This window comes from Myotis nattereri, assembly GCF_964212035.1.
Source record: "Myotis nattereri genome assembly, chromosome: 3".
Taxonomy (NCBI): domain Eukaryota; kingdom Metazoa; phylum Chordata; class Mammalia; order Chiroptera; family Vespertilionidae; genus Myotis; species Myotis nattereri.
This window is the reverse complement of record NC_138077.1, coordinates 70348008-70412174: the sequence shown is the minus strand read 5'-3', so window position 1 is coordinate 70412174 and position 64167 is coordinate 70348008. Positions and strand designations below refer to the sequence as shown.

At 37.5% G+C, this 64167-nt stretch overlaps 1 protein-coding gene across 1 annotated transcript; it reads left to right on the top strand.

Moving 5' to 3' along the window:
• Window positions 1–17486: 17486 nt before the first annotated feature.
• On the top strand, window positions 17487–48291 carry TRAT1 (T cell receptor associated transmembrane adaptor 1). Its single transcript, XM_081087595.1, has 6 exons — window positions 17487–17691; window positions 26098–26208; window positions 37398–37434; window positions 41419–41480; window positions 43554–43642; window positions 47195–48291. Exons 1-6 carry the CDS (start codon window positions 17685–17687, stop codon window positions 47450–47452), a joined length of 564 nt encoding a protein of 187 aa, XP_080943721.1. The 5' UTR covers window positions 17487–17684; the 3' UTR covers window positions 47453–48291.
• Window positions 48292–64167: the final 15876 nt, after the last annotated feature.

The window sequence follows — 64167 nt, the reverse complement described above, 5'->3', positions numbered from 1 at the left end:
ATGAGACATGCCAATGCTGAATTATTGGGCTTCCTCAGTACTCCCTCCCCATTAGCCATTTCTTTAGAACCAATAAGTGCCAGGAGGTGACTCAACATGTAAAAAAAGCAAATGGATTCCTTTAGAAGTGTGAAAATTTAGAATGTTCATGAATTAATAATTTGTTCATTAGTAAAATTTCTATTTGGGGGAACCGAAAAAAAAAAAGAAAAAAAAAGAAAAGAAATCTTGGTAAGGAGTAGCACCATTAAACACACAATTAAACAATAGAATAAACTTGCCTGATTCTTTCCTTATGTTTAATTTCAGGGTTACTTTACAAGGTGGAATTCATATAACAGGAGAAAATCTGAGGAAGCATTGTGTTTAGATGAGGCTGGCTTTGAACAAGCAGCTGAGAGATAAAGGTGAATTTGATTCTTTACCATGTGTCTGAATGACAATATAGATATTAGTGATTTCATCACTTGTTTTTGTTTACTAACTTTATACTAGTAATATCATAACTGAAGGTAAGTTATAATGTAGTTGATGTCCTTGAATACAAAATATATACAGACTAGAGGCCTGATGCATGAAATTCATGAAAGGGGCTCTGCCCTCGCAGTGGCAGCGGCAGCGGCAGCGGCAGTGGCAGCGACTGCAGCTGCCTTGGCCCTGGCAGCCCCAGCTTCGTCCAGAAGGTCCTCTGGAAGGCTATCCATAAAGATGTCCTGTTTAGTTAGCATATTATGATGTTATTATTATTATTGATATGGGGAAAGTTGACACCACATCTACAGGAACAAAATTCCCAAGTCCAGGCTCTAATGGTTACTAAACTTCCTGAATGTGTAGTAACAAGACACTAGGCCTCAAAATTGGCCTTTGTATGTTCAACAAGGGGTAAAAATAATCAATTCAAAAGACTTACATACGACTTGTTTTAAAAAAGTATTTTGCTGCAAATATATACATTTTCTTAACAAGGGGAAGTTGCTGAGTTTTTTTAAACTAAGGGTTGACTTGCTAGTTTTTTTTTTAATTAATGAAAAAAAAAAGACACCATGGCAAAGGGTGAGACTAGGAAAGGTGTATGAATGTCTAATTTAGAATAGTGACTATTCTAAATAGTGACTATTCAATAGTCATTCATAAATTTAGCTATTTTAGCAGATAATTTTTCAAGGCTGAACCTTTAATACATAACTTCAGGAGTGCACTATGCATATATAATGGCATAAGACAAACCAAATGCAATCAGGAAACCATTTAAGTGTTGGCTAAGAGGTTTGATAATAGAAAAAATGAATTATCTGGGACTAATTTTATTTACATAAAAGTAGGTACTACCATTAGTCACCTTTTTTGGCTAAAAAAAAGCTTTTGAAAAATATTTCTTTGAAGAATTGAAAGAGAATGATCAATGGATCAAAAATGAGCAAGTCTTAGCCCATTATATGACCCAGGCAAATGGGCTTCTCAGTAAAACTATACACTTCCCAATTCCGTTAACAGTTGCCTGAAATCTTTGCCTTCAGAATCCTGTGCATCACACATACCATAGTGATTTTTCTGACCTTGTTTATAAACACTGAAATAAATACAGTCAGGTATTGTATTAGTTTGCCAGGGCTGCCATAACAAAGCATAAGAGACTGGGTGGTTTAAACAACAGAAGTTTATTTCCTCAGGGTCTGGAGCACAAGTCAAGATGTTGTTGGCACAGTTGATTTCTTCTGAGTCCTCTCTTTAGATTGTAGATGCCTGTCTTTTCCCAGTGTCTTTACATGGTCTTTCTTCTGTGTATACCTGGTTCCTAATCTCTTATTATAAAGACACCAGTCATATTGAATTAGGACCTACTCATTTAATCTTCATTACCTCTTTAAAGGATACAACTAATTGAATTCATCAGCACATTAGAAAATACATCATGGCCAAGTCTGACTTAACCCCAGAGTACAAGGATCATTCAATATTAGAAAATGTGTTAATTTAATTCAACATATTGATAGATCAAAGGGGAAAATCGTTTGAGTATCTCCATATATGTTGAAAAATCCTGGAAACACACACACACACACACAATATAAATTCCTGATAAAACACTCAATAAAATAGTAATAGAGATATTTCCTTAACATGATAAAAAATATATACTTTGGTACTTGAAGTAATCACTTTTTGAAAATCAACACCTTTTTTGGACTCACCAGAGAATTGAGTTTCTAGTACAAAACATTGCCCTGAAATCTGGAGAGACAGGTAGATCCATCACAGTGGTCTTACTTACCTAGAGCAGAGACCACTGAAGGAATAAACTGGTAGAAATACTTAGATGTTTATTTCGATAAATTGCTGTAGGCTGGCTATGGACCAGCATGAGAGTGAGTAACTAAGTTTTAGGGGACACCCACATTTTATGAACTTTACCTCCAAGAAACCCAACTTCTCATGGTGAACATCTGAGAAAGATATAGTCTTTTTGGTTCTGGCAAATGGAGAGGAGCAGTAATTATTGTGAAATGCATGTTTGGAGCCTCCCTCATAACAAAGGCCCACTTTTCATGGAAAAAGACTTTATCAAAGCATTGTTCCAGAACTGTGGCAAAAAGGCATTCCTCCCATTCCAGCCCCATCTACCCCTCCTGACTCATCTAAGAGGGTTGGAAGGAAGTGATACAAGAAAAATCATTTGTGAAGGTCACAGGCCAGAAACACAAGCCCACTAAAAGGCTGACATGTAACTGGAAGATTATAGAATGCTTCAAGCCCTCACCCACCTTAGCACCACAAAGTTCCAGTATAATAGTAGTGGCTTACAACTGAGAGACCTAACCTGTTGGAAGAGGAATACTTAGGAAAGTCTGGAGTAAATATGTGAGATGAAAAATAAAGTCACTAGAGAAACTTTAAGCCTCTGTTACTGATAGCTACAGCAAACGTTAAATGATACCCAACTCCTAGACAGATTAACATAAATCCTTACACTAGTGGCCTAGCTAGTTGAGTTCCTATTTCCCAAAACAACATATCTGGCTTTCAACGAGGCATGCCAAAAGGCAAAAAATAAACAGGATGAAAAGAAAGATTACTGGAACCAGACTCAAATATGACACAGATGTTTAACTATCAGACAGAAAATTATAAAATAACTATGATGGATATGTTAAGAACTCTAATAGGAAATGTAGACAACATGATAGAAAAGATGTATGATATAAACTGAGAGATGAAAATTCTTGACATAACTGAAGAAAGAATCAGTGTGCCTGAAGATAGGTAATAGAAAATACCCAAACTGGAAACTAGATATCAATCACAAGAAAAACAAAAAATACACTGAAAAACACAAAAATACCTGGAAGCTAAATAACATGTTACCAAACAATGAGTGAATTAACAATGAGATCAAGGAAGAAATCAAAGATTCCTTGAGGGGGAGAAACCAAGATGGCAGCGTAGGTAAATGCCTGTACTTGCCGCCTCCCACAACCACATCAAAATTACAACTAAAATACAGAACAACCATCATCCAGAACCTCTGGAAAGCTGGCTAAATGGATGGTTTTAGGTGCTTTAATCTGGCAGCTTTTTGGCATCAATTGAGAACCTGGATTTCTGAGCAACATGATATCCCTATGCTGTGATCTCTTCCATCCAAACAGTTTTATTTTTATTAATAACAGGGTAATATTGAGCCTTTTGTATAAATCATTCATTACCACTAATTAGTTTTGATATTTTGAATGCCAAGTCTTCTTCACTGATCTAAGAAGGGTGCAGGCAAAAAGACACAATATGTGTGAATATTTACTAGGATCAGTTAGCAAGGGGAAGCTTTCAAGTATAAAAATAAATACAAGCAAAAGAGCCTTTTTAAAAATGTAATTCTCACCATAGTAAGAACAGGCCAAAGTTGAAGGGCTTGTATCAATGTATACAAAGCACCTCAATAAGACTAAACAAATATCAACTGAATCCATAAAACTTGCACACTTTTCCCCTTTCCTCCCCTTTGTGTCTGGAAATGTAGATGCTTTAATAATAATCACTTTTATTATCATTATTTGCTAACATTGCAGAGTTTCCTTGGAAACGATGTTAGTTAAGCCTCAGTGGTGGAAGGAGGGGAAGTGGGGGCAGAGTGGTGGTTTCCTACAGGAAATCCAACTTGCAGTTTATAGTAAAACTGACTTCAAGGGCAGGTTAATGAGATTACAGCTTGCTAATCACCTTGAAACCCATCAGTTGCCATTTCCAAACAAGATGGCAATTGTCAAGCAGCTTGATCTTGCAAAACCAAAAGCCTTGTAGGTCTACCTTTCAGTGCTGCAATTGACAATGTAGTTATGCATACAGTGAACAAAAAGTTTCATAAACTGATTGTATTATCAAGCTGTGGATTTAGCAGCATGAAGCACCAACCTCAGTCTGGTAAAAAACCATGCAAGTATTTTTTGGTGCATTTATTGCATATGAAATCATAGGGAAAATCCCTTCTCTCAAGTGTACTTGCTATTCAGTGCAGTTAAATAAGGTAAGATAAATAAGGCAAGATCCTGTAAGCTATGATCCTGGCCAAAGAGGAATGATGAAATGATTTGCAGTGGTAGATGGAGAAATTGTCATAAATGCAAGATGGAAAAATTGTGCTCTTGCTCTTTTCTCTCCTATCCTTAGCTGTCAGATGGCATTTTGTCTAATTCCACAAATACCCTGTGACCACACTGTTGAAAAGAGAGCCACATCCAATCCCAATGTCACTGAGCTCCAAAATAAGTCCTCCATCCCAAACTGCTCCTCTCTCTCCATTGCTGACCAGACTCCCAAGCCTAGAGGAAAACCCTGCTTAGAGAGTGCTTCAGCCACATCTATCTAAACATGCTTAGTTCTACAGAGCAGTTCCCACTGGGGCTCACATGACCGATGCTGGCTGTTCTAGTCCTGGGGTTCACAGCAAAATTCTTGCTGAGTCTTTGAGATAGAGTTTCTGGATAACTAGGATGAGTATGGTAGTGAGTTGAGAAAATCTGTCAAAATCTTTGACTTTTGAAACCTCTTAGTTATATTTAGACAATGATAGTTACACTTCTGCCCAATAGACAAGCTTATTATGTCTTGCTCCATGTTTCCCACAGATGGCTGTTAATAAATATTTGTTGAATGTGTAAATGCACAAATAAATAAATATAAAGAGTAACTTGACTACATTTAGAAGCTGCAATAACAATGTTTATTGTTATCCTCTCATATATTCTAGGCTATTTTGAAGGGAGAGAAAGAGCACTGTTTTTTCTATGGGAAATTTATATTGGATATGAAGCTAAATGATTGGATGTCATTTTGGAAAATTGGTCATAACTACAATGGTTATTTCATTAAATCAATAAATATTTGCTGAGCACGTACTATCTATAGTCATTTTCTAGGTATTGGGGGAAGCAGCGATGAAGAAGAGAGACACTGGGACTGACTTCTTGGAGCTTAGAGTCTCGTGGAAGAAAGTAGACCATAATAAAAAACCAAAGCAAAATAATTCTACTTTCATGTGTTATACAGGAAACAAGATATGATAGACTGGAGTGTACCTGGGGAGATGAGTACCCTACTTTAGTTAGTTATAAAGGAAGTCTGTTCTGAATATTTAAGTTTTAGCAGAGTCATTAAGAAGATAGAAGAAGCTTCATGAAGAAATATTTTACCCTCTCCAAGCAGAGGGAAGGGCAAGTGCAAAGACTAAAGGTGACAGTGTTTCTTGATCAAGGGAGGAAAGGAGGCTAGTGAGACTTAAAAGAGTGATGAGCAAAGTATTCTCTACAGGGACTGGTAGTAAATGTTTTGGCTTTGGGGGCCACATGTTCTCTGTTGAAACACTCAACTGTGCTATTGCAGCACAAAAGCGGCCATAGATGTACATAAATGAATGACTGTGACTGTGTTCCAATGGAACTTTGCTTGCAAAAACTGGTGATGGGGTGGATTTGGTCCATGGGCTGTTGTTGGTCCTGTTCCAGACTATAGAGCTAAAGGAAAGAGTTACATGTTGAAATTGGAAAACTGTGCAGTGACCAGACCATGTAGGGCCTAACGGCATAGTAAGGAGTTGCAATTTTAATGCAATGTTAAACCATTGAGAGTACCCATTAAGCAAGGGAGTGACTTGGTATAATCAAGCTTTGAAAATACTATTCTGGTTGTTGTGTGAGGAAGAGATCATAAAAGTCATCAGTGTAAGAATGGAAAAAAGCTCTTTGCAGTGGTCTGGGCAAGAGAGCATGATGCTTGGCCTACATGTGGGTAGCAGAGAGATAGTGTGAATGAATGAATATGTCTTCTGAAGTCAAGGCATGAAAATGGATTGAATATGAGGGTGAGAGACACAGCAAGGCAGCAAGGATGATGAGTTCTAGGTTTCTGGATTGAATTAGGTTTCTGAGTAATGATAATGCTCTTACTAAAATGTGAAAGATGAAGAAGGAATCCAAAGTTCAGTTTCAGAAAGTTTTAGTTTGACATCTCTCTGAGACATTCTGAGTCATACTTCAAAAAATGAATGACTGAATAACAATTGAAAAAATGGATAATTTTTGAAGCAGGATATACACAGAAGCAAGACTAATATCCAGTGATTCACACTAGAATGACTTTGGAGGGAGTGTACCAAACCCCCTCTTTGTAGATCATGCTTGTGGAAGCCACACCAATGACAGGACAGAGGCCTTGTTATTTATACACTGGGATGTTCAAGGACATTCTGGCATGAGCCTAAATGGGATGTTCAAAACTCAGCCCGAGAATCGTAATCAGGCCAAGATACCAAGCAGGTGCAAGGACACATGGTACACGTGGCCTTCTGTAGCCAAAATATGATTGATGTCACCATTGACAACCAGCCTTCTTTGTCTCTGGAGTAATGTATAGGTTGCTGATCAGAAGGGTTATGTGAGAAGAAGTCAGAGAGAGAGAGAGCAGCTGAGCAGAGGCTGGAGAAGCAGAGGTGATAGGCACAGAGAATGTAGCTCCTATGTGTGCAGGAGAGAGGAGCGCTCAGACAGAGCTGAGAGCTGATACTGCTACCATGTAAGGCTAAGAGCTCATAGAGAGCTCAGATACAGCTATCATGTTAATCAGCCAGTGTGCTGGGCAGGGGAGACAGGAGAAGCTGCAGAGCCAGAGAGGTTACTGGGGCTGTAGCTCTAAGGGAGAGCTCAGGTGCCGCTATAATGTAAGGCAGTGAGTCTGGGGCAGCATGCGGCTGCTAAGATAATACCTGTGGGTACAGAGATTGCTACTGCTTTATGGGAAAGACATACATGTTAACCAGCCGGTGTCCAGCTACCTGTCTGATTGGGACTGCTGTCAAGGACTGTCTTGTCTGATGGCTATGTGGCCACTGGCTTCTGCAATAAAGACTCATTCTTATATACCCACAACTTCTCGTGGCTTCTCTGTCTGCCCCACTGCCAAGAATTGACATGTGTCTCTGTGAGCAGAGGATAAGGAGGACCGTGGACTAAGTTCCCAACAGTTAGTACAGTGGGTAGGGTTCGAGGAAGAGCCAACCCTGGTGTAGTCGGAAAGAACTTGGGAGAATATATGGACTCAGAGCAACTCAGAGCAGCAATGCTGTGTGGTGCACCTGCTGTGCTCTGACAATGCTATGTACAGATGCCAGGCTCTGAAACGACACGAGCAAATGACACTCAGGACTTTTGTTAAAGTGGCCACGACCATTACTTCCTATATCAAAATAGAGGACAACCTTCTTCAGCATGGGAAGCTGCATGCCTCCACCTCACATCTGTTTCTGCACTGTCAATAAGCAAGCCCACGCAGCAGTAAAAGGAGTCTGACTGCAGGCAGATAAAAATAACTAGTAGAGAGAGGCACAGGATGTTAATTGTGACCAGCAAAGTTTGGAGGTTAGTTGTGATCTGCAAATGTGCTGCACTTGTTCCTCTGTTGGATTTTGACCACATCCTAAGACACAGTTTAACATGACAATATTTCAGAGCTAACGAATTTGCTTGCTTGAGAAATCTGGGGCAACCAGGTTTCACTGTTTTTGCTTAACTCAACTTAAACGGGATGCTCCTAGGAATACCGCTGCAAAAAACAATCATAGAAATAGGGAACAAGTTATTAAATCATAGATCAGAACACAGGCTAAATAACATTTCCCAATCCACTCCATATTAGTGGGTGAAGTTTTATTAGGTATTTTGTGGTTCATTGAAGTAGGTTCATTTCTGGCAGAACATCTTAATGCAATTCATTGATATCATTCATGCTAATATGCAGTATGAAATTCCAGGAGGAAGATACTGTATTTGGTGTTTTCAAATTTATTGCAAACACACCACAATTTGGTAAACACACACACCTACATACATTACACCTACATACATTACTTTATTGAAAAACTATATATTTTCAATAAAGTCATCATCCTATCTTGTACCTCTTGGTTCAATTTGGATTATGATGTATATGGCCAGTGACAAAATATCCAATTTTAGCTACTTAAACAATAAGGAGCTGTTTTTTTAAAAAGCAAGAAACCCAGATGTGGGTTTGTGGCTTTAGTCAGTGGCTCACAACGTCGGAACAAACTCATAATTCTCCTGACCTTTTCCACTTGGTTGCAAAATAGCTTCTGTGGTTACAAGCACCACAGCTGTGTATAGTAGGAAGAGGGAATTAGGAGGAGGTCAGAGGATATCAGCCTCATCTGTTCCTCTTAACAAGGAAAACAAAACATTTTTCAACATTCCTATAGCAGACATTTTCTTAGGTCTCACTATCTTATTATCCGTAGGCTACTTGACCACATCTAACTGCTACAGAGGTTGGGAGAGCAGGTGGAGGCTCTAGGAAGCTGAGAACAGGATTCTTGTAATTGCTTTAGATCCTCAAGTTATTTCACCTGCCATGGGCATGTCACTGCTTCAAAAAAATTAGGTCTCCAGGAGAACCCATGCAACCAATAGCCAGGCAACCAATAGCATCAGCTTCACAGACCATGTTACAACACAAATGTAGTATAATTCCTTTGTCATTTTCAAATTGAGATGAACACTGTAATGTTCTGCCCACATCTCCCTTCAGGAATAAAGGCCTGATTACTCAGTCGCTGGGAGGGTTGCTCCAAGGAAGAAGTTCTGAGGCTAACAGTTCCCTTCAGCTAATCTCCTGGACTGAAGAGTAGCCTTAACAAGGACATGCCCCCGTCCCAGGGCTGGCTTCATCAATATGGGCCTGCAAAGGCCCTGCCCCATTCTCGTCTGCATCCCTTCATTCCTTTCCCTCTTCTCCATTCCTTCTTCCCCACCTCTTAGAACCGCTCTGAAAGGTCATCCCATTATTAGCAGGGTGGGTTGGCTGAAGCTTCTATTGAGACTGCATTGCAGCTTGACTTTTCCCAAATCCTGCTTTTGTCCCTTGTCTTCCATAGGTATTCGTGACCCCAACTGCACCCCTAATAAACCTCCTGCAAGCTAATGTTCATCTCAGAGTCTTCTCCCTGGAAAACGCAACCTGCTACAGAAATAGAATAGGAAGTTGATCAAAACCAAAATATGTTCCTTCCTCTTTTAGTTTCAAAGCTTATTTGGAATTTTGAAGTAATTATTTTTAAAACTAGAGGCCCAGTGCACAAAATTTGTGCATGGGGGTGGGGGTAGGGTCTCTCAACCCGACCTGCACCCTCTCTCAATCCAGGACCACTGGCTCCTAACTGATTGCCTGCCTGCCTGCCTGATCGCCCCTAACTGCCTCTGCTTGTTGGCCTGATCACCCCCTAACTGGTCCCCTGCCAGCCTAGTCACCCCCAACTGGTCTCTTGCCAGCCTGGTTGCCCCCTAACTGGTCCTCTGCTAGTCTGGTCACCCCTAACTGTCCGTAAGGAAGTTGGACGTCCAGAAGATGTCCAGTCGACCCAGTCTAATTAGCATATTACCCTTTTATTAGTGTAGATAGGATTATTAAAGTTAAAATGTAATTTTAAGATTGCCACATGCCAATGAAAATCTTTTCTTTTTCAACATTGGCAAGTATGAAAATAATTGTCATCTGCACCAACTGTTCATTTTCCCAGTTGAACAAATATTTGGTTTGTTTACAAAAACTTATTATTTTTGGAAATAGCTTTATTTTTCTGAATATAAAATTAATTAGTACTCATTGAAAAATTACCAAACAGGTGAAAGCTTAAATAAGAGAAAAATTCCTATAATTTTAATGCACAATTGTTAGTGAACTTTGAGTGACATCAGACATTTAAAAGGACTTAACAGCTGTTTCTATGAACTTTTTGTAGTCTCAGGAAAGTCTGAGGATTAGACTCATGTTCAATCCTCCTTGCAATATTAACTGAAAAAATATTTAGTAATTTAACTAGAGAAGGCCCTTATTAAAAGAGGATCTGGCCAGGGACTAGGTACAGGACCAAGCCATGTCTCCCTCATTATGGATACAGAGACCTGAATAATTGGGATTGAGGAGATGCAGCTGGCCAGAGAATTGAGGCTAGTGGCAGACACTTGAGAGAGCAGTGTGATTAGACTAAAAGCTAAAGGAATTTGTACAGCACAGACAATATAATCAATAATATCATCATAACTTTGCACAGTGACAGATGGTTACAGACTTGCCGTGCTGATTACGTTGTAAGGTATGTAAATGTCTATTCACTATGTTGTACACCTAAAACTAATGTATATTATATGTCAACTATAATTTTTAAAAATAAAATATAAAATTTAAAAATAAAATTTTTAAAAATTAAAAATAGGGAAACTGAGTCACTCATGATTTAAAAAGAAAAATAGAGAAACTTCAAGAGACCTAAAACTGATGGTTTCCTGAGCTACCATAGTCTACACATTTTCAGCTTTATTTCTTATGACCATGCATCCTGTATAATAAAAGGCTAATATGCAAATTGACTGAACAGTGGAACGACCGGTCACTATGATGCTCACTAACCACCAGGGGGCAGATGCTCAATGCAGAAGCTGCTCCCTGGTGGTCAGTGTGCTCCCACAGGGGAAGCGCTGCTCAGCCAGAAGCCCTGAGCCAGGCTCACGGCTGGTAAGCACAGCGGCGGTGGTGGGAGCCTCTCCCACCTCTGCAGCAGTTGGACATCCCCCAAGGGCTCCCAGACTGTGAGAGGGCACAGGCCCGGCTGAGAGATCCCGCCCCCCCCCCCCCCCCCGTGCGCGAGTGCACAAATTTCGTGCACTGGGCCTCTAGTGTTCTATAAGCATCATGACAGGAACATTGAAAACTGTGCTTAGGAGGTGCAACACAACAGCTACGTTGTATGTGCTGGGCTATTTCTTATATCTAAATAAACTTATGTTGGGTGAATCCTGATGTGTTCTAAGAGTTTAATATTTAAGCTGAACTCTAAACAACTACAATAGCAGAAATAGACATTTTTATCATCACACATATAATTCAGCATTATATTCTCATTGTATAAGATTCAAATAATACAGAATTTTATAAAGTTTCCTTCCTTCAATCTCCCTCTTCCCCTATTTTTAATCACTAATTTAATTTTCTTTTTTTGCTAGGTCTATTCAGGTTTTCTATTACTTTTCAAGTCAGTTTTGGTAATTTGCATCTTTCTAGAAATTTCTCCATTCCATCTGTGTTTAATTTTTAGGCATGTAAAATTGTTCATATTTTCTTTTAATTATTTTTATTCCTATAGGATCTCTACTTATGTTTGTCGATTTTACTGACCTTTACAAAAAACCCAGCTTTTAGTTCCATTGATATTTTTAATTGTTTTTATGTTTCTATTCTACTGATTTCTGCTCTGTTCTTTATTATTTTCTTCTTTCTACTTTAAGCTTGATTTCTTCCTTCTTACTTGTCAAGTAGAAGATTATTGATTTAGATTTTTCTGCTTTAATTATGAAGGCATTTTATGACCTATATTTTCTTCTAAACACTGCTTAAGCTGCATCCCGTAAATGTTGGTGTTGTGTTTTTACTTTTATTCAGTTTAAAGTATTTTGTAATTTATCTTGTGGGTTTTTCTTTGACCATGAGTTATTTAAATATATTTTGATTGATTTCAGAGATCAAGGGAGAGGAAGAGAGAGATATAAACATCAATGATGAGAGAGAATCATTGATCAGCTGCCTTCTGCATGCCCCCTACTGGGGATCAAGCCCGAAACCTGGGCATGTGCCCCTGACAGGAATCAAACCCAGGACTCTTTAGTTCAACGACTGACTATCCACTGAGCCAAACCAGCTAGGACTGACCATCAGTTATTTAGAAGTCTGTTGTTTATTTTCCAAATATTTGGGGATTTCCCAAATATATTTCTATTGTTGATTTCTAATTTTATTCCATTATGATAATAAAAATACTTGGTGTTAATGCAATCCCTTTAATTGTTGTGAGACTTGCTTTATGAAAAAGCATATACCATTCTGTCCTGAAGATTGTTCTAGGTGTGCTTAAAAATAATGTATATTTTGTTGTTGCTCTGTGGAGAATACTATTTACATGTCAATTAAGTCTGTTTAATGGTGTTGTTCAAGGCTCCTGTATTATTACTCATTTTCTCTCAAGTTCTATCAATTACTGAGTCAGAAGTAGCTAAATCTTCAACAATGGCTGTTGTATTTTCTATTTCTCCTTAAATTGTGCTGGTTTTTGTTTCATTTGTTTTGGGATTCTATTTTTATAAGCTTATATATTTATAATGTTTATATGTTTCTGATGTATTAACCCTTTTATCATTATGAAATATTATCTACAAAATCATCACTAGTAATATTTTTTTGCCTTGAGGTCTATTTCATCCCTGATTAATATAGCCACTCTCTGTTATGGTTACTATATGTATGCATTTTTGTCCCATCTATTTACCCTCACCCATTTGTATCTCTGAATTTTAAGTATTTCTTTTGTAGATAGATGATAAGATCTTGGTGGTTTTTTTAATTTATTCTACCTCTGATTTTTGAGTGCAGTTTTCAGCTTATTCACATTTGATGTAATGATTAATATAATTGGACTTATATCTGCCATTTTGCTATGTGTTTTCTACGTATCTCATTTATTTTTTGTTCCTCTATTCCCTATTACTGTCTTTATGCTAAATGAAAACTTTTTGGATACCATTTTAATTCCCCTGTTGATTATTTAACTGTATTCTTTGAGGGGTTTTTTTGTTTGTTACTCTAGGGATTAAAATATTCATCTTTAACTTTAAAAATTCACTTAAAGTTAGCACTGTCTTAATTTTAGTAAAATACATATAAAAATATTATAATATCACTAAAGCTCCAGTTCATCTCTCCCCATTCATTTGTGTTATCCTCATATATAAAAAGCTCCATCTCCATTATAAAACTAATAATAATATGTTAGAATTATGATGTTAAGGAATCTCCTGACTTTAAAGAAATTAAGAAAGAGAAAAATTATACATATACACACATAGTCTTTTTATTTACTCAAATATTTCTGATGACATCCATTTTTCCTGTGCATCTGAGTTAGTATCTTGTGCAATTTCCTTCAGCTTAAAGGGTTTACTTTGTGTGTGTTTTTTCCTGTAAGTCGGGTCTGCAGTGAATTCTATAATTTTTTGTTTATCTAGGAATGTCTTTGTTTTGATTTTTTTAAAAGGATAATTTCATGCCCTGGCTGGTTTGGCTCAGTGGATAGAATGTTGGCCTGTAGACTGAAGGGTCCTAAGTTCGATTCCAGTCAAGGGCACGTGCCTGGGTTGCGAGCTCCATGCCCAGGAAGGGGAGTGCAGGAGGGAGCCAATCAATGATTCTCATTATTGGTGTTTCTATCACTCTTTCCCTCTTTCTTCCTCTCTGAAATCAATAAAAATATAAAAAATAAATAAGTAAATAAATAAATAAAAATTAGAAAAAGTAAAATATAAAATCAAAGTCCCAGGTAATCTCTTGCTAAAAACTACTTATTCTTTATAATTTGGATCGTCTTGTATGAAGAAAAGAAGAAAAATATATATGAGTGTTTGTATTATATATGTATATTTGAATATATATACACACACACACGCACGCACACAGAGATATAAATAAATACCCTATCATGATAAAGATTAATTACCCAAATAATAGTAACCATAAAAAAGAGAATTAAAAACTGGGACTTTTTTTTATACTCTATGACCCATTTTTTTCTGAATGTGGAAGCTCTGACTGGCAGCTGCCATTCTGATATTTAAAATTTTTTTGGCAACAAAAACTCAATTTTGTTGGCCTTAAAATTCTCATTTCTTGACAGGTGCCCATCAAAACTACATACTTTCTCCCCAAATTTCCTACAATATTTCTAACTGTCAGGACAGTTCTGCTTAGTCTAGCTATCTTATAAACTTCATTTTGATAACCCATCTCATTAAAAAGTACTACAGAAGCCTCATGTTTATTTATCATTTGAATGCTCATGAAGCTATTATTCAAATCTCTGAATTCACTCACTCATGTATTTCATGGACTTTTTTTACATTCTGATAATGTCTCTATTTGTTCAGCCATCTATATTTAATGAAAAGCTATCACTTTTTCCCCCAGCAAATTTCAAACACCGGTGGAGCTTTCTAATACAAAAACATGAACTTTCGGTGTGACCTTGGATAATCTTGCTCTATCTCCTGATTATATAAATCTATGGAACAGGGGACATTATAATGTAGATCACTTTTCAAAAATATCATCATAATTGGAAACTGTGAAGTAGTTAAAATTTATCAGCCTAAGTTTTACTGTTTTGAAGATGACAATCATGGATCATGTTCATTAACTCATTTAAGCCATTAAAGTGTGTACCACAGATAGCCTGGGTGACCTGAAGAGGGAGATTATACCCTTTCACTGTCTTTGCCTGTCACTCCTGCCCTCGCCTTCCCCAGATTTCCACAGTTGAGGCCGAGAAGCTCTTAGGCAACTTCAGGCACTGTCCCAACTTGTGGGTTTAGTTTGACTCTCTCTCCTTTTGGGCTGTCTTGAGAGGTACATCTACCTCCTGGGCTAACCACAGAATTCCTGCACTTTTACCCGAATCATTCTTACTGAGTCTGACCGTCTGTGCAGCCAAAGCCAACTATTGAACACCCTTATTGTTCCTGATGTGTGCTTTATGGAACAGCTTGGATGGGGTATCCCTGTTCCTTCTTTTTTCATCCCCGCATTGTCCTTGTTCTAACAAGGGGATGCCTGCACCCACATTTCCAGTTCTGAGACCACTTCTTTCTCCCATGCATGTTCTTGGCGTGTCCCAGTTGATCCAAATGGGCATCGACCTTGCCCATGTTCCAAAGTCCTGTTTTGGTAATCTATGCAGCTCCCTTTCAAGCCTGAGGCTCCTATTCTCCTTGCCAGTCATCCTATTTCAGGACCAAAGCTCAACCCCTCAAGGCTGCCCCACAGCTGGGCTCTCTCCTCTTGAGAGATGTCTCAGGTGTTCAAAACTACCTGAAGTCTGGGCTTCAGCTTTCCACCAGTCTCTACTCCTGTGTTCTACCCAACTGTTGAATAGATCCTCTGATTCTTTGTTGTCCTTTGGTCCCTACAGGAACCTGAGACTTCTGTTCCCTTGAGCTTTTGGTCTGTGGGCAACCAGGCCTGCTTCACACACCCTGCTAGTGGATGGCAGCTGAACAATAAGTTCTCTGGTCAAGTAGGTTTAGAAAAAGCCTATTTAAATGGTTATTCTGTTTTCTTTTTTGGTAGGACTCATCAAACCTTTAATATGCTTGCATTCACAAAGGTGAAAGTAACAGGTTTTCTGAATATATTTGTTGAAGGAACATTAGTTTCGCAAGTTTCTTAAAGGCCTAGTGTTATATAGAACATATTTTGAACATGCTTTAAAAAACAATATTAGATGAGAAAGTCTCCATGGTCTGTTTCAGTTTTACAGATTCTGATTAAATGAATAACAAGAAATGTTTTTGGAGAAGGTGAGTGAAGTAGCAAAATCTGTTAGTGTTTGGGCAACTCTGTCCAAAGAGTAAGAAAGCCCTGCATTTTGGTTACCAGGGAGTTGTTTTCTGTAATGAAGCAAGGAGAAAGCAGAAGACTAACATTCCTTTATTTGTCCAGTCATTGTGAGAATATTTATTGGAACTACAATGTGCCAGGCATCAGTCTAGAGCAGTAATGGCGAACCTTTTGAGCTCTGCGTGTCAGCATTTTGAAAAACCCTAACTTAACTCTGGTGCTGTGTCACATATAGAAATTTTTGGATATTTGCAACCATAGTAAAACAAAGATTTATATTTTTGATATTTATTTTATATATTTAAATGCCATTTAACAAAGAAAAATCAACCAAAAAAATGAGTTCGTGTGTCACCTCTAACACGCGTGTCATAGGTTCGCTATCACTGGTCTAGAGGCTGGAATTTTAATGATGGATAAGATCAATACCCTCCCTGCCCTCAATAATCTTAGAAAAATCAGCCAGAGTAAAATATCCTGCCAGCCACCTAATATCTTTGCTCTGAGCCTATGCATCAAGTCTCAACTTAAAATTTCCCTTTTTAAAGTTTAAGTACATCTCTTTTTGTGATAAACTGGATTCAGGTTTGTCATTCTTCTATCATTAAAGAAATTGGTGGACTACATAAGCAAATATGCATAGGCACGGGCAGAAGATATACATACACAGAAGCACATAGAAACCATATACGTACATAGATACCACTGAGGCAACCTTTATCTGACTGACGCTAAAAATAAAATGTTGCTATTGATGTATATATGAGTTTCTTCAGAGCGTTGTTCAGAACACCTGCATTAGAACAACCAGGGGGTGCTTGTGAAAACGCAAGTGCCTGGGCTCCACTCCACATACTCTGATTTAGAGGGTCTCAGGAATATGCATATTAAATTAGGACCACATAACATACTTATGCTCACTTACATTTACAAACTTCTGATCATTGAGACTCTGGCGTGGGGACTGAGAGCTGGAGCTTGTTGCCAAGTGGGCCTAGGTTGTCAGAGGGAGGCACAGTGGCTGGGGTGACTGGCAGGACAGAAGGCAGGCACTCGTTCACCTACCTAGTGGAATAATGTAGAGAATAATGACATAAGTAGTGTCCAAACGTGTTAATTCCCTCTCTTCTGTCATGCCTCAAAACAAACAAACAATAACAACAACAAAAACACATACACACACACAACCGGCGGCTTAGCACACCTGGGGGCTGTTTCCTCCTCAGTTTAGTACATTTTATTTTATTTTCATGTAAACTCGTTAGTGAAGAGATCCCTGTATTCTTTCTAGAAAGACTGGAGATCCCTCTTAGTCTAATTTAAAACTTGATTTCATTGTTTAGTTTTAAACGAGGTTTCGGTATTGATAAAAATTTAAATACCACAGTAGGGAGCATCGTGGGATTTTCTCACGTTACACAAAAACTTAAGAGCCTACCAGCTTCAGATCAAAAGCCTTAAAGCCTCAGACACCACATTTCCTGTTTGTAACTGAACAGAGTACACACCAAAGATGTTAAGAAACAAATGAGAGAAAAAACTGAGGTAGAGAAAAAGACACGTTTCACTGCCACACTTCTTTGCCATAACAAAGCAACGTTACTTGGAAACAAAGGTTTGTGGGAGCATTTTTAATCCTTGCGTTTACCTTATGGCTGCATAAGGATTTCTCTGAAAAAAGAAGCATGTCAGGTAAGTGGCATTTTTAATTATTTTGTTCCATTCCTATGCCTAAAATTTCACTTAATAATTTCTGAGTCTCCAGCAAGTACACTTAGGATTTGGAAAATAAATTAGTTTACACATTCTTTCTTTTCTTTTTTTTAAAAAAAATATATTTTTATTGATTTCAGAGAGGAAGGGAGAGGGAGAGAGAGATAGAAACATCAATGCTGAGAGAGAATCATTGATCAGCTGCCTCCTACATGCCCCCCTAATAGGGATAGAGCTGGCAACCCAGGCATGTGCCCTTGACTGGAATAGAGCCCGGGACCCTTCAGTCCAAAGGCTGATGCTCTATCCACTGAGCCAAACCGGCTAGGGCAAGTTTACACATTATTTCTTAAATGCGAAATAACCTTTAGTATAATTAGAACATATTTTTAAATCTACTAATGAATATAAGTCACTATTACTCTTAAAAAACATTTGGAAGTGTTTTATAATATAAAGCTAGTTGTAGCTGGGTTTTAAAAAATAATTATGACACTTAAAGGACTCATTATTTTAAAAGAAACTTTCATTGACCACTACACTTTCTTCTTCAATTTAGTTCAGTTATAAAGTAGGTTAGAAGTAACCACATTCTAATTCTTTGTAGCTTAGAATCTATATTAACTCCCCAGAAATCAATCCAATTGTTAACATTAAGAGAGATGATAATTTTGTAAAGGCCAGTGTAAATTCCATCACTTGTGGAATGAAGTTGAATTCACATTGATTAGCTGTGTCTCTTCCATGTGGGTGGTTCATCCCTCTTTTATTATTTTATTTGCTTTCTATTTCTTTAGTAAAAAATTCTTCATGATAGGAGAAAATATGCATATTTATTAAGGGTGAGAACTGTGAATATATATATATATATATATATATATATATATATATATATATATTTTAAGGAAAGAAATTTACGTAGTTCCCATTTCCTTAAAAAAGAACTTGAAGATAGTGCATTGTATTTCCTTCCAATTTTTATTTCTTTACATTCTACATGGTTTGCTTTTCAAAACTGAAATAATAATGTACATAAAATCATAATCCAGCTCTTTTCACAAACATTATAACATAATTATTTCCCTTTTTATAATAATTTCTGCTTGATTATTTTACATGAATGCACAAAATAACATCTATTGGGTTAATTATAGTTTACTTAGTTACTTGCTTATTATTGGACATTTATGTTGTATCCATTTTTTATATTTTTTAAATGACAGAAAGATGAGCATCTTTATAGCTTTTTCTATATTTAGGATTATCTTTTTGGGCAACATTTCTAGAACTGGGATTACTGAGTAAGAGGTTGTGAACATTTTATGTCCCATTTTTACCAGATTGCTTTTCCAAGAGCGATGCCAAGTCACTCTTCTAGCAGTGCTTCCCCTTAATAGGCTAATCTAATTAAAAACTCTTTACTAATTAAAAGCACAACATGTAACCCATTGTTTAATATACATTACTTTGATTATAATGAGGTTGAACATTTTGCATGGGATTTTAAATTGTTTATAACTCCACCATTTGTAAATTGTCTGATCACATCTTTTGCTTAATTTTTGTGCATATAATACCTTTAATGTTAATTTGTATGAGCTATTTATGACAATATCATATCTGATGATTTCTGTGAATTTGTTTCCAGTGTTTTGTTTGCTGGATTTTAAAATCAATTGATTGGATTAGGTACACAAGGATGTGTAAACTGACATACAGTTTCCATGCCTTTCATCTTCTCCAGGGTTCACAGATGATCAAAGAACAAAAACAATTGTCCTGGTTTGCTAGTGTCCTGCAAGAAATGAATGCAGCAATTCTATAAACAGTTGCCATGAGCTAATGGTGATAGGGAGTTGGGGGAGGCCAAAGTCAGTGAATATGACATTCAGCTATTTCCAGTATTAACTAATGGTAATTTTATAAGGGATAGGGTACAATTTCCTCCATAGCACTTTGAAATTTAGATTTTTCCTTTGGTGTAAGGCAGGAGCTCTTCCATTAAGACCTACAATTTCACAGAAGAGACAAAAAAATAAATCTTCCTATGTAAAACTCAAATTACATTACAAAAAGGAAAAAAATCTTGGAAAATAAGAGGTCATTAGGAATATAGACTCCTAACATCAAAGGAAAACTGGAGACCATGCTAAACCATATTCTCAACGTATAAGAAAGATACTTTTTTCTGTTTTCATAGTTGGAGGGTGTTCATTTAACAAGTCAAAATAAACATAGTATATCCTTAAGGTAAAAGTTGAAAAGAAGAGAATGAAAGCATACTTCACTTTATGCTTCTTAAAACTATTAGGTAGTCTGTGAGATTATTTCTGCTCACCCTACCTCTTATGTTATTAACATCCTAATTTTATGCAAGCATATATAGGGTGGGGCAAAAGCAGGTTTACAGTTGTTCATATGGAAATAATATGATTAATAAACAGTAATGCAAGAATAAACTCTGTGTTTCAGTTACTTACAACTGTAAACCTACTTTTGCCCCACCCTGTATTTCCTAGGGTTGCAGTTGGGCTTATATAATTTACCTCTTCTAGTGGTTTTTTTCTAAATGTCTTTCCCAGAGATTATACTGACTCTACTGGTAATCAGAGTCCCCAATGATTTTTAGAGCAGAAAATAAAATATTTTATTTATAGTGGTGACTGCCCCCATCAATTGAATCGGATAGCTAGCTGTTAGCACCAACTTTCTTGTATCATGCTTCCTGGGAAAAACAAATTAATTCTTTGTAGGTTTTTTTGGTAAACACAAATTCAAGGCAGAGAGAATTAGGATTTGTTGATAACTTTCAGCAAAGCCACAGTGGCTTAATGAGTTACTCTTCTCTCACAAGTTCTATTTCCCAGCTTCTGGAAGGCCGGTCCTTTCTCAATAGCATGGGAGACAAAAGAATGTTCAAATTGTTTTTCTTGGGTTGTGGATATTTCTAGACCTTAATACTTGATCAGAACCTTTCTGTTGGTCCTGGTCATTACGTTACCCTTCTTTCACTCCACCTTTCATTTATTTGGTCAGTTGACACAGGTTTAGTGAGCACCTACTTTGTGCTGAGTAGGTTGCAGAAATGATTGCAGGAGTCTTGCTAGGCATAAGATAATAATAAAAAGAAGAACAACAGCTAATATTTGTTGAACATTAAATATTAGTGAAACACACTACTCTCCTAATCTCATTATATATCTTAATTCACTTAATCTCCATAATAATAGGTACAAGGGAGAAATGAGGCATGAAAATAAAGATAATATGATAGTCTTTCTGCCCTTTGGGAAGTTAAGAGACTACTGGGGAGCTTTATGTATATATATATATATATATATATATATATATATATATATATCAATTATATATATATATAATTGATTATGCTAATATGTAGTCAATTGAATTGCAGAGGGGTACAATAGGATGTCATTTGGTGAGGAACAAGAAGCTTCAAAGGAGTGAATGCTGCAAAGAGAAGGTAGTCTTGAGGAATAGGACTAGGAATTCAGATTGGTAAGGGAAAGGTATTTCAGGCAAAGGGACAAGTAAACAGAGACATAAAGACCCAAAATGGTAAGTATGATATCTATTAACAATTGCAAATGCTTTGGAATGATTGGATCATTGGGTGGTGTAGAAGATAAGTCCTAAAAGATGCAAGAAACCTAAAATAACATTCTGAAGAAATAATTTATGATAAGAAAGAAAAGAGTAATATCCTCTATTTTTAGGGCAGAAATAGGAACAGGCACCTTCTTTTGAAGGATCTGTGTCATTGACTCCGGAAAGAAGACGAAGAGCCAACTTTCTTCAGAAATCACAGAGGAGGGGAGTGTGTGAAGACAGTGTGTGGAAGGATAGAGCTAGGTCCTGAGTGGTAGTTGATGTAGTGTGGGTTAACCAAAGAGCCGTAAACAAAACTTCAGGGCCAACTGAACTAATAGGAAAGAGGGCAGACTGACCTGAGAATGGTCTGTTTAGTATTGTGTTGTAAAACCTTGGATATCAAGATATCAAAATTCTTTAAGCTGTGTACATCCTTTGATCCAGCAATTCATCTTCAAGAATTTTTACCAAAAAACAAACAAACAAAAAAACAAACTAAGGTGAGCCCTAGCCAGTGTTGCTCAGCGGATAGAGTGTCAGCCTGGGGATTGAGGGGTCCCGGGTTCGATTCCAGTCAAGGGCACCACATACCTCGGTTGCGGGCTCCTCCTCAACCCTAGTCTGGGCCCTGGTCGAGGCTCCTGTGGGAGGCAATCAATCAATGTGTTTCTCTCACATCTACATTTCTCTCTGCCTTTCTTTCTCTTCCACTGTCTCTAAAAAAAACAAAAAACAAAAAAACCACAAACAAACAAACAAAAAACAATGGAAAAATATCCTTGGGTGAGGATTAAAAAAGAAACAACTAAGGTAAGTATATAGTTTTAGCTGAAGATATTTATCACAACACTGCTTATATAACTAAAAATTAGAGGCAACTTAAATATCTTTTCACAAGGGATTAGTTAAATAAATTATGGAAAACCCATACAGTGGAATATAGGGCAGCGAAGTAAATGGAAGCATATATTGTTTATAGGAAAAGAAGCACACTATGAAACTATTGGGGGCAAAGTAGGTAATAGTAGAGTCAGCATAATTGAAACCCAAGTCTTCACCTGTAAAAATTTCTGCACAGAGAATAAGTTTGGCAGTATACTAACCAATGTGTTCACAGTGATTGTCTCGCGATAAGACTGTGGTTAATACTTATCCTTTTGTTTTTGCTTATCTGAGTTTACTAATTGTTTTTTAACATTGAATATGGATGATGTGTATAATGTGTCTGGCTTCTTTGTAACAATTAAAGCATATTTATTTAAATCTCACCAAATACCTGTGGAGAGTGAATGAATACAGTCTATTTTGGCTGCCTGAGTAACCTGAAATGGTCATTGTGTTATATTGCAATAGAAAATATAGAGTGTGCCCTCAGATTGCTTTAAAATGTGAAAGAATTTAGAATGGACCTAGACTGTGGGTCTTTAAATGATATGTGCAAGAAGAAAAGTATTTAATGATAAAAACAATTAATTTAATCATAGAAGTCAGAAATTAATATTTCTGCAAAATTTCTGTATTGTGACAGCAAAGAGGGAAACTGAGATTCATCTGGCAAGTGAGACAGCTTGCTGGTCCCATTTTCCACAATTATGTTAAATCATTATGATTATTATCAATGAGGGGTGGGGGTCAGTCTGTCCCTGAAAGCGTGCTTTAAAAGTTCCCTTTTACACAGCAATTCTATTCTCAGGGACCTCTTTTACAAATAACCCACATAAGCACAAACTATCTGTACAATGATGTTTCTTGCATTTTGTTTATAGGAAAAAAACATTTAAAACATCAGAGCATCCATCTTAGAGAAAGGGTAGATGAATTAAATACTGTGGAATTCTACGTAGCTAATAAAAATTAACATACTAGCTTGGTAAAAATCCCCATGTTTTTATAAAAAAGGTCAATTAGTATAATATTAGTGTACCATTTATAGAGGACCTTGGGTGTTATTTTATATATTAGTATTGCTGGAATTTTAAACATTTACACTCAGCAGGCACTTGCATTTTAAAAAAATATGTAATTAAATGTAAATATCAAATAAGTAATTCTAGGAATATATGCAGTATCATGAAGGAGAATTATTAGTATATTTCAAATAGTTAATAAATATTATATTGTAGAATTCTCATGAATATTTATAAGATTATGTTCTTGTTGAATAAATTAATCCCCTCCAAACTTTAATGTTTTTAACCAAATTAATTAGTAGGTCTACTGTAGAAGACTTCCAGTCTTCTCTATTTTCTTATACCAGTGGTTGGCAAACTCATTAGTCAACAGAGCCAAATATCAACAGCACGACTGAAATTTCTTTTGAGAGCCAAACTTTTTAAACTTAAACTATATAGGTAGGTACATTGTTATTAACTTAATTAGGGTACTCCTAAGCTGGCCTTTGCTAAAAACGTCCTCAGTCTGATTGAGGTACGTTCGCTGAGGCCGACCCCTTCCAACTCTCCCATCCACACTCTTCTTGTATACTTGTTTCAGATAGACGAGTGGGGATGAGAGAGTTGGAAGGGGTTGACCTCAGGGAATGTACCTCAAACAATGTGCCTCCCCAACCGACCAACCCGACACTCCCCACTTCTTCTAACGCCACCTCTTCAAAATAGACTCGCCCAGGCCGAAAACCAACTTCTGTGCATGGGCCACGTGGTATTTTGTGGAAGAGCCACACTCAAGGGGCCAAAGAGCCACATGTGGCTTGCGAGCTGCGGTTTGCCTACCACTGTCTTATACTCTCTGAAATATAAAAATTATCTTAAAGAAAACCACACATTTTCCTACCATTATCAGTTACCTTTTCCTATGAATTAATTAATTCTTAAAAGAGTTTTATAAATCATATACTATATGTTTGTCACTGCAGAGTAGAAGGCAGAAATTGTCCTATTCTTTTTGGAACTTACAGTACTTTGAACATCTAACTAACATGGTGCAAAACTAAAGAGGCGATAAAAACCACCAGGATTTGCTGGTGTTATAAGAGCCACAGACTAGTTCAAACAAAAGCAATGCATATTATAATAAATGATATGCAAATTATATGCATATATATGTACATCTATATCATAAATTCATATGTATTTTATATATTTAATCATCTATGTTTATGTTCATTTAAAAAATAAATGATGCCAATAAATAAAGTCAACTAAAATACATAGGACCACTGAGGGCAGTTTAAGAACCATGGTAATGTCTAAAAATATTCAAAGAAAACAATCAGCAATTCAAATGCCAAATTTGAGATAATGATAATAGAGCAGCACAAAAAACATTTGGGTTTAGGCATTGTCATTTGGATGATTTAAAGACAGACTAGGGAAGCAAAATGAATTTCCCTCCTACTGAGGGTTTCTTATTCTGTTTATTGTGTCTAACATCAGTGTTTGGATTTCTTTGAAAGGGCCTAAGATGGTTGCTTATTCTGGGTAGTCACAGAGAGTTGGGACTGGAAGGAACATAATCCCTGTTGTAGCTATTTACACATTGCATTTCCAATTATGTGTTTATACATCCATGCCCTCAGCTCCCTGCCCCCAACTAAATAGAGATTTCCTTGAGGGCAAGATGATATTTTCTTTATTTTTTATTCCCTAATATCGGGCATAGTTCCTGGCACAGAAGAGATGTCTCATTAATATTGGATGAATATATAAATATATGATAGTATAGAATCACAAGCTACTATTTTAGGGTCAGCATTCACATGGGTATATCACTACTAAGATAATTAGTATAATTATATATGTATATTATAATATAAAGGCTGATTTATAATAGGCTCATATATATTAGGTTAATATATAATTATATATGTAGTTAATATATATAATTATATATATATGATATATAATATATTTAACATATATTATATATACATGTATTTAAATATATACAGAAATAAATAATTTTTATATAGGTTGCATAATATATATTTTATGTAAAATCAAACTAATTATCTTAGTAGTCATTCATATATATGTAAAGGTTGCCATAAATAATCAAGGGCAACTGATAGGCAATAATATCCCACAGAACCCCCATTATGGCTCAGGAATGAAAAAAGAAGCCTTGCAGATGAGAAAGGGAAGCATAATCAACTCTCCATTACTCATTCATGAGGATCTAAATGATATGAGAAAAGCTCTTAGGCCAGTCTTGACACTGGGTTACTGTGATTTCAGAATTATTGTTTTATCCCACTATACAGAATCCTACATTACTGGGAATAATAAAAGGGAATAAGTAGTTTTCAGTAAATAATGACAGCAATATACTTGCTTTTATAGTCTGGGAAAGAAAGAAAGGGCAAAAATATAGCAAACTATGATTTTGGGTAATTTGGATATTCTTGATTTTTGAACCAAAGTTCTTATAATCAGTCACCAGTTGTTAAATTTTAGTAGCTAGACTAAAATCTCTTCTATGTCATTAACACTAAGAATGCTTCATTTTGCCCATGCTGAATTCAGGGACCTTCACCAGTACCCATTTTGAAATCTGTAGGAAGCCTTTGGCTTTCAATGTTAATTAATTTCTTGGCAGAGGATTTGTCCTTCATTGTGAATAAATACAATAGTTTTAATTGTGGAAATACTCAGTTCAAAGAAAAAAAATAGGTAAGCAGTTGATATATTTGATACATATGATATATAGATATAGATAGATAGAACAGCATATTTTATTTATTTTTTAATTACAGTTGACATTTAATAATAAGTCCAGTACCTCTATTAAGGGTATGTGTGCTTTGCTTTGCAGGAAACTCTGAATGCCAGTATTATGTCTGGGCAATTATAGCCTCCTTGGTTTTAGCTCTGGTAATATCACTGATCTTCAATGTTTCCCACTATGTGGAAAAGCAGCGACAAGGTAAGACATTTTGAGGAACAGCCATATGGGACCTGCTTGAATCAAAACTGATTCACTGGAAAACCTACAGAAGAAGACAATTTTATAAAATGTTATGAAATAAGGTATTTTTATCTATAGAAAATCTACTTGATACATTTTCACCCTAAGGGTTATCTTAATTTAAGAATTCAATCATAGCCTTTCCTGTTTGGCTCAGTGGTTACAGCAACGTCCCAGACAGCCCAGGAACTGAAGGGCTGCGGGTTCAATTCTGGTCCAAGGCACATACCTCCATTGCAGGCTCAATCCCCATCCCCAGTCGGGGTGCATATGGGAGGCACCAATTGATGTGTCTCTCTCACATCAATGTTTCTCTCTCTGTTTCTCCCCCTCCCTTGCACCCTAAAAATCAATGGAAAAATATTCTTGGGTGAGGATTAACAGCAACAACAAAAAAGAATGCAGCCATATTAGAAAAATTGAAGACTCCCAATCTTCATTTTATCTTTGCCTTAAGGTATAGAGTAGGAAGAGATTGTCCTAATAAAACGTGTTTTTCCTTCTCCAATTAACGTATAAAAGTAGTCTATCCTGGAACAGCCATAAAGCTTCTCCCTGACACATGATGAGAAAATTGAAGACTGGCTCTTTCAGGTTCCACTGGAGCCTATTCAAACTTCTCAGCTGGTGTCAGGGCCTCCACAGTGCAGAAGACTCTTTGGGGATGGGAAGGAAACTGAACCATGGGCTTGTGTTTAAACACTCCTAGGGCCTAGGAGGGCAGGTCAAAGGGACCTGCCACTGTCAGCTTTTCTTTTCAACAAGCTGAGCAACAGTTTTAAACCTATGAATTTCACTCTAATGTGCATTATTGTAATAGGGTAGTGCCCAACAACTAGCAAAATCTTTGCACAATGTGGGCATTCAATATATGTACAATGAATGCATGAATTGATTGAATGGGTAGGTGGATGGATGATGGGTAGATGGATGGATAGAAAAATAAAAATGTAACTATTTTGGGGGGGGGGATCTTAATATTCTAGAACCAACAAACTATTAGGAGCAAAACATTTAAATGATAATAAACAAATAGAAAAGACAAATACATCTTCTTTTGACCGATGAAAAGAAATAAAATGAAATTAACCAAACTAAGTTAGACACATGTGACCAAGAAGCACAGCATAAAGTTAAATGAGAACGTTGGTCAGATTCTGAGGAGAGTCCTTGATTCTCTTAGGAGTGTCTTCATTGCTGCTAACAAATGCACAATATGAAGAGGAAGGCATCATTGTCACATGGGTCTGGAAGAAAAATGAGAGGTACTAGAAAATGAAGTGGCATAGCTGAGGTCACACATCTATTTAGTAGAAAAATCAAGGATAAGTGCTCAGTTTTTCTAATTCTCTGTCCAAAATGGCGTCCACCAGCTCGTGCTGACTGAATGTCCTCAGCCAGAAACCCTCCACTCTTTTAGGGTCTCTATTACATCATTTCTATGCTTAAGATGAAATTCCAGACAAGCAACGCTTTTTCATTAGCAGTGATATTAGTAACTACTTTTAAAATCAAATATTTTTCAAAGTTTATATCAGATGCACAAATGACCCATCATCAGACATCTTCTTTAAAAATTTTCCTTCCTTTAGAGAAAGAAAATGAGCTAAGATTAGTACTTTTCTTTATTAGTACAGTAGCTTAAAATGAATATATTTTAAATTTTATTAAAGTGTTTTATGAATGCAGATAATATTTTCACCCGAGTTAGAAAAACTGAATTGAGAACTATAGATGTCAAATAATTGAAGGGGGAAGCCAGGACAGCAATATACATCTGAACTAGTGCTCTTCTCTTCCACTGGCTCCAGTGGCAATCATTTGGAGATTTGTGTGGGGCCAGAGAAACATGTGGGTTTTCCAATTCTCATTTTTGATAATTTATACGTCGAAATTTATTTATCCATATCCATACCATTTTGCCACCATACAAACTCCTTTGGGGAATTGTTTGCTTATCATGGTTAATTGATCACTGCTAAAGGAGTAGCAGCTTTTAAGTTTTTTTTAAGACAGATGTATTTTTATTTCTTTTCAGTACAAATCCTTACTACCTCTAGCATACTGTTAGAAGCACCTCTCACCAACACCAGAGAGGTGTTACTGGACAGCCCCCAGTTAGTGGAGAGGGCTGTTCCCAACCTCATATAAATGAATTTATACGAGAAACCTTGCCTGCATAGTGAAAAGCCACTTTATTAAAGCATGCACCTTTATTGAAAAAGCAAAGCAAGCAAACCTTTGCAGCTGGCTTATGAGCACAGATGGGCTCTAAGCTAATTTGAAGAGCAGGTTGGGTGGGGGTCCGAGGCGTTATATACCTCCTGTCTATAGGTTTCAAAATTCCTCTGCTGAATATCTTGGTACAGATTAATTCTCAAGGTCCCTATTTACTTTGTTGTGGACTTCCCAGAATTCATGAAAAGCACCTGGCAACTTCATCTTGCCAAGTCTTGAAACTGCTGGCTTCTCTGCTTCAGGAGTAAAACTGCCCTTTTTTTCTTTTCCCCTTTCCCCTCCCTTTCTGCATTCTCTCATTAGGGAGGTCTTATTAACCATATGCTCTCCTTTCGGCTTGTTAGTTAAAAACTGGCCGGAATTGCCCACACTGTCTAGCCTTGTTTTAACTTTCTTTTCAGTTTCCCTATTCCTCCTGCCCTGGAATCCTATAACAATACCATAAGTAAATCTATTGCCTTAAAGCAGTATAGAGGGAAATCACATTTTTTAAAAAAACAGGAAATAACAAATTACATTCATTGATGTATTTTAAAACGTCAGTTTTAGTCACCTCAATTGTTTTTAGCATCCTTGCTTTTAAGTCAACCTGATAATAATTTAGAACTCTGTTTTCCTGGGAGATCTTATACAAGCAGTATAAGTTCCCAGAGTTCCAGTTTCCTTATCTACAAAGTGTTGTAAACATCATCTTCTAGCCTATAGGGTTCTTGTGAGAATTACACAGATACAGTAGTCCCCCTTATCCAGGAGGGATACGTTCCAGGACCGCCAGTGGATACCTGAAACTGTGGATAGTACCAAATCATATATGTATTATATTTTTTCTCACATGTATGTACCTATGGCAAAGTATAATATTTATATTAACTATAGTAAGGGATGAATAATAATATAACGATATAGAAAAATTACAATAAAATAAGGGTTATTTGAACACGAACCCTGTGATACCATGGCAATCGATCTGATAACTAAGAGGGCTGCTAAGTGACTAATGGAATGGGCAGGGAGTGTGTACAGTGTGGATGGGCTGGCCACAGGGTGATTCACGTCCCAGGTGAGACATAGCGGGACAGCTCGAGATTTAATCATGCTACTTGGAATAGCATGTAATTTAAAATGCATGTATTGTTTATTTCTATTTAATATTTGTGAACCTCAGTTGACTGTGGGAAACTGAAACCACCAATAAGGGGTGGAGGGCTACTGTACCTCATCACAGAGATAGGGACTTAGTAGGTGGGTCCTGGACAGGGTATAGCCCACATCACCATTCTTGATGGCCTCCGTGCCTCCTTCCCTCACTCCACAAACATTTGTAAAGGAGTTACTATGGGCACATTTTATCCCACTTAATTTTAATGCCTGTTATTTCAGTGAACATGAGTTCTTCTGGCTTCTCTGCTCCCACCATTCCTATACTCTCTAGCTCCCATCCAGCTGCCATCTCACGTCCTGTCCCCACCTCTGTTAAACACAGTCACCTGAGTTTTATCAATGACTGTTGTGTTCATTTAAGTCACAGGTTCATCTTAGCGAATTTTCTGTAGGTTTTCAAAGCATTGGCTCTAAACATTAGCCTATTGCAAATTATTTTATTTGAGAAGCGATGTGTCCTCCTTAGGTGGTGCACACAACCCTGGGTACTTTATTAGTGTGCAACCTAAGGTTAGATTTGGAGCAATGTTTATGCTGAAAGAATGTCCTTCATTCTCATCCCCTCTCCTTTTTCTGTCTGCTGTCCCTTTCTACCCTCCCCAGCTTCTCCCAAATATTAGTAATATCTGCCTATGTTCTATTACATTTGAACAAATAGCATTATGTTTCTTCCCACCCAGAGATTCCAGGTGGATTTGGGATTAGCTCCTTGTTTTGTTTCTGCCAGACAGACAGACAGACAGGCTAGAAGAGATTCCATTCCATTAGCCAGCTTTTCTGTCACTTGGTCTGGGAATGCAGTACCTCATGTAACTTTCTTTTTAATTTAATATTCTTATTGTTGACACTATTGCAGGTGTCCCCCATTTCCCACCCTTTGCTCACCTCTACCCAGTCCCTGCTACCGCCCTTGGCCCTCCCCACACCATTGTCTGTGTCCTTGGGCTATGCATAAGCATTCTTTAGCTAATCCCATCACCTTATTTTTGCATCTTTGTGCTATATTTTTGTGGTTAAGAAACTTGCAAAATATAACCCCACCTTGGCAAACAGTCAGTGAGTAAGTTCTGCTAGTGTATTAAATAGTTTACAAAAGACAATCTCTATCCCAGCAGCAATATAGTATCTACACATTCGATCAGATAGACACGAATGATAAGCCTCTCCTTGATGTTTTCTGTAGCTGTGCTAGGTAGAAGCTTTGAAATGGAGTTCTTCCTTCCATGCAAAATAAATCTTTCATTTTTATGTAATTTTTTGTCAAAACCTATTAAGATGGAATATGTTGTGTGTGTTTTTCTGATAGAATTGCATTCATTGTTTTCCTCCTTTAAAGCAAAAAAATAATCTTTATCCAGCCTTTCTTCTCTGTTTGAGGAGGATAAACAAGTGTATGGTTTGCTAGTACATCAAAGTCCTATCAGTATATCTCCTGTTCACTAGAAAATTATGCCACATTTTTCACATTAAAATGTATCAAAGATTTTTTTATTATGGAGTTTCAGCCATGTGCTATTGTTTCTGGTTGTTATGCATTGTGCATGGAAGGGTGAACACTATGCAAGGGAAAACATAAAAGCAAATGTTTGCTCACACCCTCTCAGCTCTGAACCCAAAACAACCAAGTGTTTGTATCTGAATCACAGGGCAGGATTATGAAAACTCACCCAGCTCTTCTCAAACAGAGTCTTGCCAATGTAACTGCTTTACAGCAAAATAAAAGCTGTTTTTTGTCTTGCTGATTATTATTGAGATGACAAGGTAGCTTTTAAATCCTTCCAGGTATTTGTAAAGAAACTTCTAAGCCCTCAGGACAGAGGAAGCCCTTTCAGGAGCCTGAGCTTCCTTTCTCCTTAGCTGGAAACTCCAGACTTCATTACTACTCCCCTCTTTGAGGAGCTCATATCCTACCCAGTAAAACTGAAAACTCCTTACTGTAAACCTAAATCCACACAAGTCCTGAGTGTCCTGCTCCAGATTGCACATTGAAATCCCAGAGTAGCATGGAATGTGTAGTGTCCTTGAACTTTTCATTTTTTATTTTTTGAGTTCTTCCATTCAGAGTGCTTCTTCCATACTGCTGGTCTTGCCACACAATTTTTTTTTCTTTTTTAGCTGTGACTTTTTTTTTCTTTCATGTTTTATTTTAGTTCTCTTTCCTTTTACCTAAGCATCACATTATTATATTGTATCCTTTACATAATTGACTCTACTTCCCTTTTCCCATAAAGCTTTTTGTTCTAAAACTCTTCTTTGCATTTTCTTTCTATAGAGCTGCTCTCTTACACGTTATATGAAGAGACTTTCCAGGCATCAGCATCATACTACAGCCACCTCCCCAGGAAAACCCACATTAGCTTTTAGTTTGTTTGGGGAAATATTTGTACTCCATATCTATTTTTCTTATTCTATTTAAGTAATATCACTCTTTATTTTTGTTTTCACATTACTTTTTATCCTTTCTTTCAATTTAACGCTCAAATGGTGACAGCCCCTCTGCCGAAGGTGAGATTTGGTGATTCTGGATCAAGTTTTACTTATATTTTACTTATTACTTTTACCAGTAAAATGGCATCTTAACTATATCAGTTGTTTTCTGCTAATCCATTTAATGAAGAAACTTCCCAATTCAAATCAGCACAATTAAATTATGGATTTAGATTTAGAATGTATAATATTGAAAATTAACCTTGACATTTTCTATGTCAAATCATTACAATTTATTACAAAATTTATTTATCTTCTACATCTGCTTGCCTGGCATAGGCATTATTAGCCTTACTTATGGGTAAAATGAGAGTCTGTCTTAAAGTGATTTGCATGTGTTACATGGCAAATGCATCAAAAAACTGTTACCTAAATCCAATGTCTTCTGATTTCTCACCTTAAATTTATTCCATGATACATCAGGCTATTCTTGTGTATGTACTTTAACTCCAGACAAATATGAATAGTTACTGATGAATTGAATATAAACATTCTGTCATATAAAAAAATCAGCACATACTTTATATTTTCCAGTTTATAATTTTCTGACTTATGTTAACTATTTTTTATTCTTATGCTCATTGATACTGTTAGTTTCTCAAGTTTCTGATTTTGTTGGGCTTCCATTAACTGTTGTTTGTGCAATAGCAAGTGCTTCTCCTATAGCTATGTGCTCTCATGTTGACAAAACTAATCTAAAGGTAGTTGAAAACAACACCATCTTTTATATGCAGCTCATGGTGGGGCATTTCTTATAGGCTAGAAGAGTATTGTGGATATATCCTCAATGGATTACCTTCATCATTTTTCGTCCAATAGCTGCTTAGTTTTGCAAAAACTTTCTGCATTTGATCCTTCACAGAATTATTCCAAACACGCTGACATCCTCCAATGTAATGATTTTAATATGTTCTTCCAGTAATGTTTCTCTAACAGTTAATGACCTCTCTGGAGAATAACTTAACTTTGCTGCACATAAATCTACCCAAAAAATAATCTTTGTAGTTTGGTGATTCATTCAATTATTTGGAAATGTTTGTGCTAGTTCCTTACCAATACACAGCGTTTTTCATATGTTAAAGCTGAAAGATCACTATTTGGTTACTACTGTGTCTGAATCATTGTCAGAGACTTAGATAATACTGTGCTTCATTTTTATAGGAATAACTTCTGCAAGATTTTGGCTTTTACTTAATACCAAGTTAAATAATATATAATAAAAATATAATAAATATCGTATTATATACATTCACCCAGATCAACATCAAAGAAAATTTATTGATGAACAGATAATACAAACTTCCTTAATATTGATTTTTTAAAAATCCTTACCCAAAGATATGCTTATTGGCTTGGGGGGGGGGGGGAGAGACAGAGAGAGAGAGACAGAGAGAGAGAGAGAGAGAAGAAAGAACATCAATTGGTTGCCCTCCATATGTGCTGCCAGGGGCTCCAACCTGCAACCCAGGTATGTGCCTTGACTGGGAATCGAACCTGTAACCTTTCGGTATACAGGACAACACTCTAACCAACTGAGCCACCTGGCCAGGGCCAAAATACCACTGTATTGTTCTTAATTATTGAAACTGTACTCTGAATTGGCCTTAATGTTCCTCAATAATTAATTATAAATGCCTTTCACCAAAAAGAGAAATTCTTGAGACTATTTTAAAAGTTTTAAATACATATATGTAATTGTAAATAAAAATACTTCCTTTTATTTGCCTTTGAACCAGTACCTTCAAGGTTCTACAGTGGGTTACTTTCTGAGAATTGACACATCATTTTTTCATGGTTTTACAATCCTACATCAGATCTCTGATCAGTCTTGTTACTGTAGACCAGTGTACTATTTCTTCTAAAAGCCATTTTACTTCATGTGTTTTTTATTAAATTTACGGTGACATTGGTTAATGTGATCATATAGGCTTTAAGTGTACATTTCTATGATACATGATTTATATATTGCATTCTATACCCACCACCCAAAATCAAATAATCTTACATCACCACATATTTGGCACCCTTTACCCTTTATTAACCACCCCCCAATACTTCCTCATCTTGTAACCACTCATTGTCTATGTGTATGAGTTTTATATCCCACATATGCGTGAAATCATATGCTTGTTAGCTTTTTTATGACTGGCTTATTTCGCTTAGTATAATATTTTCAAGAGCCATCCATGTTGTTGCAAATGGCAATATGTCATCTTTTCTTATGGCTGAGTAGTATTCCATAGTATATATGTACCACATCTCTTTATTCAGTCCTCTATATAAAGACACTTTGTCTCTATGTCTTGGCCACCATGAATAATGATGCAATGAATATCAGGGTGCATGTATCTTTTCAAATAAATGTTTTTGAGGTTTTTTTTAGATAGCTTCCCAGAAGAGGGACTGCTGGGGCACAGGGTAACTTTATTCTTAATATTTTTGAGGAACCGCCGTACTGTTTTCTATCCTGGCTGTTCCAGTTTACATTCCCACCACCAGTGAAGGAGGGTTCCTTTTTCTCCACAACCTCTCCAACACTTATTTTTACCTATCTTGTTGATAGTAGCCATTCTAACAGATGTAAGGTGGTATTTCACTGTAGGTTTGATTTGCATTTCCCTAAATAGTGAAGTTGAACATCTTTTTATATTTCAATCGGCCATTTGTATGTCTTCTTGGGAGAATGTCTATTCAGGCCCTTTGCCCATTTTTTAATGGATTGTTTGTTTGTTTGGTGTTGAGTTGTATGAATTCTTTATATATTTTGGATAATGAACCCTTGTCAGAGCTGTTATTTGCAAATATCATCTCCCATTCGCTTGGCTGCCTCTTTGTTTTGTTGTCAGTTTCTTTGGCTGTACCAAACAAAACTTTTTAGTTCGATATAGTGCCATTAATTTATTTTTGCCTTTACTTCCCTTCCCTTTGGAGTCAAATTCATAAAATATTCTCTATGACCATGGTCCATAAGTTTAGTACGTATATTTTCTTCTATGTAATTTACTGTTTCGGATCTTATATTTAAGTCTTTGATCCATTTTTAATTAATTTTTGTACATGGGGACAAACTGTAATCTAGTTTCATTCTTTTGCATGTGGCTTTCCAATTTTCTCAGCACCATTTATTGAAGAGGCTTTCTTTTCTTCATTGTGTGTTTTGGGCTTCTTTGTAACAAATTATTTTCCCATAAACATGAGGTTTGATTTCTGGGCTCTCAATTCCATTCCATTGGTCTGTGTGCTTGTTTTTCTGCCAATACTATGTTGTTTTCTGGTATCAGATCTCTATGGAATAATTTGAAGTCAGGGAATGTGGTACCTCTGGCTCTGTTCTTTTTTCTCTGGATTGCTTTGGCTCTTTGGGGTCTTTTGTGGTTCCGTACAAATATGACAATGTTTTTTTTATCTTCCCATTTCATTGTGTCATTTTTAATCTTTTTAAATAACGCTTTGTAGTTTTCGTATATAGGTTCTTCACATCCTTTGTTAAGTTTATTCTTATGTATTTTATTTATTTTGTTGCAATGGCAAAATGATTTTTTTTCATTTCTTTTTCTGAGTTTTCATTGTTAGTATATAGGAAAGTAGTGGATTTTTTGTACATTGACTTTGTATCCTGCAACTTTGCTGTATTTGTTTATTGTTTCTAATAGTTTTTCTGTTGAGCCTTGAGGATTTTCTATGTATAGAATCATGTCATCTGCAAAAAAGTGACCCTTTTACTTCTTCCTTAACTATTTAAATACTTTTTATTTCTTCCTCATGCCTGATTGCTCTGGCTAGGACTTCCAGAACTATGTTTACTAAGGGTGGCAAGAGTGGGCATCCTTGTCTTGTTCTGATTTTAGAGGAAAAGCTTTTACTTCTTTACCATTGAGTATGATTTTATTTTTTCCTTCTTTTTTTAAATTTTTTTAATTGATTTCAAAGAGAGGAAGGGAGGGGGAGAGAAAGGTAAAAGCATTACTGATAGAAGAGAATCGTCAATTGGCTACCTCCTGCATGTCCCCACTGGGGACCCAGCCTGCAACCCAGGAAATACGCTCTGACTGGAAATCAAATGTGACCTCCTGGTTCATGAGACAGCACTCAACAACTGAGCAACACTGGCTGGGCACCACTGAGTATGATTTTAGCTGAGTGTTTCTTATAGATGGCCTTAACTATATAAAGATACTCTCCTTCTATATCCATATTATTGAGTGTTTTAATATAAATGGATGCTGTAGCTTATCAAATATATTTTCTGCATCTATTGATAAGATTATATGATTTTAAGTCTTTCCTTTGTTAATGTGGTGTATTACATTGATTGACTTGTGTATGTTGAATTATCCTTATGCCCCTGGAATGAACCTCACTTAATCGTGATATATTATTTTTTGGATGTACTGTTGTATTCAGTTTGCTAGTATTTTGTTTAGGAGTTTTGCATCTGAATTCATCAGAGATATTGCTGGCTAGTTTTCTTTTTTTAGTATTATCCTTGCGAGGTTTTTGTATCAGGGTTATGTTGGCCTCATAAAATATTTTAGGAAGTATTTCCCCTTTAGCAATTTTTTTTGGAAGAGTTTTAGGAGGATAAGTATCAAATCTTCTTTGAATATTCAGTAGAACTCACTAGTGAAGCTATCTGGTCCTGGACTTTTATTTTTTGGGAGGTTTTTGATGGTGGTTTCAATTTCCTCACTGTTGTCCAGTCTACTTAGATTTTCCATTTCTTCATGATTTAGTCTAAGAAGGTTATATAATTCTAGGAACTTACTCTTTTTTCTAGGTTGTTGAATTTAGTGCCATATAGTCTTTCCTATTATTCTAGTATGATCCTTTGTATATCTGTAATTTCTTTGGTAACTTCTCCTTTTTCACTTCTAATTTTGTTTATGTGAGAATTTTCTCTTTTTTCCTTAGTGAGGCTAACCAGGGGTTTGTCAATTTTATTAATCTTTCAAAGAACCAACTCTTTTGCCATTATGTAGTCTTTTTGTTCTCTATTTCATTCAATTTTGCTCTAATTTTTATTATTTCTTTTTTTCTGCTGTACTCTGTTTCTATTCCAAATTACCAAGAGAGAAAATGGACTATGATTTACCCAATTCAGAGACAATCTTTATCTCTATTTCAATCAGTGGTGGCCAAGTGGTTTGAATAAAAATATTAATTGACATTGAGGCTAAGTTCCCCTCAGAACCCTCTCTAGAAGACTTAAAAAATGTATGTCCAAACATTTATTTATTTTGTCTATTTTGAATATCTTTCAGGTAAAATATACAGGCACTCTGATTACTACATCCCCAGGTATGTAGAAAATGAGTTATACATTGTGATTCCCAATGAATAAGGGAAAGTAACAAATGCAATATTGCTTATAGGTTTGGCTCAGAGAAATTGTATTTGGGCTAAAAATACAATTAAAAGTGAATTTTAATTACTTTTATTCCCATCTGAAAATTAAAAGCTATAGCATTATTATCTGCCCTAATTACTTACACATCCTGAGCTAATGAGAGAGATGGGTGAAGAATAGAGTGGGACTCTAACCTGTTATCTACAGAATGATCATCAATTTCAAGAGGAAATATCCTAGGTTATAATTCAGATCAGATTGTAAGAATGTAGTCTATGTATAAAAATTGTGTGACTCTTAAGAATTTATGGTGAAAATAAATCTGGCAATACCTAATAATATTTAAGGTATGCTTACACACAAATATTGACTAGAATGTTTCATGATATGCTGTTTTTAAGGTTAAATGTCAATCACTAGAGAAATGTGATCAATCAACTCTAAAATAACATGCAGTTATAACTTACTCTCTTTATTACTTACTTAGCTAGTTCCAGAAAAATTGCATAGTATGGTACTTTTAAAAAAAGGTTTATAGTGTGAGGTATAGTAAAGAAGTTTCATTTTCTTAGTATATTCTGACCAAAATGTGTCATTAGATTGGAGATTTCTCTTTGGGAATTAAAAAAAAACCACACAAAACTAAGTATAGAGAATTTTCTTGAGGACTCTTCAAGACCTTTCTGAAATGGTAGACTGAAAGGCTGAAAGGTCTTTCAAAAACACAGAGCTTTATCACTAGGTAGAATAAGATTATAAACTTTTTGTTGGCCTCTTTTTCCTTCTCCAAATGGAAATGTCTATTTTGGAGGCAAATGTACACATGCGCGCACGCGTGTGTGCACACACAAACACACACACACTCACACACACATTGTTATGAGTACTATTAGCCTTGGATTCTATAACATGAGATAATTTTCATGTCATTAGCTCAAATCAAGAGTAATTTGCTGACTTGGTTACAGCAATGTATCAAAGACAATCCTACATAGCTATGTATAAATAAATCTGATGATTGATTTGATGCTTGTCATTTGAAGGGTAATTAAGATGCAATAGGATAGAATATCTTGTGATTTGATCATTTTGCTAAAGATTGGATCAGTAGTTTGGGAGAATGATAAGAGTCAGAAGGGAAAATTGGTAAAATACCCATCTCAAAACAAGCAGGCTCTTCGTTGTAGGGCAAATGTAGAAAAGAGGCTCGTGCGCTTATAACATTCATTTATTTAAGAGCATTCATTCAATAAGTAAGAACTTGGCTAGACAATAGAATACAAAGATGAAAAGATGCAGAATCCTTCAAGGATTTAAAAATCAATCTATTGTAGTATATCTTCATTTAGGCAAAATTTGATTAAACAAGCACATTTTATCTATAAAAAGTGGTTGGCATGTTAATTCACACATTTGTGTATATACTTCTCAACTTGCCTATTTCTGATTACATACTTTGGAAGCCAAAATTACCCATGACTTTTAAAAACATTTATACAGTCATGGAACCCAAACATATATCTGCCTATTCAAAGAAATATCTATTAAGCAAATCAAAGTAACACTTACACAAATCAACTTCTGATAGACCCCTGAGCTTGCTCTTTCCTCAATCTGACAACTTTCCAGCCCCTCAAAATGGCTTTATTTAGTTTTGTAGAAATATCTTTCATTTTTACTTGGATATTGGAACCCTATATTTTTATCATAGATTTTGGAACCGAAAAGAACAATAGGGATTAAATAGTTTAATATCCTTGATTTATAAATAAGGAAATTGTAACTCAGAGAATTTATGCCCAAGGCCACCCAGGCATAAGTAATGATATTTTTTAAAATTGAACTTAATTATTTAATTTACTTAGATAATTTAGGAATTTTTCTACAAAGGAGTTAACAATGAAATAATAGTAAAATATAAAAAACAACTTTAAAATGTAAACTCGCGAAAATAGAAAATTTAGACCCTAGTAAAAAACAATACTATTTTAAATTTTGGAGTGTCATTTAATGTGCTTATTTGTTAGAGGACTATTTCAGACATGTTCTGAGCAATTGAGAATCTGATCTGACCCAAAACTCAGAGATGCACTGGCCTCTAGGATATAAGCTTATTAATTTATTTTTTAGTAGTAATTCATCTTCCACATAAAACACTGCCACACATTTGTGCTTAAAGTTCATTAGATATTTGCAAAAGACTGATGCTATTTGGAACTGATAAGTAAAATGCATATATCCAGACACATATATATATGAATTTGCTAGGCAACTGCTTCTGAATAATTTTTTATTTAAGATGATTAATAATCTGAGACCTGCCTATAGACTCAGGGCACTGCATTATAAATCACATCTTATTTTCATTCATAATGAATGAAATGATGTTCATTTTTTTGGATATGATTTATCATTTGCAGATTGTATCTGCTATTTGTGTGAGCTTTGAAAATAAATGGATTGTCTTATTAAAAATTCTTCACCTTTTGCTATTATATTCTCTGAATAGCCAGAGAAAAACCATGAGCAATGTCTCCTCCACATCCCAATATTAAGCTGCATTGAATTACTGATGGAAAGAAAGGTTACAAATGAGTTTCTTTTATAAGATAAAAGCCAGCATCTGGACTTTCAAACCATTTCATCCAGGTATCATTTGATCTGTAATTTTTTTAAGGACATCTACTTGCGATTTACATATATTCTGTCTTCTTTCAGAAGCATGATGAGTAATATAGGTGTTAAGCCTTGAGATAAGAGTTCTTTTTTCTTTTGATGCAATTCCCTCCAGCTCTCCGTGATATGTCATCTCAAAGTTAAAGCAGTTGCTACTATTTTATGAAATGTCACTCTCACTGCCTGGTAGGTCTTTGTTCCCAGACTGCTATTATGAAAGCTGGTCACCAGGGCCATCTTTACTGCCTGGTGACAATGGTGGATGTCTGCTGTATTCCTAATAGGATTACTCAGATGAGGCTGTAAGGAAACTTAACCAAACATCAAGAGCAAACAGGGCTTTAGGACCAGACTTGCATTACAACGCCAGCACTACCAGCTACTGTGTATCTTTGGACAATTTACCTCTATGAGCTACAAATTCCTTATATGCACAGTAGGCATCAAAATAAAATGCATCTGAGGGTTCAGTGAGCACTGGCATAAAGAAAAGCTTTCATAATTGGTAGTTATTGCTGACATTACACATAAAGTTAGGGAAAATACATTAGTATTTCTGAATCTCAGGCTTCTCATCTGTAAAGTGGGGAATGATAAGAGTATTTTGGCAGAATTTCCCTGGGTCTTTGATACAATGTATGTGACACATAGAACAGCATCTGGATGTAATAGGCAATCAATCATTTTATTGCATTTGCCAATATTTCTTTGGCCTTTTATTTTTTACACATGCCTGTCAATAAATACTTACTTAGTAATCATAGTTTTAGAGGATTTTTTAGAGTGAAAGTCTGGGCAAGTAAACAGGTAGTACAATGGATAGTTAAAAACACAGATAAACTAGGTTATAATCTCAGCTCTGCCACTTACTCTTCTTATGACCTGAAGCAAACATTTACCTCTCTTGTGCCTTAGGTTCTTTACCTTTAATATAGGGATGCTATAATGCCTATTTTGTGTGATTGTATAAGGATTAAATGAATATCTAAAATATACTTCAAGTAGCATCTGACAAACAGTAAGTGCTAAATAAATACTTGCTATCATTATTCCCTGAAAGAAGGTCCAAAAATGACTTTTCAAATTTATGCACACATGGAGGCAGACATGCTTGCACACTTGCATTCACTCACTCACACATAAATGCATCTACATCGGTTGGCCAAGGCTGAACAAGAATAATAGTTTACCTAATATTGAATTAGTTAAGAACTTTGTGTAAAGTGGATTCTAATAAAATAAATACTTTTTCCTTATAGGGAGGATGGCTATTATATTGAAGACACACCAATTTATGGTAACTTAGATAATGTGGTCCCAGGTAAGTTTTATTTTTCCAGAAATTAATACACCCCCCTCACTTAATTCCACAAATAATTTGAGGTGACTTATTTTTGTCACAGTCACATTTAAATATCCCAATAATAACATAAATTCAAGCATGTTTAGCATGTTATTTAGTATGCATTTCCAAAGACACACATTAAAATTGCATTGCAGCATTAGGTGTAAATTAGCATCCTGTTTTCTATATTCTCTCCATTTCACTCTAGCAGTAATGAGAATACAGGAAGACTCTATTACCATGAATGTTGACACACATAGAATTCTGTGAAATACTATTTCTAGAACAGAAAGTGGCCCAACCAGGTAAACAGTGTTTTATGCACCATATACAAAAGCAAATCTACAGTGAAATATCTGGAATAATAAATACATTTTCTGGTTTCCCTTGTGGAAACTTGTTCTTTGTAAGTAGAGACCCTGGGGCTGTTTTGATGGCAAGTCAGGAAAGAGAAGAGCTAAATCTTCATGGAGTGGGTTATATATTTTTGTTCTAATGCAACAGGTCCTTATCAATTCCCTATACCCGTTATTATTTGAAACATCCCAACCACCCAAAACAAAACACCTCAAATTCCTCAAAACAGACCACTGTGATCTGATCCCAGAACCTGATGGGAGGAGCCAGGAGGGTGATGCTAGCACTTAAGCCCATCCTTGCCCTGCAGGCACTTCACTTAATGCAGGACAGGAGAATTGGGCTTCACTCCTGCAGGTCTCTGAGTCTCAACACAGAGATGTCCAAGAATGGACTAAATGGATCTGGATCTCTGTATATCAAAATAGTGTGGAATTCTAAAGTTCGGAATGTGAGAGTTGTATAGGAGTCAAGCATGTATATCATTGGTGTCTTTCTTTCATAGCAAAGTTCCCTCTAATCTCCTCACTCTGAGGAAGCAGGAACTATTTTTTGGTAATGAACTAGTAAAATGAGTTTTCCCTCCTGTTTCACCTTGTGGAATCGTGGTGCTTCCCTATAAGATTTGAGCACTTCATTGTTTATGTATTCTAGTTGTTTAAAGCCACCACATCTACGATTTCCATGTCTAAGTGAGCACAGGGGTCACTCACACAAGTTCTGATGTAGGAGGTCCAGGAATCTGCTATTTAACAAACCTCCCATGTGATCCTCATGCATGTGTTCCATGAACTATGCTTTGAGAAATATCACTCGATTGACCCTTTCTTTTGTGTTGCTTTCAGAAAGTGGTAAGTAATTGGGAGGTGCCTTGCACTATAATAAATATATCTATTTTTTTCTATGGGGTCAAATTGGAGCAGTTCACATTTCTGCCAAGTCACTGGCTATCCTACCTGTCACTAATTCTCTTTCCTGTCCCTTTTAAATAGGTGTATTTGGGGTAAGAAAGTCATGAATGATTCACTAAGCCTGTCCCCACAGGGTGAAATGAGTGCAGGCCTGCTGGCTGGTGGACAGAAACTCCAAGTACTTAGAGTCAGCATCAGACAGCCCACCTTCAGAACAGCCTGGTTGAACTGTCCCTGTCACTCATTTATGGGATAAAAACCATACTCTAAATCCTTTAAAAAAACACACACAAAAAGACGTAAGGTTCAGAATGCCGCTGAGTAAAACATTTTACTCACAGAAATAATTACCAGATTGTAAACATCAATGTAGGTGCACTGTGCATCATGCCACCATACATCATTTGCAGTTACTCTTAAATAGAAGAGAACACGGGCAAAAATTTAACTCATGGGATTTCTACAACATCTAAATGGTAGTTTGAAACTGTCATGGCCTACAATGGTATTAAAAAAAAATGGCTAAATGGCTATGATCTAGTCCTTATCCCAAGTGACTTCCCTTTGTCTTATTGTTAATGCTATGGGGCAAAAGACTTCTTACCTAACCTGCAGAGAGCAGATTGTGCTTGCTTACCTCTGCATTTTCATGATAAAGACAAATTAAATGATTCTTAGAGGTTTCATATTTACAGCTAAGTGTTGCTTGGGTCATGTCTCTTTACTTGTGCCAACATATTTTGTTTTTCCATGGTCAATCATAATCTTTTCAACTCCCAAGAACAAATGGATGAAAATTGTTATGAACAAATGAAAGCCCGACCAGAGAGATCTGTGAATGAACTGCAAGAAGCCACCCGACCTGCACCGGTGAGTTTTGTTTTCTGTATCAAGGGTCAAGTTTAGTGGAGATCACAGCACAGCTTCAGGTTTCAAGAGCAGAGAAAGAGTGCACTCTGACGCACAGTTAAAGTAGCTGTTAGAACATTTAGAGTAAATATGTCAAGTTTTGGGACCTGAACTCTAAAGGGAAACTCGAAGACAAGTAAACGCTACTCAGACTCAAATTCAAAGAGTCAAAACTGTGTACAATTAAAAAGGCAATAGATTTGAATGGAAAAGTGGATTCTCTTCCTAAATAGTCAATTAAAAGAATTATGTGTGTCACAGAGATAAATATAAAAGTTGACACATGTATAAGGCACATAAGACCTAGATGTTAGAAATTTATGGGAAGAGGAGGGAAGGAGGAAAAGAGAGAGGAAGGGAGGGAAGGAGGGAGAGGTCTTTTGTTAAAAGGTAAATTAGCTGGATATAAAAGATCATACTTCTATTTTACAAGGCAAATGAATGTAAATTTAAATACAAATCCTATGGCTTTGGTCTTATGGCAAGAGATGTATTTACACAGAGCTTAATTAGAAATAGTCAGGGAAATAGCTTAAGCAAAAACCTATAAAAACCTACGGAGAATTGGAGAGTTTCTCCTTTTCCTACCACAGTCATTCAACTTCTTCAGACAGAGCACTGACTTCATCAAAAGCCATTCACAGTTCTTAGCCTATCTGCCGCTGAGGTATAAATTTCACTTAAAATAACTCTTATTCCTTCTCCTCCCAGGTTTTGTTTTTTCAATGATGTTCACTCTTGCTACTATCTAAAAACAGCCATAGGACAATATTTCCTATGCAGTTGTGATGCGTCAGGTTTTGTGTTATGTGCTTTATAGGCATTATTCTCTTAGATTCTTTGAGGAAGGCAGTATTATTATTCAAATTTGACAGTCTTGAAAAGGATGAAACACTTGCCCTAGAGCGTTCAGGTAGTAGGTGGGAAAACAGAATTCAAATTTTGTCCCATATAACAGAAAATATTCTCCCCGTAAGATGGATCACATCTTGGAAACTTCCCAATAAGGTAGAATTTTTCTATTTTTCTTTATATGAATTCCTTCCACAGCCAAAATTCTTGAAATTTTTAATAAGAAAACAAGATGTGGTGAGGCCTAAGGAAAGGTAAAATCGCCCTCTGATGAGCAAATCTGTCATCAGATGTTCAATTAATTGTGAAATATATTTTTACAAAGAAGGAATAAAAAACTGCATGTAATAATATGACCTGCTAAATCCATGATAACAAAAAGAAAACCTCTAAAAGAAGGTTACCATATAACCACACCATCCGAAATGTAGAAATTCACAGCACCTTAGCTACTAGTAAAAAATCTGAAAATCTGGAATAGAAGTAGCTATTTAATACATATGACTTGAATAGGCAAGCTTTATTTGAGCTACATCTGCTTTTAACTAAAGTAGAAATTGTGAAAAGTCTTTAAATGTCCTTAAAAGTTTGCTGTTTTATAAATTATGCTGGAGGCCTGGTGCACAAATTTGTGCATGGGTGGGGCCCAGATTGGCCCTGATCAGGCTTGGCCAGCTAGGGGAAGCGGATGCTGGAGGTGGGCTGGCTGGCCCTGCCCCTGATCTGGGGAGGGGGGCAACCAGGAGTGAGGCCGGCCAGGGAGGGGCCATGGGCAATTGGGGGACTGGCCCTGCCCCCATTCAGGGTAGAGGGGACGGTCAGGGTGGGGCCAGTTGGAGGGAGGGGCCACTGGTGGCTGGCCAGGCAGCCTCACCCCTTGGTCGAACTCAGTGTCAAACTCCTGGTCGAGGGGGTAATTTGCATATTAGCCTTTTATTATGTAGGATAATTAAAGATACTCTAAGTAGATTTGTCTTTATTACATCCTTCTCACAAATTTAGTTTCACTAACTAGAAGTAATTTCTTTACATTTGCTCAATTCCATTTTATTAGAATGATTATCAATGAACACACTGCCCAGTTTGCTACTACAATACTTACTATAGTCAATTACAAAAACATAAGGAATCTATGGTATTACGCATAAAGCTTAATGGATGAAGTATCTGTTGGAAAAATGGAAATAAATTCTTTCCCCTTTGAAAATCATATGTACAGTTCAGAACTTGTAATTTCAGCATCTCAATATTCTATTAACTAAGAAGAGTTTATCAGGAAACCTAATAATATAATCAGTCCATAAGAATTCTCATATCCTAAAAAGTTTGAGGGACACAGTGTGTGCTTGCTTCTCTCTCTTTTCTTCATTTCAAACTCACATGAATCTCTCCTTCCCTCCTATGTCAGAAGCACCCTCTCTCCTTTCCAAAGCCAACACTACTGCTTATGCTCTTGACCATTTCTCCTACTTATTTCCAGATCTTTACCTTAAATCATTTGTCTCCATTCTCCACTTTTTAAAAACTAATTCTTACTATCATTACTATTTACCAATATGCACAAATCACTCCAATATTTAAAAACAAAACAACAAAACTTGACTTCAGCTTGTTTAACTCCTAAACTGATTCTTACTTTTCTCTAGTGTTTCCATTTCTTTCCGTAGATACACATTCTTTTACCTCTGGCCGTATATTTTCTACCCATGCACTCAACTGAAATAACACGCTGGAAGTCACAGTGACTGTGCCATGTACAGTTTGTGGTTCTTTCTCAGGATCACGGTTTTTGAACTCTGCAGCACTTGATAAGGTTGACCAGTTGTTGACCAGGCTTATATTGTTGGGAATGCTGTAAGTTATAAGTGCAGAAACCAATTCAAAGCACTTTAGCATTAGAGGAAAATCACTGGTTCACATGGGAGGGAGCTGTAAGGGGGTATTTGTTTTTGAGATGACGGACTATGAGGGCTCACTTTGCATGTCCTCCCTCCCTGTTTCCCTGTTACTGACTTCATGCTCTTCCATTACCACACACTCTTCCCTTGAGGCTGGACAAGCCTCTGGAAGACCCAGGCTTTCTTCCTCCCAACTCCAGGAAACAGCACGTTTTCTATTCCTGCATCTGTACATCAATCCCAAACGTGCTGCACAATTGGCTCTGCTGAAACCACATGCCTTCTATTCTTGGACCAACTTCTGATGCCAGGGGGATGGACGGTGTGATTGGTTCCAGCCTAGGTCACAGGCTTAGTCCTGAGCTGGGTTTGGAGTACAGCGCTGTAATCCAGACCAGGGAAAGGAGAGGAATTCCCCAAAGGAAAATGAAGAATTATTCCAGTTTGCCTGAAATAGAGAGTTTATGCAGGGGAGTAGTAGGAATCAATATTTAAAAGGTGGAGTAGTATCAAGCATGGAAAACCTTGAATGTCAGGATATGAAATTCAGACTGTAGTCTATAGGCTAACATTTTGGAGACATGATAGTAAAATATCCAAGTTGTGTCTTAGGAAGGAAATTTGAATATAGCATATAAACTAACTGGCAGCTAAAACCCCGAAAACAAGCTTCTTGCTTTTCAGAGAACTTAGAAATCCCCAGAAGTCATCAAAGTGACAGAATGGGCTAACAATAAAAAAATTAACATGCCTCTCTTTTTAGGCAATTGATGAATCACAGATGTTTTACGCCTCACTGAATCACAATTGTGAGGGGAAGCCCAGAAAGCCCAGGAAACAAAATACTTATGTGTCAGATAAGAATGAAGATGAGCTGTTACCTGGAATGAACACCAGCCTTCCTGAGACTACCCTGGTGTACAGTCTCCCACCCGGGAGCCCGGCAATAGAGGAAAACATTCACGATGATCCCGTTAGACTGTTTGGATTGATTCGTGCTAATAAAGAACCTGTGAATTAGCTGGATTATGATTCAGCTCTTACTGAAGAAGATTGGGGGGGAAAACCCACAAAAAACCCCACACAAGATCCCTCTATGACACAGCATAATGTGGCAGGGTGACGGTATGATCATCTGTTGGTGGGATGGTGGTTTACCTTCTTATCCAGAACTTACGTTCTTGCACACTGAATAGAATGTCATGAAAATTAGTTTTTTGAATTAGTTATTTGAATTCACTTGACAAATGTCTAATAGTCAAATGTAAAATAAAATCAAGTTTACAAATTGAGCTTGATGGCGATGTCACAACTTCACCAACAATGATTAATACTCAGTGAAATAAAACCAAAACAAATTTTAAGCATGAAGCGTGTTCTGGAACACATTAGAAAAAGAATAAAAGATCATTTTTAAAAGCATTTCTCTTTTTTAACCAAGGTGAAATATCCCATAATTTGAAGAAATTTCTTTTTAAAAATTTATATTTATTTTTTTTATTGAAAGTATTGGGTCTATACAGATTAATAAAATTATATAGGTTTCAGGTGTACAATTCTATACTATATCATCTATATATTGCAGTGTGTGTGCAGCACAAGTCAAGTCTTCTTCCATCCTCATTTATCCCACCATGTGCCCTCTTCTTCTTCTCCCATTTCCTTCTGGTAATCATAATACTATTGTCTGGGTGGTGAAGATGTTTGTTTGTTTGTTTGTTTGTTTGTTTGTTTGCTTAATCCCTTATCTTTTTCTCCCAGCCCCTTAACTCCCACCCCATCTGACAGCTGTCAGTCTGTTTTCTGTAACTCTGAGTCTGCTTTTATTTTGTTTGTTCATTATGTTCATTAAATTCCACATATAAGTGAAATCATTTGGTATCTGACTTTCTCTGGCTTATTTCACTTAGCATAATACACTCCAGCTTCATGCATGCTGTTACAAAAGGTAAAATTTACTTTTTACTTTTTTCAGCCCAGTTGTATTCCATGTGTAAATGTACCACAGCTTTTTTATCCACTCACCTACTGATGGGCACTTGGGCTGCTTCCAAATTATGGCTATTGCAAATAATGCTGCAATTAATATGAGTCCATATATTCTGTCAAATCAGTGTTTCGGGTTTCTTGGAATATATTCCCAGAAGTAAAACTGCTGGGTCATAAGGTGAAAGAAATTTCTGATTGAAAAGCATGGGAGGCATTTAAATACTTTCCCAAGAGAGGTGGGGTACTCTTCATAAATAGTGTTTTTTTCCAAATAGAAATATATTTGTTAGTTTTAAAAATTATTATAAAATTAATGCATGCTTCTGTAAAAATAAAAAAGTGTCAAAAAGAATTCAGAAATAGCCCTAGCCAGAAATAATCACTATGAGCAACTTCCTAAATATCCTTCTAAATATTTTTCTTGGGCATGCTCACGTACATATATCAATTGTGGTGTTTTGTTTTTTTAAATAAAAAAGAGGAGTGATTACTGTATGTAATTTATTAAACTTTTTTAATTTAACAATACATCCTGGATTTATTTTCACTGTGATTTTTAACTATAGTTTTGGGTATGCGAAGCACAGAACTTATTCTTGTATTATTATACATTGTTGTATTTTTATACGAACAACTATAAACTTACTTTTGCCCCACTTGTCTTATAATTTTAATTCTTATATAGCATCTCATTGATGACTACATCAAAATTTATTTAAATAATTTTGAGATACATTTAGCTAATTTCCAACTTCTGTTTTTTGCTTTTACAAATAACAATGTGATGAGAATGCATCTCCACATGTGTTTAGGTACTTATCTGACTTCTTGTGTAGTAGGGAAGGAGTTGCTGCTTTAAAAGGTGTGCATATTGTGGGTCTCTATAGAATATATTACTGAAAGGTCCATAGTTTGGTCAAAGTATGTGTTCAATTTCAATTATGATAAATGCTTCTAACTATAAAAAATTATTTAAATTTTTTTTCTGTTATCATGTTACTGATCAAGAAGACTCTACAGGCAGCTATCAGTCCTGCCCTCTGGCCAGAACTTAGTGCATGTTATTCATTCTGTCTTCCATTATTTATTGGGCTCCCACTGTAGTTTAGGAATAAAGGTAGATCCTGGTATATAGTGATGAGGGAACAGGCAGAGACCCTGTTCCCAAGGAACTTACAGGCCAGTAGAGAAGATGATTATCAAGTTAACAAAAATGTGTAGTTACTAGTACTGAAAAACACTATTAAGAAAACAGAAAAATGAGAAATAATAATGGAAAAATGGCAGTCCTGAAGAAGAAATTTTAATTCAGAGAACTGAGGAAGGAGAAGGAGTCATCCATGTAAAAAGAGAGGACACACAAGTATGTTGTTGTGTAAGAATTCTGTCCATATTTGGAAGTACCTACTTTTGTCAATAACTATTTTCCACATGAATCTGTATAAAATTAAATAATTTAAAGTAAAATATTTGAAACTGTCCACAGTGTCATAGGAAATGCAAAACATAGTAATATCTAAGGGTGTGGAAGAAAATGAATCAGGTTTCTCTTCCAGAGAAGAACCAAAACACCACAAGCAATATAATCATTAATTAACTAGAGGCCTGGTGCATGAAATTCGTGCAAGGGGGGGGAATCCCCTCAGCCCAGCCTGAACCCTCTCCATTCCGGAACCCCTGGGGGATGTCCAACTGCTGATCCTGGGGATCGGGCCTAAACCGGCAGTCAGACATTCTCTCACAATCCGGGACCACTGGCTCCTAACTGCTCACCTGCCTGCCTGCCTGATCACCCCTAACTGACCCCCCTGATGGCCTGGTCGCCCCTCACTGTCCCCACTGCCAGCCTGGTCTCCCCACGCAGCCAGCTGCTCAGCTGTTTGGTTTTCCCTCACTAACCCTCCTGCTGGCTTGGTCACCCCACTCAGCCTGTTTGGTTGTCCGTTCGGATGTGACAGCTCCTGGCTCTCTCTCTCTCTCTCTCTCTCTCTCTCTCTCTCTCTCTATATATATATATATATATATATATATATATATAATTACATGTTGACTTTAACTTTTACTTTCAAATTAAAATAAAAGCTTTGTTATCATATGTTTATATATATGAATATGATAGCAAAGCTTTTATTTTTCCCAGTTTATCTAGTTTTATTAATTACTAGAGTCCCAGTGCACAAAAATTTGTGCATGCAGGGGTGTCCCTCAGCCTGGCCTATGCCCTCCTGCAATCTGGGACCCCTCGGAGGATGTCCACCTGCTGGCTTAGGCCCACTCCCTGGGTGATCAGGCCCAAGCTGGCAGTCAGACATCCCTCTGGCAGCCTGGCAACCCTTGGGGGATGTCCACTTACCACCAGGGAGCAGACCCTAGCTTCAGTCGGACATTCTTAGTGTTGCTGAGGAGGCGGGAGAGGCTCTCGCCACCACCGCTGTGCTGGCAGCCATCAGCCTGGCTTGTGGCTGAGCAGGGCTCCCCCTGTGGAAGTGCACTGACCACCAGGGGACAGCTCCTGCATTGAGCATCTGCCCCCTGGTGGTCAGTGTGTGTCATAGTGACCAGTCATTTCCAGTTGTTCTGCTGTTAGGGTCAATTTGCATATTACTCTTTTATTATATAGGATAGAGGCCTGGTGCATGGGTGGGGGCCGGCTGGTTTGCCCTGAAGGGTGTCCTGGATCAGGGTGGGGGTCCCGCTGGGGTTCCTGGCCAGCCTGGGTGAGGGTCTAATGGCTGTTTGCAGCTGCTCACACCCCTTCAGGGTGGAGTTCTGGCCACACCCCCTTTAGGGTGGGGGGTCCCCACTGGGGTGCCTGGCCAGTCTGGGTGAGGGGCTGAGGGCCGTTTTCAGGCTGGCCAAGCCCCCCGTCAATGGAAGCTCCCAGCCTCTCTTTTTTCTTTTTTTTCATTCTGGGATTTATTTACCTTCTATAATTGAAACTTTGTAGCCTTGAGTGGAGCTCAGAGCCGGCCAGGGCAGGGTGGGAAGCTTGGCTTCCTCCATTGCCAGGGGCAACCCAAGCCTCCTGCTCGCTCCAGCTCCGTGGCCAAGGCCAGTTGGAAGCAGGTATCTGGGGTTTATTTATCTTCTATAATTGAAACTTTGTTGCCTTGAGTGGAGCTCAGATCTGGCCCCAGCAGGCAGGAAGCTTGGCTTTCTCCATCACTGGGGCAACCAAGCCTCTTGCTTGCTCCAGCTCCGTGGCTGCCAGCTGCCATCTTGGTTGGGTTAATTTGCATATAGTTGCTCTGATTGGCTGGTCAGCATGGCTTAAGGCATAGCAAAGGTACGGTAAATTTGCATGTTGTCTTTTATTAGTGTAGACAGTGATTTCTACACTAATAAAGAACCAGTTATTGACCACATAATTTTTCTATTGTTTTTATATTTTGTTTAATTGATTTGTCCTCTAATCAATACACACACACACACACACACACACACACTATAGTTCCATGAAAATAAAGTTTGATAGTATTTTTGACAGTTACTTTTTCCAATGACTATTTTACATCATTTGCTTACATTATTTACCTAGCCCCAAAGATATTTCAATTTTTGGTGTTTTTTTTTTTTTTTTACCCTTTGAATTCCACTCAATAACATTTTGAAATTTATGCATCATATATATTTGAACTGATAATTGCAAAGGCTTTTAACTACAAATGCAAATTCTGTTATTTATATAAGGCTATTCAAGTTATCTATTTTCTGTAGAATGAGCTTTAGTAGTTTATATCTTTCAAAGAATGTGTCCCTCTCATCCATGTTGTAAAATTTATTGGCATAAAGTTGTTTGAAATATTTCCATGTTATCCTTTGAAAATCTGTACTGATTTCAACTCTCTTTGATACTAGCAATTTGCTTTTACTTTTCCTGATTTATCCAGTTTTATCAATTATAGTGATTTCCTCAAAGAACCAGTTATTGTTCACATGATTTTTCTATTGTTTTTATACTTTGTTTCATTAATTTTTCCTCTAATCAATGTTATATTTTTTTCTGCTTATTGTGTTTCATTTGTTCTTCATTTTTTAGCTTTTAAAAAAATTTTTTTAACTTCCTAAGGTGGAAGCTGAAGTCATTACTATGAGACTTTTATTCTTGTCTAAAATAGTCATTTAGTTTCATAAATTTCCCCTTTTACAATAATGTTTTCCTTTAGCTGCATCCCACACCAGATATATTGTGTTTTCCTTTTTATTCACTTCTATACTTTCAGTTTCCCTTTTGATTACTTCTTTGACCTGTGGGCTATTTAGAAGTGTGCTACTTAGTTCTCAAATATTTGAGGATTCTTTTGGATCTCTTTCTTTATTGATTTCTAATTTAATTCCACTGTGATCAGAAAACATGACTTATATCCTTTAAAATCTACTGAACATTCCTTTATTGCCCAGAATATAGTTTTTCTAGTTGAGTGATGGTGTGAACTCGAAAAGAATGCATACTTTATTGCTGTTGGGTAGAATATTCTATACATTTCAATTAGGTCAATTTGGTTGATAGAGCTTCTCAAATCTTCTATATTCCCATTGATTTTTGCCTACTTATTCAATTTATTAAGAGGGAAAATTTTCAGAGAGAAATGTTGAAATACTTGCCTATAATTGTCCAAATAGACATTTATATATTTCTCCATGCCATTTTATCAGTTTTTGTTTCATGTGTTTGGAAATCTTATTATTAGCTGCATAAATGTTTAGAAGCATTATGGCTTTTTTTGTTTTGTTTTGTCTTATGAATTAATTCCCTCATCATTAGGAAATGACCCTTTATTCTTGCTGGTATTATTTTCTAAGAAATCTACTTTGTCCAATATTAATATTGTCATTCCAGTTCTCTTTTGATTAATCTTAGCATGACATATTCTTTCCTATATTTTTAAAACTTCTTTACACCTTTATATTTAAAATGCATTGTTTTGTTGTTGGCAGTATACAGCTGGACACAATTTAACCTGTTAGAGCCCTGCTTTTAAACTCGGTTAGACAAGACCAGACCAGGGTCTTGCCTCAGCAGTAGGCCGTGGAATTAGATTAAAAGCTGTTCTGGCCCTCATGAATTATGAGGTTTTCCACTATGCCTGGGAGCCCGCCCCACACACGGCAGGCCCAGATCCCACGCTGGGGCGGGCAGTGGCTGGGATCGTGCTGCCGCCCACCCTGCCCACCTCGCCCACCCCTCCTCACACACAGCAGGCCCAGATCCCACACTGGGGTGGGCGGCAGCTGGGGATCTCGCTGCCGCCAGCCCCAGGCGGGGAAGCACAGCGCGATCTGCCGGCAGTATACAAATTTAACGGCCATCTTTGTTGGGTTAATTTGCATACTCTTCTGATGGGCTAATGAACGTAGTGAAGGTATGGTCAATTAGCATCTTTGTCTTTTATTAGTGTAGAAAATATATATATACCAAAGTGAGAGAGTAAATCCAAGATGTTATTCCATCTTGACCAGAAGGAGAACTCTAAGCTCCTCATTAAACTTGGTATAATTCTACAATATATTTTAGTATACTTTAGTGTAATTCAATGAGCTAACTAGTACTCTTTGAATTGCAATTAATAAATTAGCTATTAGTTACTGATCATCATGCAATGATTAAGAATATATATATATATGCCCTGGCCAGTAAGTTCAATGGTTAGAGCATCAGCCCGTGCACCAAAGGGTCACTGGTTCGATGCCCAATTGAGGGCACATATCTGGGTTTCTGGTTCTCATCCTGCCTCTGGTTGGGGCACACATGGAGGCAACTCATCAATGTGTCTCTCTCACATAAATGTTTCTCTCTCTCTTTCTCCCCCTTCCTACCTCCCATCAACTCTCTCTGAAAAACAATGGAAAAATATCTTCAGGTGAGGTTAAACAAACAAGCACAAGAAAATACATATACTTCACCTGTGGAAATTTTCAGAGCTTATGACCCAAAAGTAGTATTATTATAAACATTTACATTTCAACTGAAAAATAAAGAGGGAAATAAAGAGAAATTTTTAACTAGGGAACAAATACATTTCAAGTCTTAAGCTGTTCACTGAGAATATCTTAAGATCCCCCAAGTTTCAATTCAATTCTCAAGAAAAGGAGCAATAGCCCTAACCGGTTTGGCTCAGTGGATAGAGCATTGGCCTGCAGACTGAAGGGTCCTAGGTTTGATTCCAGTCAAAGGCATGTACCTTGGTTGCAAGCACATCCCCAGTAGAGGGTGGGCAGGAGGCAGCTGATCAGTGTTTCTCTCTCATCGATGTTTCTAGCTCTCTATCCCTCTCCCTTCCTCTCTATAAAAAAATCAATAAAATATATTTTTTTAAAAATAAAATAAAAGGAGCAATAACTCATTTCCACGTGGCATTAAAAACTTTATTTCTGTCACAGTAAAGGCAGGATGATTAGTTTGAAATATACTTTAAATCTCTCTCTGAAATTCTGCCTTTACTTTTTATACAGAATAGACAGTTTATATTAAGGCACTAAAAACAGGAAACAAAAATTTAGAAAAGAGAACAAAAAAACCCACAAAACAAACAGAGGTGCACTCCTAATGCTGCTTGCCACTCTTTTAACTTGTTCCAAGGGAAAACACACGACACACTTGCAGCTCCCACTACCTAAGAAGTGACAGCTGGCTGGATCAAAAGTGCATACCTGAATCAAGATAGTCAATTCAGCTTCTGAACCAATCTACATACAAGAGATAGAACAGTGACCAATGATGACAGACCCAAAAGGATGCCATAGACAGAATCAAGGTCTTGGGAGGCAAGGCGCAGTTACAAAGGGCAGAAACTGAGAGTTAGCATAGGAAATGGTAGAGAAAGGAGTTCAAGACTTCATAACTAACCAGACTAATCCATAACTATAACAAGGACAAATGGGGGTCAATTAACAAATCCTCTACCTCACACATCCAAGCCAGCCTTACAGATTGAATCGTTAGAACACTGGAAGTGTCTCCCACACCACAAAATCCTTACTACCCAAGTACTAGTAGATTCTGAGACTACATATAGAAAGAAAGTTTAATTTTTTGAATTAAACAATACTGAGTTTCTTTAGTCTTTCTTCAAGAACTGAGAGAGGAAAAAAGTTATTAGTCAATTGGAGCAAATCCTCCAATTTCCGTTCTCCCATTCTTCCTTAGTAGAAAATCTTGAATTTTAATGTGTGACCTCTGGGTCTTAATGCTTTCAGCTCGACAAACTTTAGACAAATTTCTTTCTGACTATAGGCCTCTCACCTTCCTTTCCTAGAGTATTTACTTAAAATACATGTAATTGCAAATTATTTCTTTTCCCTCCCCTCCCCTTCTTTTCTCAAGGGCCTGAGAACCATTAAGAAAAAACAAAATAAATTCACAGTGAGGTCTCATCACATAGCTATCAGAATGGCTAAAATAAGAATGACAACAACAAATAGATATAAAGATAAAATAATATGATAATACCTAATAAAGGACAAATATAATGATAATAAATTAATAAATTACTGGTTCTTTTATAATGGTCTAAACTATAAGTACGGTCCATACCTAATATTTAACATTCAGAAAAATGGCTATTTGCTGCCATTGATGAAGTTAGTTCAGGGCCTTGCTGAGCCAGGCTTCTCTCAGTACATGGGCTCAAGGCCCGCCCATCTCATCACTGGCTGTGCTGTGCACTCACAGAGGGTGGCAGTGGTGGGAGAGGCAGCCTTCCCTGGAGCTGTGGGAACTGGCGCCTTATGATGACCGCAGCTGCTCCCATAACATTTAAGAAGCTGACAAACATCCTGTTTGGTTATCTTTCTAGGTATAATAAAATCTTTAAGATAAAAAATGCAATACTACTGATCACCATGTGGACTGCCAACTACATGGACCAAGCAGGGGAAGCCAACCAAGGTGCCAAGAGGTCTTTTGTCTTGGGCTCCTCTACTGTGAACTTTGTGGCCACATTTAGGTAAGCTTGGTTCTGTATTTACATAGGTTTAAAACGGAAATTATTTTAATCTGATTGTATACTAAGCCATGGCCTGACTTTTTGAGATCCCGTAAGGACAGCTATATACCTTGCACTTTCCACCATAGTTTCTTATGCTGAAAAAAGGGAAGTTTGCAGACAGATACAGAGTGGAAACTATTGGAGTGATGCACTTCAGTTTGGATCAGTGGTTTTTCAAATGGGCTCTGCGTGCCACTTGGGGAGAGAGGACGAGGGTCCAGAGATCCTCTCCAATTCCCTGCTCCCAGCCCACAGGCAGTGTCTGTGCTTTTACACCACTGGGGTGTCTTTCTTGATCAAGCACTGGCAAGTAGTCCAAGTGAGTTTGAAACATTACTTCATACTCCCAAATTAATTCCCTTACAATAGGGTTGAAAATACAAATGAAAGTCATCATGTCATCAAACACTGGGGTACCTGAATTGCCGTATACAGATGATCTTATTGTGTCTATAGAGAAAAGACAATATAAAACAGGTATGATTCATGGAGTGCATGGTACTTTTCCAAGACACATTTTTTAGGCTCCATGAGGATTAGGAATACGGCAACAGCCCTGGACTACTGAGTTTCATTGTTGTTTTATTCCTCGATGTGTTCATAACACTCACTGAAGGCTCTTGTTTCTCTCTTTGCTCCACTCAGGCAAAATCTCACCCATCACTATAACAAGGAAAAGGCTAACATGTTCCTAAGCTGTTAATTTTATAAATTCTATTATGTGACTGTGCATTTAAAGAAATACTAAAAAGCTTATTAAGAAATATGTATTTACATCATTCTGTGCATGTCTTCTTTCCCATGACATACTTTTCTAAAGATTATCAGTTCCATTTGCTTGAGGTCTTCTTCATGTTGCAGGTGAAGGAAGACACTCTCAATGAGAAATAGAGAAAGTCTTTGAAAAAAAAGAGTTTCCCCCAAATGTCTTTTTCTGATGAGGGGGAACTGTGGGGCCTGGTTCACATAGGTTCTATTGGTGTAAGCGCTGCGTGGAGATGGACAGGATGTGCAACCAGGCCTGCACCTAGTACTTTGCTTCTCGCTGTTGTTACTCTTCTGCTGTGTAACAGAGGAACCAGAAGCCTGGTCCATGTCCATGTGCAGGGGAGCTAGGTGGGCATCCCACTGCCCTGAAGAAGCGGATCCTGAAATGGGGATGAGAGCAGCAAGAGCAGTGTTGCTGGTGGAAATATAAAATATGGCAGCCACTGTGGAAAACTTGGATGGTTTCTCCATAAGTTCAAAGTAGAATTATTATATGGCCCAGCAATGCCACCTCCAAGCATATACTCAAGAGAAATGGAACAAACAAAATTTTACCCACAAGTGTTCACAGATCATTGTCCATTACAGCCAAAGAAGGTGGAAAGAACCCACATGTTTGTCAACTGATGTCTGGATAAACAAAATGTGGGATAAGATCTGGGCACAAGGCGGGGCGGGGGATTGGGAGTGAATGCTTAAGGAATACAAGGTTTGCTTTGAGGCAATGAAAATATTCTAGAACTAGCTAGTATAATGGTTGCACAATGTAATGTACTAAAAGTCACTAATGACACAATTTATGTTATGTGTAATTTACAGCAATGGAAATGTTAGTAAATGTTAAGCCTGTGCTTGTTGAGCTTGAAAATATTTTCTCCTTTGGGTATTAAAATCTGCAGAAACTTTAGCAAATAAAATACTAATCTTTACTGATTTAGCAATAGGGAGATTTCTCTTGCTCAGAGGATCATAGTAATGAAGAATAAATTTTCTAGGAAATAATTTAATGCAACACAAGCTGATATATGTATAAAGAAATAAAATATTCTGGGGTTTTTTCTTCTAAAACTATATTTTGGTTTCTAGGTAAAGTGGGTTTCATCCAAATGCCAAATTTCTGAAGTATGATTTCATCTGGATAATAATGGTCTTTATGTTTGACTAGCTCTTGCAGATGCAGGAGCACTCTGAGATGAAATTGACCCCATTTCAGCTCTGGAAACTGAAGCTCAGAGTGGATAGGTGACTTGCCCAGGACTACCCAGCCTGCATCACCTAGTTGAAATGTTTAGATTTCAAATCAACTTCTCTCACTCTCTAACATCCACTTCCCATCCCCGTTATACTGCCTGAGAAACGGCAGGGTCCATGGAAAGTCCTTATGAGGAGGGGAAAGCTTATACCCACATCCACACGGCTATGGACTGGCTGCTAATATCTTTATCTGAAATAAAGGTCTTAATGCTAATTTATGTATTTTATGTAGTTTAATTTTTTTCTCCCTTTTTTAAAATTGCAGTTCTTCAGAACTAAAGGAAAAATGGCTCTCACTCTTTCAAAGGTACTTTGTCTGTATACATATTTTAAATCTTTAAGCCCTGATAAAATAATGCACATCTCTGCAGAGCAGTACTTCCCCCCCCCCGTCCCCGCCCCCCGATTCTCCTTATTCACAGTAGAAATCCTTAGACTACCAGTATTCTCACAGCACTGTTTGTTTGGATGGACCCTGCAATAAAGTGCTCTCACTGACATGCCAGTTCCCTTATTTCTGAGGTAATTCTGCTGTTCACACTTATGTTTCCCTTCTCTCAAACCTAGGCTTAGAGCTAACATTATTCAAAAACCAGACATTAAATTTCCTTATGGGCCGATCACACTACTGAGTGATTCTCACAGCTACTGCTGCTTTCTGCCCTTGAAACCAAGAAAATGCTGGGCCCTGCAATCTAGGCAGGAAAGCTTTGAGCACTGGGTTTGCTGCCCAGGTCTCACATGACAAAGGCAACCTTTTAATTTTGGGTCATGTTTTATTTTCCTGAAATAGTTTTGCATATTTTCTTTAAACCCATATTTCTATTGCTGAGTCTATTTATGTGATTTTTAAAATTGACAAGTATATTGAAAATATTAGCCACATAGGTTACTTTGAAATTAAGCTAAAAGCGAATTCATCCTATTGTGTTTGGGTTGATAGTGAATTTGATTAGGTACATCGATCTAGCCAAAAAGAAGGACCAATTGAAAAGCCTTCCCCTCAACATCATCACCGAGGACATCAAGAAATGTGTACCTGTGTCATTTAGACCAAAATTCAAATCCAAGTTCCTGATTTAGGTAGAATGAAAGAGAAAGAGAAAGAGAAAGAGAAAGAGAAAGAGAAAGAGAAAGAGAAAGAGAAAGAGAAAGAGAAAGAGAAAGAGAAAGAGAAAGAGAGCACGGAGGGGAGGGCGGGGGGGGGGGGGGGCTGGGAGGGAAAAAGAAAGAGAGACATGTACTATGTTGGAAAATGTATTTTCTAAATACATGTCTGTCTTTTTAAAAAAAAATATATATTTTACTGGTTTTTTACAGAGAGGAAGGGAGAGGGATAGAGAGTTAGAAACATCGATGAGAGAGAGACATCGATCAGCTGACTCCTGCACACCCCCTATTGGGGATGTGCCCGCAACCAAGGTACATGCCCTTCACTGGAATCGAACCTGGGACCCTTCACTCCGCGGGCTGACGCTGTATCCACTGAGCCAAACCAGTCAGGGCTGTCTGTCTTTGTATATATAAAACATAAATCCCTGCCAATAGGCCTAAGAGGAATCCATGATAGCTGCAATTCTTAAGCATGGAAAGAATATTCATCTTAATAGTCTGCACTTTTTCTCTGGATCCTTCCAATAGGAACGATAGTGGTTTGTAATAAAGTGATTTTCACAAGCAGAGACTCCCTACTGGATTTAAACATTTTTTCCAATAAATTAGGCAGTGATTATTATTGTCTGAAAAGAAGAATTTTTTACTTTACAAAAGTTTTCATGGGAGAGTTTTTAAATTGCATCAAAAAGTTTTTTAAAAATATAACAGAACCATTCATGGCATCTAAATTAAATCCCAAGCGAAATCCCAGTGTTCAAGTCCGCCTACACATTAACAAAGGAAGCCCCTCATCCCTGAGGTTGGGTCCTCTGAGCCCCACTCTTGGATTCTGAAACGCTTTTTCATAATACTTGAGGCTATGAAGTAGCTAGTTTAAAATCAATGAAATTATGATGTTTTCCTTTAAAAATCCTATTATAAAACAACTTTTAGGCCCACCTGTCTTATCAAGCAATTGATCCATAAGAAGAAAAGAATAAGGAAAGGGCAAGTAGTGAATTATGCAAGGTTTTCCTTTAACTTTGTTTTTACTCCCACCATTAAAGGCTGTGAGTAACCACTCTGCTGTCTGTCTTCTGTAAGCCCTGCTTATCAAAGAGCACAGCCTCCCTGCCTGATAATATTAGTACGCCTATGCGCATGGTAAATGTTCTTGGTCCCATGTTGTCTTATTTTAAAGTGTCTTTTGGAATTCAGAGCATTTGGTACCTAGAATTCCATTAATATGTTTTAGGTAATTTTCTACAATTGTCTTCCTGTTTTTATGGAGCAGGTTCTCAAGGTGAGGTGTGGTAGAAAATATTACAAATACCCTATTCACTGGAGGACATGGAAGCAGAACTTGAAATTTCTAACATTTTTAGTCTTGTGGCCTAGTCTCTTTGGCTTTATTGAATTGTCTCCACAGAATTCAATAATGAATCTCTTAGTAACCATACTGCCTGCCACAAAGAAGGCACTCACTAAGCAGGTTGAAAAAGGTCTCTTCTTGCCAGTTCCAATTCTGATTTTACTGAGACTGAGTATATAATTGCTAAGACATGAAGCCTTGCTATAAAAACACAACTCCAGGAGAGAGAGGCGTGAGGGCCAACCCACGTGCCTGTGCTTCAGGCTCAGGTAGCCTGTCTATTCATAAGCTGCTACACAGTCTGTGTCCCAGAAATCTGCTAAGGAAATCATATTGTAATGGAATGCTTTCTACCAGCTACATGTTACAGAAAGGTGTGACAATACGTTATGATGATTGGTCATCGCTCCCCATGTGCTTCATGGTCACCTGAGAACAAGCTTTGCCTTAGAATAAATATGGTAACAAATGACGATAATGATTTACTTACCTACTTAAAATATTCACTTTATAGCAAATTTTCGTATTTCTTTTTTAGTCTCTAACTATTAAAGGAACAAATTCAGTCATAGCAAATGACATCAACCAGTCACTACCAATGCTAGGAATAAGTGTAAGTCACCTGTACACTACTTTTAATTAAAAATAAACTTGGATTCTTGAAATTTTGTGTTTGTGTGTGTGTGTGTGTGTTAATACATTTCCTTCTTAAGACTGATTTTTACAGATATCCAGGTCATATCATGTCCCACCAAATTTAAAAATTGATGGCAGCAAAGCCGTATTATTAGCCTATAAATAGGTGCTATCCTTATAGACCCTTTTTAATTGTATATGAATTGAAAGTTATAGCATAAAGAAATTTAGCTATAATTTTAGAATGTTAATAATAATAATACCATGTAATATATATATATATATATATATATATATATATATATATATATATATACTGAGTGGCCAGATTATTATGACTGACCAGATTATTATGACCACACCATCAGTACAATGAAGTGAATTAGTTATGCAAATAATAATAATAATAAGACCTTGAGAGTATTTTCTTAGAAAGTTTTCAACGTTCAGTATTTTTGGAAGAGTCAATGAAGTACTGATGGGGTGGTCATAATAACCTGGCCACTCAGTGTGTGTGTGTGTGTATGTGTGTGTGTATATATATATATATATATATATATATATATATATATATATTACTAGAGGCCCAGAGCACAAAAATTTGTGCACTCCAGGTGGGGGGGTGTCCCTCAGCCCCACTTGTGCCCTCTCACAGTCTGGGACCCCTTGGGAGATAATGACCTGCTGGCTTAGGCCCGCTCCCAGGTGGCAGAGGATAGGCCCAATCCCTAGGTGCAGCCCCTGGTCGGGCTCAGAGCGGGGCCGATTGGGGAATTGGGGCGCCACCCCATCAAGCACAGAGCAGGGCAGATCGGGAGGTTGCGATGCCACCCTCAGTCACACTCAGGGTAGGGCCGATTGGGGGGTTGGGGCACCGCCTCCTGTCACACTCAAGGCAGGGTCGATGGGGAGGTTGGGGCGCCACCCCCTGTCATGCACAGAGCAGGGCCCATAAGGGGGTTGGGGCACTGCCCCCTGTCACTCACAGAGCAGGGGCCATCAGGGGGTTGGGGAGCTCCCCCCATCACGCACAGAGTAGGGCCGATAGTGGAGTTGGGGCACTGCCCCCTATCACACACAGAGCAGGGCCGATCAGGGGTTTGGGCACTCCCCCATGTCACACACAGAGCAGGGCCCTTGGGGAGGTTGGGGTACCGCACCCTGTCACACACAGAGCAGGGCCGATCAGGGGTTTGGGGAGCTCCCCTCTATCAGGCAAAGAGCCCGGTCGATCAGGGGGTTGGGGCGCCTTCCCCTGTCACGAACAGAGCAGGGTGGATAGGGAGATTGTGGCCCCACCCCCTGTCACACACAGAGCCGTAGGGCAATCGGGGGGTTTGGGTGCTGCCCCCTGTCATGCTGCTCCAGGGGCCAGGAGTCCTCGTGGCTCCACTGATCCCAGTGCTGGGAGGCCTCGCAGCTCCGCTTGACACCCGGGCAGTGAGGCCTCACGGCTCTGCTGATCCCAGTGCTGGGAGGCCTCACGGCTTTGCTGATCCCAGTGCTGGGAGGCATATTACCCTTTTACTATATAGGATAGAGGCTTGGTGCACAGGTGGGGGCTGGCTGGTTTGCCCTGAAGGGTGTCCCGGATCAGGGTGGGGGTCCCCACTGTGGTGCCTGGCCAGCCTGGGTGAGGGGATGATGGCTGTTTGCATCTGGTCACACACCCTTTAGGGTGGGGGTCCCCACTGGGGTGCCTGGCCAGTCTGGGTGAGGGGCTGAGGGCCTTTTTCAAGATGGCGGGTTACTGAAGCTCCCAACCTCTCCTTTTTTTCTGTTTTTGTTTGTTTTTTTTTATTCTGGGATTTATTTACCTTCTATGGCTGTCACTGGAGCTGAGAACTGGCTTTAGCTCTGAGGCTCGGCTCCAGCTCTGAGACTTCGGCTGCTGAAAACAGGTATCTGGTTTGTTTGGGTTCTATAATTGAAACACTGTTTCAGCTCCAGCTCTGAGGCCGGCTGGCTGAAAGCAGGTTTCTGGGGATTGTTTAGCTTCGATATTTGCAACATTGTTTCTTAGAGTGCAGCTCAGAGGCCGGCAGTGGCAGGCGGGGAACCTTGGCTTCCTCCTTCACTGAAGCAAGCAAGCCTCCTGTTCGCTTCAGCTGCCAGGCTGCCGGCCACCATCTTGGTTGGCAGTTAATTTGCATATCTCGCTGATTAGTCAATGGGAAGGGTAGCAAAGTTACGATTAATTACCATGTTCTCTTTTATTAGATAGGATATCCTATCTAATAAAAGAGAAACATGGTAATTGGCGTACGACTGCTACCCTTCCCATTGGCTAATCAGGGCGATATACAAATTAACTGCCAGCCAAGATGGTGGCCGGCAGCCAGGCAGCTTGAAACTAACATGAGGCTTGCTTGCTTCAGTGACGGAGGACTCCAACATTCCCCGCCTGCCACTGCAGGCCTCTGAGCTGGCAGTTTGAAACATAGTTACAAAAATAGAAGCTAAACAAAACCCCAGAAACCAGCTTTCAGCTAGCCGGGATCTCAGACCTGGAGTTGATACAGAGTTTTGATTGTAGAACCTAAACAAACCAGATACCTGCTTTCAGGAGCGGAGGCCTAAGAGCTGGAGCCTCAGAGCTAAGGCTGGCTCAGAATAAAAAAAGAAAAAAGAAAA

What these genes read in the sequence shown, in the direction of transcription:
- TRAT1 (XM_081087595.1), top strand. An exon ending in TGTGGAAAAGCAGCGACAAG is followed by an intron (nt 26,209 to 37,397) that starts GTAAGACATTTT and finishes AATATCTTTCAG; the next exon opens with GTAAAATATACAGGCACTCT. An exon ending in AAGCCACCCGACCTGCACCG is followed by an intron (nt 43,643 to 47,194) that starts GTGAGTTTTGTT and finishes CTCTCTTTTTAG; the next exon opens with GCAATTGATGAATCACAGAT.